The sequence below is a fragment of the Sorghum bicolor genome, chromosome 6 (assembly GCF_000003195.3).
Source record: "Sorghum bicolor cultivar BTx623 chromosome 6, Sorghum_bicolor_NCBIv3, whole genome shotgun sequence".
Classification (NCBI taxonomy): Eukaryota; Viridiplantae; Streptophyta; class Magnoliopsida; order Poales; family Poaceae; genus Sorghum; species Sorghum bicolor.
The window spans coordinates 3955801-4026626 of NC_012875.2; the positions used below are offsets into that span (position 1 = coordinate 3955801).

Consider the following 70826-nt stretch of genomic DNA (forward strand, 5'->3'; position numbering starts at 1 on the left):
AAGCTCCCAATGAGGCTGCGGTACTCCGTCGCGTCGACGGTTGGTGTCGTTCCCTCCTTCTCGAGCTTCAGCTTCATCTCCATGGGCGTGGCGCTTGCATTGCAGCCGGCCAGCCCAGCCTTCTCGAGGATCTTGGTGGCGTAGGCTCCCTGGCGCAGCGTGATGCCTTGTGCGCCTTGAGTGACTTCGAGCCCCAAGTAGTAGGAGAGAAGCCCGAGATCGCTCATACGGAACGTGCGCAGCATCTGTCCCTTGAAACTTCTCACGGCGTCGTCATCTCCTCCAGTGATGATGAGGTCGTCCACGTAAACGCCCACGATCAGGCGCTGTGTTCCGCTCCCGCGGGTGTATATGCCGTGTTCGTTGACGCAGCGCGTGAAGCCGATGCCCAGCAGCTCGGCGTCGAGCTTGTGGTTCCATGCTCGTGGCGCCTGGCGAAGCCCGTAGAGCGCCTTATGAAGGCGCAGCACCTTGTGCTTGTGCTTGCTGTTGACAAAACCAGGGGGCTGCTGGACGTAGACCTCCTCCTGGAGCTCACCATTCAAGAACGCCGACTTGACGTCCATGTGGTGGACGCCCCAGCCGTAGTGCGCAGCAATGGCGAGCACCAGTCGCACAGACTCCAACCGTGCAACAGGAGCGTACACCTCTTCGAAGTCGATGCCGGGGCGCTGCACATATCCTTTGGCAACAAGGCGCTCTTTGTACTTGACGATGCCGCCGTTCTCGTCGCGCTTCACCTTGTAGACCCACTTCAAGCCGATGGCGCGGTGTCCACGCGGGAGCTCGACCAGCGACCATGTCTTGTTGTCGTGGATCGACTGCATCTCCTCCTCCATCGCAGCGACCCAGCTAGGATCGCCTTCCGCTTCCTTCACCGATCTAGGCTCCTCCACAGTCACAGCATGACTCACGTTGTGGAGTTCGGCCTCCACGTCGTCGCGGTGTGCCAGCCCAGGCGCTGCATCCGAGCCAAGGATGTTGTCGAGCGTCCGGTACCTGTGCACCTCTCCCTCGTCGTCGTCGGCGTCGAGGTTTGGATCGGTGGTGAGCGGCGTCGCGAACTCGATGCCCGTTCCAGCGTGCACTGGTGTCGAGGGCATCTGCTCGGTCTGCAGTGGACTTGGTGCAGCTGAAGACGCTGGCCCCGCCGTGGAATGCTGTGGCGTGCCCTGGGGACACCTTACGCTTGGACACGTCGAGTGCGGCGGCGAGCTCTGGTGTTCGGACGTCGGCTGCTCCCGGCGCTCCAGTATATAGTGGTCTGCGATGGTGAAGGGGACCTTGCTGTCCTCGCCCGAGGAGGCTCCCCAGTCCCAGCGTTCACTCTCGGCGAAAATAGCGTCGCGGGAGACGTGTACTCGCTCGGCGACGGGGTCGTAGAAGCGGTACGCCTTGGAGCCGTCTTGATAGCCGATGAACACGACCTTGACGCCACGGTCGTCAAGCTTTCCGAGGTGTGGATGAGTCTTCTTGATGTAAGCCACACATCCGAACACCTTCAGAAAGTGCACAGGCGGCTTTTTTCCATACCAAGCTTGGTATGGCGTCATGCCGTCGAGCGCGCTGGTGGGCGCCCGGTTCAGCAGGAAGACAGCGGTGTGCACTGCCTCGCCCCAGTAGTGGCCTGGCATGCCGCGGGCGCGCAGGATGCTTCGCGCTGTCCCCACGATCATCTGGTTGCGCCGTTCGACGACGCCGTTTTGCTGTGGCGTATACGGCGCCGAGTAGTGTCGCTGGATGCCTTCTCCTGCACAATACTCACCAAACGTAACAGAGGTAAATTCTCCTCCGTTGTCAGTACGGAGCACCTTCAGCTTTCTTCCAGACTCGCGTTCGACGCGCGCCTGGAATGTCACGATGGCCGTCGGCGCGTCCGCCTTGGAGCGCAGGAGTGTGAGCCACATATAGCGGCTCATGTCATCGACGAGCAGCAGGAAGTAGACGTTCCCGGCCGGCGTCGGTGGCGAGACGGGGCCGCAGAGGTCGCCGTGGACCAGCTCTAGCTGCTCTTGCGCCCGGTACTTGGCCGCCTTGGGGAACGACGTGCGCTTCTGCTTGGCGAGGACACAATCTTCACATACCTGCTCAACATGATCGATAGCAGGCAGTCCACGCACCATGTCCTCACGCCCCAGCTTCCGCAGCGCCTGGAAGTTGAGGTGGCCGTAGCGCTCATGCCAGCGCCACGCCAAGTCGCTGACCCTCGCCGAGAGGCACACCGGAGCAGCGATGGTCATGTCAAGGAGGTACAGACGGCTGGGTGACCGATTCACCTTCGCCAATAGTTGGCGCTGCACGTCGTAGAGACGCAGCACTCCAGCCTCGATGTCGACCTTGTAGCCATCCTCGTCCATCTGCCCAAGGCTCACGATGTTGGTGGTGAGCCGTGGGATATAGTAGACCCCCTCCAGCCGGCGGTGCTCACCAGTCTTGCAGGCGAAGAGGACCGTGCCTTTGCCTTCGATGGCGACCACGGACCCGTCTCCGAATCGGACGGATCCTGTGACAGCGGTGTCGAGCTCGGCGAAAACGCTCCGGGTCCCCGTCATATGGTTCGTCGCCCCGGTGTCGAGCACCCAGCGGCGCGGTCCCACGGCCCCCTTGTCCTCTTCGCTGAGGTGGAGGGTGGCCTTAGGCTCGACGAGGTGGATGTGCTGATGCTGAGCGGCGTCGTGCGGCGGCGCTGTGGTTCGGGAGGAAGACGCGGGTGACGAGATTTCCTCGACGAACATCAAAGCCCGCTCCTCCTCTTCCTCAGCCTGGGCCACGTGAGCCGCGGCCTTTTTCTTCCCGCGACAGTCTCGGGTCCAGTGGCCCGTCTTGCCGCAACTGTCGCAGCGGGTGCCGCGTGGTGGCCTGCCTCCGCCAACGCCCGTGGTATGACCGTCGCGGCCATCCCGCGGCGTGGAGGTTTCACCACCGCGTCCGCGGCGCTTCCCACGGTTGCCAGAAGACGAGCTGCCCCCGGAGCTCTCCTGCTCGCGGCGGGCTTTGCGACGCGCCTCCCAATCCTCTTCGCAGAGCATGAGGCGTCCCATGGCGTCGGTGATCTCCTTGGGTTTGCCGCGTTCCTCGAAGACACGCAGACGCCCGATGACTTCCTCGATCGAAACCTTGTTCAGGTCGAGGAACATCTCGAGGGAGACGGCTGCCTGGGACAGGCGATCAGGGACAACCTGCAATAGTTTCTTTACCACTTCGGCGTCCGTGATGTTGTCGCCGAGGGTGCGGAGGTTGGTGGCGAGCGTCGAGATGCGGATGCCGAACTCGGAGACGGTCTCGCCCTCCTTGAAGATGAGCGCGCCGAACTCACGACGGAGTTGCTGCGCGCTGGCGTCGCGCGCGCGGTCGTCGCCAATCCGGAGCACCTTGACGGCGTCCCACGCCTCCTGGACGGTCTGCTTACGGGCAAGCGTCGCCCACATCTCGGATGGAACCGAGCGTAGGAGACCCGCCATGGCCTGGCGGTCTTGCTGGTACTCATCTTCGTCGGCGGTCTTCGTCGATCCCGACCTCGACGACATCCCAGACCCGAAGAGTCTGGAAGTTAACCTGCATCACAAGCGCCCACTCCGAGTAGTTCGTCCGCGTGAGCATCGGCCACGCGACGTTGGCGGACTGGCGCTCGATGACGCGCTCGACGACTCGCGAGCCAGAGCGGTGGCGGCTGTGTGAGCGGCCACGGCGTCGCGGCGGCGATCGCGAGGGCTTGACCTTCTTCTTGCCGTCACTGGTATCAATCGGCTCCTTGAGGGGCGACTTGGATCCCATGGCGACGGCGGAGAACCGGCTCTGATGCCAATTGTTAGAATTCCGGCGAGGTGAACACACACGAGACGCAGTGGACACGATGAATTTGTTGCTGTAAGCGACAGCTTTTCTCATGACCTTTATTTGCTATATATAAGAGATTACATGGATAAAAATAGAAAGGAAAATCACTGCATGTCCGTCATCGGTAGTTGCCATCCCAACTCCTTGGATCATGCGATGAATGATACTAATCCATCTATTAGTCTACCTTCTAAAGTTAGCCAGCTCATGGACTTATACTAACACAGACGTTCGTCGCCAAGGGCGTCCAGGAGCTCATCCTCGTCAACCGCCCGTGGCCGCTCGATGTGCCTCTCCCGGCCGCGCTCCTCGGCGTCGCCACCCTCACTCGCCTCTACCTTGGTCTCTGGAAATTCCCGGACACCTCCGCTCTTCGACAGAGTAAGAGTGGTGCGGACGCGGTGTTCCCGCACCTCCGCGAGCTCGTCCTCTGCTCGGTGGTGGTGGAGAGCAGTGACATGAACTTCCTCCTCGCCGGGAGCCCCGTCCTGGAGAACTTTGGCATAGTGGGAATCAGGGAGAAGGCGATGATGCGCCTCCGCCTCGTCGGCCAGCATCTCAAGTGTGCGCAGATCCTCATGTCCGCTATGAGCAGCGTCGCCGTGGTGGACACCCCGAGCCTCGAGCGGCTCATCCTGTGGGAATCCAAGGCGTGCGACAACTCTTGCATTAGGCTAAAGATTGGCAAAGCCACCAAGCTGCGCATACTTGGATACTTGAGTCCTGGAATTCACACGCTGGAGATCCGGAACACCGTCATCAATGTAAATACAATTCTCAATTGTGTGGCGGTTTGTTTTATTGCCTTTGCATGTCTGAGAAGCATCTGTAAATCAACAACTAATGCCAATGTCTGAACATTCCTCTGCTTCTTGTGCTTCGGATGCATTTCAGGCTGGGATAAAGGCGACACCAAGCACCATAGTTCCAGGCATCAAGATCTTGGGTTTAAACTTGCGCTTCGGAGTCTGCAATGATTCCAAGATGTTACCGACTTTCCTCAGATGCTTTCCCAACGTTGAGATACTGCATATTGTGGTACTAACAAAGCATATTAGGCTTGTTCAAGCTCATCATACTTCTGCCACGATTGCATCATCTACCACCTGTTAAGATACTCACTTATTCGTGCAATTTGCAGTCGAAAAAAACCGATAAAGTCGCTGGCAAGATCAACCTCAAGTTCTGGCAGGAGGCCGGTCCCATTTAAAGCATCCGTTCCTCCATCAAGATGATGACTTTCCGTGAATTCTGAATGGAGCGAAGTGAGGTTGCCTTCCTCAAGTTCTTCTTCCAAAGTGCCCACGTGCTGAAGAATGCTGTAATTGTGGTGTCCAATGGTAGTTCCACATCCATTCCTGAGGTGATTAACAAAGTGAAGACTCTGATCCCTGAAAATGGGCCTAGTAATTCCTGCCATGTGCTGGTCTATGAAAGTTCAAATCCAGGGGGTGCAGTCTTGAGTTTGCAAAAAGGATTTTATTTTTCTGTTTACGATCCTCTCAAGTACCAATGAAGTCAATGGTATCTACATAGAAGGCAATGTTCTAGATTATTAGCTTGCTTTTTATGAAGCTTATGTTGGTCCTACTGTCAAATTTAGCTTTAATTCCGGAAGTTAATAGTACTAGATTTCTTGCATACGAGTACTGTTAGTCAGGTTGTTCCTGCTATAGACCGTTGTATCAGCGATCTTCCTATTTCACTGATTCAATTTGGCTACATGTGGCCTGAAATTGATGTTTATTTTCTTGAAATGTCCTTTTATTTGGTGGATACTAGAAATAGTCTGAGCTATTATTGGGCTTGTTATATCTGATATTCTCTTCAGTATGCGGAATTTGTTACTAGCAGACTATGCATCTTGAATGACCATGCAGAGTTACTAACAGCTATATGAAATGTGTGAATGATCGATATAGGCATGTGTTTTGTTGAATACATTACTTAAAGTGCATAAAAGCCTGGAATTTCAGGTCATGCCCGCTTGTTTGAAACGTTTTGCATGAAATTTTTTAACATGTGTTTAGGGGCTGCGTGCTTTTCTTTTTTTGTGCTGCAACGTCTTTATGCTGTGCACTCTTTGTTCAACATCTTTATGACCGGATTTGTTGCTAAACTAATTGCAGTTCTTTAGTTGACAAAATTGTGCACTGTTTTGTCAGCATCTTATATGACTTCTTTAACTAACCTTGGCCTCACTCTGGTGATACTAGTGCAAATTATTTTCTCAACATACAAAATGCTAGGTTTTTGGCAAGTCAAACTTTTTTAAGTTTGACCAAGTTTTTATAGAAAACAGTATCAACACTTGTATCTCCAAATAGATTTATTATGAAAATATATTGCATATTAATCTGATGATGCTTATTTGATATGATAAATGTTTGTATAAATTTGGTCAAACTTAAAATCTTTTGACATTTTGGAAAGTGAGAATTGCATTTTTTTGGGTGGGTGGGTGGGGGGGGGGGGGGGTTGGGGGTTGGGGGATGGAGAGAGTACTTTGGTACTGCCTCAGCAGTTTGGTTTGAGCTAGCTTTTTTGTTCCATCAATTTTGCTGTAGCATTTTGTTGCTGGTAGCTTTGTACGGTATGTTTCTGTTTTCTTCTGGTACTACTTCCAGTCATGAATACATGGCTGGAGGTGCGTTGTGGTGAAGGTTATATGAGCTACCGAGTCTTGTCAGTTGTTTGTCATGTCTTTCCTTCTCTGCATATTTGAGATAGCTTTGGATGAACCGATGCCACGTAGGTTAGTCATGGTTTACAAAAATCTGCTACTGGTTGCATGGTTTTTTATATTTCTGTCACAGCATACTAAACTACTAATATTGTGCATGCTGGACTAATGCATTTCAAGGCATGCGCTCCTTTGGGACACGGTGCATGCCTGAGGCTGGGGGTAGCCAGGTAGCACATTAGCTTAATGCTGCATTGCATAAATACAGTTCCTGGCAGTTCAGGCCTTGAGGGTGGTACTGTCTATTACATGTTTACAACAGTGGTGGTGTGGCGATAGTTAGTGTCATGTGGAGGTCTTTTTAGCCTCTTTCTGATGCTACAGCCTAGATTGTTCTTTGAAGCTATATCTGTTGATGAAAATTTCCACCAGCCAGATGTGCAAACATTTGCAATCAGGGACTACAACAAAATTTAGACATATATATCTGAGTTAAACCCAAACTAAGGGCATTATTTGGTGATCAAAATTTAGACATATATTTGTTCTTTGAAGCTACATCTGCCGATCAAAATTGACATTTATTTTCTTTAAATATCCCTTTATATCCGATGAAAACTAGAAATAGGGTCTGAGCTATTAACAACAGTGGACAGTGTTATCGGTATAGATTTCCATCTGGCACTAACACGATGGGCCGGCCCGAGCACGACACTAAAAAGCACGGTCCAGGCATGGCACGGCCCGATGGTAGTGCCGTGCCTGGGCCGCAACTTCGGCCCGCAGTGCCGGCACGGGCACGGCACGATTAATAGGCTGGCACGATTATTTCCATCATCTGATGCTTTGAGGATAGATCATGACTATTGAATGTATTATGAGTCATGTATATAAGCATCACACAACCCTTTCAAACCTTTACTCCCTAGTCGGCGGCGCAGACACATCTTTGTTGCGACCACTCTTTCTCCCGCCTGACTATACGACAGCGGTAGCGCTCATCTTCTCCTTGAGGCAGGGCGCAATGAGCTTTTCGACTTCTCCCGAAGCCACGGGCCGGCACGGGCACGATGGGCCACAGTGCCTATCGGCACGACACGACACGGTTAAGGAGCCATAGTGCCGTGCCTGGGCCGAGAGTTTGGCACGATGGCCCGAGACGGCACGGCACGATAGACATAGTGCCGTATAGTGCCAGGGCCGGGCCGCCCGTTTGGCCAACTATAGTTATCGGGGTGAGTGTGCGCTCATGTTTGTGAGCGTCTGCGTCTATAACTGGGTCTCACCAAAAAAACAACAGTGGACAGTGTACACTGTCTATTCAAGTTCGCAAAAAAGAAAACGCTAGATTAGCCACGTTCATGCGGCCGCGCCGCCCCCCGCCGGAGGTCCTGCTGATCCCGCCGTCCACCCCCCACTCACCCACCCCCTTCTCCCTCCCTTTCCCCACTCCCCAGGCAGTTCGTGGCGGCGCGCGTGGACGGCAGCGGCGCGCCTTCGGTGGCGGCCGCGACCTGCAGCTAGCCGAGGAGCGGCAACTCCGGTTCCCGCAACCCCCGTTGGTTTGTGGAGGAGGGAGGCGGCGCTGTGGCCTGCGAGCGCCCAGATCCGGCCCGCCGTGCTCCAGGGGAAGCTGCGGATTGTCGGCGCGGCTGCAGGCGCCGCACCTCGCCTCTCGGCGCGCCGAGGGAGCCCGGAGGTCCGCCAAGACGCCACACCGAAGGCACCGCCCCGACGCACCGAAGGCTCCGCCTGCCGTTCAGGACCCGCCCGGCACGGGTCCCGCCGTCCGTCGGCGTGGCGGACTCCAGGAACCGCGGCCGGAGGCGTCGCCTCACGATGGCGCCGGCCATCAAGCGCTCTGTTCAGATTTCGTCCTCTGGTGTGAAAACCGGCGAGGAAGAGGAGGCGGTGGAGGACGAGGCGAGGTGTGCAGCAGGTCGACAGGCTCTGGCACGCTTCGTCACTTTGGTTGCGGATGCAACCGAGCGGCCGAAGCCTGTCCATGGTGTGCAGGTCCCCGCTGATGCGATTCGTTCCAAGTTCTGGGCTTAGCAGGGGGATTCTTCCGACAACGACGACGCCGAAGACGAACCTGCCTCGCCAACGACACCGGAACTTGTCAACGCCGCTCTGCAAGAGGGTTTCACCGTCGAGCAGCTGCTGCGGGCAGAGGACGCTCTACAGCCAGGTAAGGTGACGTCTTCGTATGACATCGAGCTCTCGAGATGCATTGTTTCAAAGTTGGTTCAGAGAAAATTAGGCGTTCCGGCACCTTGGAATGGGCCGCTGCCATTGCCCCGGGTCTCGCCTCCACGAACCCGGGGTGACGCTTTGGCTAGGGCATCTTTTCAGCGTGTGAAACATGGTGGCCGGTCATCGCCGGCGTGCCCGACTTACCAGCCAGAACAGTGTCAAAATCTGAAGTTTTCAAAAAATTTTGAAGACGCGTGCTCTGCGGATGGTGGCGCGGATTTTCCTCCTCTAACCTTCGTATCTCCGTTACCAGCATCGAGCGGGGGACGCGGTGAGCGGGATCCGAGCCTTACCACGCGCCGTGGGCCTCCTGTTTTGGCAGATCAAGTGGTTGTTGGTCTAGGGAAATTGTTTAGGCCCACTAAGGGGTTGTGCAATTTGTTCCGGCGCACGGGCACGCGAACTATTCCACGACAGAAAACACAGCCGCTGCCCTCGTCCTCGTCACGCAGAACGTTCGCCCAGGTCGTTCGTGAAGGACGCATGGCGCATGAAGGCGGCAACGGAGGGTTTGGAGTTCGCGGGGGTGGAAGAGGAAGCTTTAACCCTGGGTTTAACCCCGGCTTCGATCCAGGGTCTGGAGGACGGGGGGGTAACCGTGGCTTTGGTTACCAACCTCGGGGGCGTGGGTATGGTGGCCGTGGAGGCGGTTTTGGTGGAGGTCGCGGAGGTGGGCGTGGAAGGTTTGGTGGAGGTGGCTTTGGCGGCTATGGTGGTCACGAGGGCTACGGGGGCCAGGGCCAATTTGGTTCTAGCCGCGACCGTCGTCCCCATGGCATCAACAGAGGTTTTGGAGGCGGCCGTGGGCACTACGGCGCCTACGGTGGACAGCCAGCTAACCCGATGAATCAGCAGGCGCCCCATCCCCACGACTACATCGATCCAGCAGGAGGGCAGCACCAGCAGCAGGCCCCTGCGCCTGCGCAGGTTGCTGATGCTCTTGATCAGCCGAAGGCTGGTCACATGCAGCAGACCGGGCAGCAGTCTCAGCCGGACGCCGCTGGTCAGGACCATGGCCGGGCTGCCTCAGTGCAGCAGCAATCTGGTGCTGGAGACCCAAGTCAGCAGCTGCCTCAAGTCCAGAACCTGGAAGGCAACAAGGCTTTGAACGAGGTACCTAAAAGCACTGTCCCACCAAGCAGTAAAAATATTGCAATGATTTTAGATGTGCCAGAGTCTTCTAATAAGGGTGCTAAAAAGAGCAAGGGGAAGCCTTTTTGTTACCGATGTTTAACCAAAGGTCATACCATACATGAGTGCATGACTGTTTTATGCTGTGATGTTTGCTGTGGTGACCATGTCGCAAAAAGTTGCCCAAATATGAAAAAGACAAACATTTCTGCATTACCATATGGATATGCTGTTGAGGGGTTGGGCTTCTACTATATTCCTGTTTTCACTGATTTTCCCAAGGTTAAGGAAGATGACACAACTGCTGTGGTACGTGTGTTGGAAGGTTCCTTTACTACTGAGATGTTTGCAGTGGAACTGGAAAACCTACTACCAGGGAAAACCAAGTGGGAAATTGAGGAGAAGGGCAAGGATACTTTCTCCACTAATTTTCCATCTTCTGATTGGCTGGCGACAATAGTGAATTGGGGCACTATGGACACAAAAACTGTTCAAGGTAAAATTAAGTTTGAGAAGAGTGTTGAGGATGACGTCTATAAATATGAAATTGAAAAGGTGTGGGTGCAGTTCAAGGGACTACCTGAAGAGCTTAGGGAATTCCCCATTATTTGGGCAATTGCTTCTATCCTAGGTGTTCCGAGAGCAGTAGACACAAAGTTTACCAAGGCTTTTGGTAGAGCAAGAATGAAGGTAGCGGTACTTGACCCCAGTCTCATTCCAGTTTTTGTGGATGTGGTCATTGGGGATGATGTTTTTCAGCTTCACTTTGGAGTGGAGCAAGGGGGACAAGAGGGTGAACCAGAGACTTTTAGATCTGGATTCTACCATGGAAGATGAGGACCCTCAAAATGAATTGGTAGGAAAAGAGGTTGATGATCCAAAGAATAATGAAATTGGTGATAAGGCTATGGAAATTGATGGTAAAAATGAAGAACAACCCCCTAAGGGTTCTGATGGGGGTTCTAAAAAGAATGCAAATTCAAAATCTACGGCAATATTGACAACAAATAGTGATGGTCAGTTGAAGGCACAACTTGTTAACGTTGCAAAGGACTCTAGCACATGTAGCAAGATGAAAACATTGAGTGGTGGGACAGTGTCACCCAAACGTGCAAGCAAGAGGACGGCTGCAACAGCGGACCAGGATTCGGTGCAGAAGGCGGCCAAGCTAAAGGCCCGCCAAAATTTAGAATTCGCATCTGACAAAGGTAAAAATGTGCAGCTCAGCTCTTTTATTTTCCAAGATGATACCTATCTATTAAATTCAACAAAGTCTTTAGGGATCTTGTTAGGAAATAATGATCTTGAAATTAATAATTCCTTAGAGCTGTTAAGAAGTACATAATACCAGCGCATGGTTGATAGCAAAAATTTAATGTTTAATGATAACAAAGAAATTGAGGATGTGGTTTCAGTTTCTTCGAACGAGGAATTTTTAAATCTTGAAGAGTTAAATTATATTTGTGCTGATGTTGCAGAGAGCCTAGGTGATGGGGGTTGCGACCCAAAGTGTCTAAAAACCCCTATATCACACTGCAGAGGCACAAAGAAAATAAAAAATAAAAAAAACAAAATCAGTCAAGATGAAAGGAATTTTTTGGAATTGTAATGGGTTTGCAGATGGTAAGAAATACAGATTCCTGTCAGAACTAACAAAAGAAAAAAACTTAGACTTTATTGCCTTATCGGAAACCGGTAGAGCCAATTTCCCGCAGTCCACCTTGAATAATATCTGTGCTGGCAGAGATTTTTTGTGGCACTGTATGGCTCCACGCGGAAGGTCCGGTGGCATGCTACTTGGGGTTAATCTGTTAAATTTTGACATAGGCGAGATTGAGGAGGGTGATTTCTTCATCCGTTTTAAAGTCAGGAATAGGGAGGATGACTTTAAATTTAATTTGATTGCGGTTTACGGCCCTGCACAGGTTGAGCATAAATCCATTTTTTTGTTAGAGATGGTTCGTGTTTGTTCTAAAGACACCTTACCTATTGTCATAGGTGGTGACTTTAACATTCTACGAAGACCAGATGAGAAAAATAATGTAAATTTTAATGATAGATGGCCTTTTATGTTTAATGCGGTGATTGACTCCCTAAATCTCAGAGAGATAGAAATGACAGGCAGGAAGTTTACTTGGGCTAATCATTTACAGAATCAGACTTTTGAAAAATTAGATAGAATCCTTGTTTGCACAGATTTTGAATATAAATTCCCTCACACCACTGTGCACGCTTTGACTAGAGAAATCTCTGATCACACACCTCTGCTCCTATCCACAAATAATCCATCTCCTACATATCAACCTCAATTTAAGTTTGAATTGAGCTGGTTACTGAGAGATGGATTTTGTGATATGGTTAAGAATGTGTGGCAGGAGACAGTAGTCAATGGCTCGCCCATTGAGAGATGGCAAACAAAGATCAGAAAGTTGCACCAACATCTTAGAGGGTGGGCGAGAAATGTGAGTGGCTCTTATAAGAAAGAAAAGAAAGATATTTTGAATAAATTAGATGATCTGGATAAAAAGGCAGAAAGCGCCACCCTTAGCCAACCTGAGTTGGACCTAAAACATGTGTTGAATGTGAAATTAGCAGAGCTTCTAAGGGAGGAAGAACTAAAGTGGTACCAAAGAGCCAAAGCTAAACATCTGTTAGAGGGTGATGCAAACACAAAATATTACCACCTGCTGGCTAATGGTAGACATCGCAAGACTCGGATTTTCCAGTTGGAAGATGGGAATAGTACTGTTACTGGTGATGCCCAGCTTAAGGGACATATCACGAGTTATTATAAGAACCTTTTTGGTCCACCTGAAATATCCCATTTCACCTTAGATGAGACCCAAATTGACGATATCCCACAAGTCTCCCAATTGGAAAATGAGTTTTTAGTAGAACCTTTCTCACAGGAGGAGGTTAGAGTTGCGATTTTCCAAATGGAACATAATAAGGCCCCCGGGCCCGATGGTTTTCCTCCAGAGTTCTATCAAGTTTTTTGGAACGTACTAAAAGATGACTTGATGGACTTGTTTCTGGATTTCCATCAAGAGAACCTGTCTTTGAGTCGCCTTAATTTTGGAACCATTATCCTTTTACCCAAGAAGGAGGATGTGAAGGTGATTCATCAATACAGACCTATCTGTTTACTGAATGTATCCTTCAAAATATTAACCAAAGTCGCAACTAACAGGTTAACTACCATAGCGAAGAAGATCATAAGACCCACTCAGACTGCCTTTTTACCAGGAAGAAATATACTGGAAGGGGCAGTAATCTTACATGAAACATTGCATGAACTTCATACAAAGAAGAAAGACGGGGTAATTTTTAAAATAGACTTTGAAAAGGCATATGACAAGGTTAAATGGAGTTTTTTACAACAGACATTGAGAATGAAAGGTTTTTCACAAAAATGGTGTCAATGGGTGAGAACATTTACAGAAGGAGGTAATGTTAGTATTAAAGTTAATGACCAACTAGGCTCCTACTTCCAAACAAAGAAAGGTTTAAGGCAAGGGGACCCCATGTCGCCCATACTATTTAATATAGTAGCGGATATGCTGGCTATACTCATTGCTAGAGCAAAAGCAGCAGGGCAGGTAGAGGGAGTCATTCCAAATTTAATACAGGAAGGGTTATCCATCCTTCAGTATGCGGATGACACAGTTATCTTTATGAGTCATGATTTTCAAAAGGCAGTAAACATGAAATTGTTGCTGTGCACTTTTGAGCAATTGTCTGGCCTAAAGATAAACTTTCACAAAAGTGAAATTTTCTGCTTTGGCAAGGCAAAAGAACATGAAGAGTTTTATTCGCAATTGTTTGGCTGTGCGGTTGGAAAGTATCCCTTTCGTTACCTTGGACTGCCTATGAACTCTAGAAAACTCAATAATAAGGACCGGAAGGAGATTGAGAATAGAATTGAAAAGAGGTTGAGTGGTTGGAAAGGGAAAATGCTTACAGTAGGGGGACGTTTAGTTTTAATAAATTTGGTGCTGACTAGTTTACCGATGTTTATGATGTCTTTTTTTGAACTACCAAGAGGTGTTCTTGAAAAAATAGACTGCTTTAGGTCCCGTTTCTTCTAGCAAAATGACCAACATAAAAAGAAATATAGATTGGCTAAATGGGAGGTTTTATGCCAACCTAGAGACCAAGGTGGAATAGGCATATACAATTTGGATATTCAGAACAAGTGTTTGCTGAGCAAGTGGCTCTTTAAATAGCTGAATGAAGATGGCATGTGGCAGGAACTGTTGAGAAATAAATACATCAAGGACAAGACTTTAGGGAGTTGTGTTAAAAAATCAATGGATTCACATTTTTGGAAAAGCTTAATGAACATTAAAGATTTGTTTATGGAATTTGGCTCGTTTAAGATCAATGATGAAAGTCAAACCAGGTTCTGGGTTGACACTTGGTTGGGTAATAAGCCGCTTAAAGACAAATTCCCTTCCTTATTTAACATTGTTAGAAGGAAACATGACTCTGTAGCACAAGTGCTTAGTTCAATCCCATTGAATATTTCTTTTAGAAGGAATTTAGTGGGGGCGAATTTAAGTGCGTGGAATAGGATCGTTGCTTCTATACATGATTTAAATTTAACGGAACATAGGGATGAGTTCATCTGGGGCTTATCTGCATCTGGAATTTTTACGGTCAAATCCATATATGCTGCGTTAATTAACAATGGGGTTAGGGTGTCAAAAAATATTTGGCAAATTAAAGTACCGATGAAAATTAAAATATTTCTTTGGTACCTGAAGAAAGGTGTAGTATTAACTAAGGATAACTTAGTGAAACGTAACTGGGATGGCGACAAACATTGTTGTTTTTGTCATGTTTCGGAGACCATTCAACACCTATTCTTCCACTGCATTCATGCCAAGTTCTTATGGCGCGCTGTTCACTGTTTGTTTGGGTTGTCACCTCCAACTGGCATGACTGATCTCTTTTTGCGCTGGTCGAAAATTGGAAATAAAATTTACAACTCTTTGTTATTAACAGCAGCTGCAGCGCTTTGCTGGACAATTTGGCTAACAAGAAACGAAGTGATTTTTGATAAATGTAGACCAAAATCTTTCTTGCAGGTACTCTTCAGAGGAACACACTGGCTTCGTCAGTGGGCAAATCTGCAGCGGCATGATGTTCTTCGAGAGCAGCTGATCCATGTTGGAACTTACCTTGAGACATCAGCTCTGCAGTTTTTTAGTGCCCGTGGATGGTTAGCTGCTAGATATATTGGTCATGTTTAGTTCAAAAAATTTTATTTCGTTTTGCTTGGTCGATTTGTTGGCTGTCAAGAACTCTTTGTAATTATTGGTCTGATTCTATCAGTTGATAGAAGAAGCCGGATATAAACTATCCCTTATCTAAAAAACAGTGGACAGTGGTGGCGTGGTGCTTATGTCATATGTAGGTCCAGCCCATTTTGGATGATTCTTTGAAGCTATATCTGCTGGTTAGACACACAAATGTTCATCTTTGGATCACAAAATTGTGGAAACCTATACATGTTCTTGATTGAATTGCAAAATGGTTCTCTCCCTTGGTGCAGGGTGCAGACCAGAACACTGCCTAGCTGCTGCAGCAGCCACAGCCAGCAGAGTTGCAGCCGAACACTTCAATCTAGCAAGAGGTTGGCGCTGGTACGTGCAAGTGCAACGGGCAGTTGGGTAAACTTTGATGTTGTGAAGCGTACAGTTACACTAAGATTATTTATTGTGCACATATGAAATTTGACATTTTATATGATTTTTTCATCCCGACACCTTTTGCTCAACCATGAAAGGCTTTGTCCATTCCCAAGAAAAACAAAAGATAAATTTATCATCTAATTTGCTATCTAAGAAGATAGACAAAGTCTGGTTCATCAAAGAGCCTTATCCCACATCACTGCCTCACCAACTTGACTTCCATCTCCTGACATCTTTGAAACCTGCCGCGTGTGTTCAATATTATGCGCGGCTGCTGGAATAAGCATTTTAGTATTCTACCACTAAGGCCTTGTTTAGTTCACCCTAAAAACTATTTTTTTTAAGATTTTTCGTCACATCGAATCTTGTGGCACATGTATGAAGCATTAAATATAGGTGAAAATTAAAACTAATTGTATAGTTTAGCTGTAAATCGTGAGGTGAATCTTCTGAGTCTAGTTAGTCTATGATTGGATAATATTTGTCAAATAAAAACGAAAATGCTACAATACTCGATCCTAAAAAAAGTTTGGGAACTAAACAAGGCCTAACTATGGTTTCTCAACTCTTACCTTTTGGTATGAGAACGAATGGTAAGAGGTTTAAGGATACACACGTAGTGCCAGACTTCTCAAATTCTACTGGTAGAGGATTTTTGCTTATTAATGTACAAACACTATGTTAAGATTAGTATAAAGAACAGGATGCTGTTAAGCACACCACTCGGTAAAAGTGGAATGGAAAATTGTTAAACCATATGCCTTTCACGGAACTCGAAATTGACTATTTATTGAGAGAGAAGAGGGTGTGTAACTAAATGAATGACTCACCTTATAAGGAAAAGCAAATTCTAAACGATCTAAATGATCTCTCTCTATGAAGTTTGATTTCACTTAGGATGTGGCAACCATGCTCAAGTTCAGGTCATGATTCAATGGTTCAACACAACTTTGAGTGCTCACAGTCAGGACACCCAACTTTATTAAGAAAGCCAAAGTTCATACCATACAAGAAAAGAGGAAATAAGGAAAGCAGGGACACATGCATTACAATGAGGGTAATCTGACTTATAACGACTCCTGAACAACTCAAACACTAGAAAGCACTAGTATCACCAAACCAACAACTAAGCTTTCGACAGATGGACTTAGTCTTTCTTCAGGTCCTGCTAACCTAAACCTAGTGATATAGAAGATTAGCGCCAGATGGCACAAGACGCTTTGCTCGAAATGTCTCAACTTAATAAATTGACTTATTTCTCACAATTCTTTTGGTTATGCCTTCTCCTCTCTACCTTTTATATTCTATTAACACTTGAAATTAGCAGAATTCTCAAACTACAAAACCAACTGCTTTCGCACTAGGGGAACAAGATCCGGAGCAAGGACCCTAAGAATTTGGAAAATATTTGAAGAAAAGGTTTTAGCACCGGTATCTCAACTGTAAGTACATATTTGTATATACACACAACAGTGCCAAAATTTAGATTTTTTTAACATCCGAAGTAATATTTTGAATTGGTTTGCACTACAAATTTTGCATGTTTAGGTGCACTTGTTCCTATCTCATTCCAATGTAAAATAAATAGACTTACATGCAGATGATACCAATATGTATTCTCAAACAAGTCCCAAGAGTTTTTCCATGTGTTATGGGATATTGACATTCCATGAAAAAGGCACGATTTTATTAGGTCATAAAAATGAGTATTTGGATTGAGATGTAATACCAATGAAAATTACACTAATGAGTAATGACTCCTCACTTATATCGTCTAAAGCACGTCGCGAGGATTCACACAAAGTAGCGTGTGATACTAGAATTATATATTTAATTTACTGGAATATATATATGTTCTGTAGTATATTTGAGACGCCGCGCGACTGTAAACATATATATAGAAGTTCACATTCTTTGATCAACTAATAATATAATAATACATATACAATAATATATGCTGCCAGTTGCTGTCAGCTCATCCCCAACGACTAGCTAATCTCATCCCAGTGCTTGTTCACATATTCCTCTAGTGAATCTATAATGTCCTTTTCAGCTCGCCCGGGAAGCTAATCCAATGGCATGTCCTTGTTTACTAGCCTTTTGGTTCGTTCCATGCTCGCACGGCACGCAGCAATAATCTAATCTCTATAATTATTCTACTACTATGTTCAGAATCTTGGCACGCTTCACAAACTCCATCAGTCACCTATAAATACATATGCTTGCATTTCACTCCCAGCACTACATACAATACAAACAGTCGATCTCATTCAAAACGAAACCCATGGCTACTCACCACTCGTCGGCTTTCCTCTTGGCCGCCATCGTCGCCTTCGCCGGCGCTCTGAGCACCGCTCTGGCGGCGCGCGACCTCGGCGACCAGGCCATGGTGGCGAGGCACGATGAGTGGATGGCCAAGTACGGCCGCGTCTACAGCGACGCGGCGGAGAAGGCGCGGCGGTTCGAGGTGTTCAAGGCCAACGTCGTCTTCATCGAGTCCGTCAACGCCGGGAACCACAAGTTCGAGCTGGAGGCCAACCAGTTCGCCGACCTCACCGACGACGAGTTCAGGGCCACCTGGACCGGTTACAGGCCCAGGCGGCCGGCGGCGGCGGCGAGCAGCCGGAAAGCGACGGGGTTCAGGTACGCCAATGTCAGCCTCGCCGACGTTCCGACGTCCGTGGACTGGAGGACGAAAGGCGCCGTCACGCCCATCAAGGACCAAGGCGAGTGTGGGTGCTGCTGGGCGTTCTCCGCCGTGGCGTCCATGGAGGGCGCCGTGAAGATCAGCACGGGGAAGCTCGTCTCGCTCTCGGAGCAGGAGCTCGTCGACTGCGACGTCAACGGCATGGACCAGGGCTGTGAGGGCGGCGAGATGGACGACGCGTTCGAGTTCGTCGTCGACAATGGCGGGCTCACCACCGAGAGCAAGTACCCGTACACGGGCTCTGATGGTAACTGCAACTCCGACGAGGCCAAGAACGACGCCGCGTCCATCACGGGATACGAGGACGTGCCGGCCAACGACGAGACCTCCCTGCGGAAGGCGGTGGCCAACCAGCCTGTGTCGGTCGCCGTCGACGGAGGGGACAACCTCTTTAGGTTCTACAAGGGCGGCGTCCTCTCTGGCGCGTGTGGAACGGAGCTCGATCATGGCATCGCCGCCGTCGGGTACGGCGTCGCCGGCGACGGCACCAAGTTCTGGCTGATGAAGAACTCGTGGGGGACGTCGTGGGGCGAGGCTGGGTACATCCGGATGGAGAGGGACATCGCCGACGACGAGGGTCTGTGCGGCCTCGCCATGCAGCCTTCCTACCCGACAGCCTAGCTAGCTAACTAGCCGTTGTTGATGAAGCACACAAAATGTAAGCTAGTAGCTTAATTTGTCGTTAACGTTCACATATCTACTACTTGAGCCACAATCTCCACATGTACGTACGTTGTCTGTAATTATGTTCATATAAGATTGTTTGAGATGAATAAAGTTCATATATATAAGGTTGTATGTAATTAATTAAGATTGTGTGAACTCGATGGAGATGAAGCTTCACCTGCATTATGTACATCCTACGAATTAAGTTTTATATAGTCCAAAAAAAGAATTGCGTGTCAAAATCGACATAATTATTTGAATTTGCTGTCGTAAAGAGTCGGTGGTATTAATTCACAGATTCATTGAAGAATCCCGTCCGTTGAAGGAAAACTGTCATCAGCTCGTCGATTTGAAGTTCACACAAGGCTATACGTTGTAAGGCTGTGAGATGACGATGCTCACTACATAATTCCTACGAATACGAAACCTTAATCAAAAGAATAATTAATATTGCAGTGTGCTTAGTTCATTTAATTACCAGCAAAAGAATCATTACTCGCAATTCAAAATCAGTTGTTGCAAGGACTAAGGAGTCACTATACCGGAAATATTGTCCTTGCCGAGTGCTAAATTATTTATTGATTACAATATTTCGGGCACCTCAGGATGTTTTGGTTCCTCTAACGTTCACATATCGCTTGCTTGTTTGCCGAGTGTTTTTTTTACACTCAGCAAAGAGCTTATTTGCTGAGTATTTTTTTCGCACTAGATAAAGAGCATGTTTGCCAGTTTTTTTTTACAGTTGGCAAATAGCTGCTTTGTCGAGTGTTTTTTAACACTAGGCAAAGAGCTGCTTGAAAGCATATTTTGAAGCAGTAAAGTACTAATTCAAATGAAAAGGTTTTGCATTACGAAGTTGTATAACTTTTTATGATCTAGAACTTTTACTTTTGTTATTTCTTCATTTGACAAAGCGATAGTAACGTTGTTCACACAATTTACATCTCTCACAAGTTTCATGAAACTACAAGAGTGATATATAAAATTTGTGAACAATGTTAGAACCACCATGTCAGATGAACAAATGACCAAACAACCAAAATAAACTTTGTAGATCTTAAAAAGTTATTGAATTTTGTACATGGCAATTATTTCATTTGAGTTCATGTTGTCATGCAAAACTATGTTTGAATTTGAAAATTTTCAAATTTGAATTTGTTAAATGACCTCGGATGGAAAAAGAACCAAAATAAAAATTATAGATCTCAAAAAGTTATGAAACTTCATAGTTGATAACTTTTTCATTTGAGTTCATTTTGTCATGCAAAACTATGTTTAAATTTTAAATTTTAAAATTTGAAGTTTTCAAAGAACTTTGGATGAAAAAATAACCTAAATAAAAATTATAGATCTCAAAAAGTTATAAAACTTTATAGTTGACAACCTTTTCTTTTAAAATCTTGCAATGCGAAACTACATTTGAATTTCTTAAATTTGAAATTCAAATTTTGTAAAAGATCTTAGATGAAGAAACTTCCTAAATGAAAATTGTAGATCAAAAAGTTATAAAACTTTATAGTTGATAACTTTTTGATTTAAATTTGTTTAAGACCTCAAACAATCAATTTACACTTGGTTTGGTATAATACGTCGGGAACCAAAACAGAATACAAATACAACTGATAGTGTGGTGTAATGGTTAGAGAGTGCTGCCACTTGCTTGGAAAAAAATTTTGGTATTTTTTTCAGGTTTTTTTCTAGTTTTTTATTCTATTAAGTGTTCTTTTTTTGCCAAGTGTCTTTTTAGCACTCAGCCTGACAAAAAGCAGCCGACAAAGAGCTCTTAGCTGTCTAAATCGTTGATGAATACTCTTTGCCAAGTGTGACACTTAGTAAAGCCTTTGCCAAGTACATTTAGGGCATTACCGAGTGCCTCTGTCACTCGACAAAGTAGCTGAAACCGGTAGTGAGTCGCCATGAAGAATACCGTTGATCTATTAAATGGAAAACTTTGTGACATTTGTAGGCCCGTTAATGAAACTCCACTGACAAAGGAAAGCCATATTTCTTAAAGACCTAAACCATAGGACAAGCAAACTCATTTACAATCGGTGTATGGAGTAAATGACTATATAAGTTAATTAATGAAGATGGGGTTTGTCAAGAGCTTAGTAAGATGTACCTGGAAAATAAAACCATTGGTAACGTTAAGTGAAAATAGCTAGTGTTTTGGGTTCTACACCCCTTAATATCTCTTTTAGAAGAGCATTAGTTAGGGAAAACATCTACTTAAACTAGGAGGATTCCTCGCGCGTTGCTGTGGGTATAGGAAGAAATATAAATATGTTAGAATGTGTATTGGCTAGTTTGATAGCTTGTATGTTTAGATAAATAGTTAACTTGCTAACGTGGATACTACAATTGCATAAGCTAGTGGATTTTAATTATGTGTGATAGTGGATTATCTAGTTGAATAGCTTGCATGTTGAGAGAAATAGGTAGTGGAGTGTGATAGTGGATTGCCTAGTTGGATAGCTTGCGTGTTGAGAGAAATAAGTAGTAGGGTTTTGCTTTTATAAGAGTATAAGATAGAATGAGCTAGTTATGAGGATGGCATTTGTGCAATTGGATGACCAATGAGATCTTATTAAGTGGAGCATAAGTGGGCTTTTGCTTTATAGGAGTATAAGATCAATCGTGATGAAAACCCCCAAATCACCAAAACCCTAGATCATGCATGTTTACCTCAAAACTCATGAATCAAACCTTAAGTTAACACAAAGATGGCCTCGAATGATGATTACCTGAGCGGTCATCATTGCTGCCACTACCGTTTTGTAGTGCTGTGTTGGCACTTGCTCGTGGTGTGGCAAAGAGTACGCTTAGGTTGACATTTGCCAGGATGGTGCTCCTGTGCACAGGCTGGGGCTGGGCGCTAGGCCGGAGCTCCTACATGCCAGTTAGGCTTGCCCATTAGGACCTAGCCGCCTAGGCGCACTGGCCCAGGTTTGCTCGCCAGGGCTCGGCTGCATGGGCGCGCTTGTCGGGAACGGAGGTCTGGGCTCCTCCTCCTTGGTTGGAGAAGATGAATGTCGGATGGGCCAGAAAAGTAGGCTTGCCCATTAGGACTCAGCTGCATGGGCGCACTGGCCCATGTTCGCTCACTAGGGCTCGGTTGGACGCGCTTGTCGGGCACGGAGGTCGGGGCTCCCCTGCCTTGGTCGGAGAAGATGAATGTCGGATAGGCCAGAGAAGAAGTGCCACTGCCGCCATTACGAGCATGATCGTGGAGGCTTCACTGGGATGGAGAAAAAGAATTGAGGAAAAACGAACCAGTATGTACGTAGCCAGTAGCATGTGAGCAAGGGTGCGGTGAAATTTGTACTAGGCAAAGCTGCTTTTGGCTTTGGCTTTGGGTGGAACCCAAACCAAGTTATGCCGAAGATGGAGAAGAAGGTGAGATTCGTCAGCAATGGAGAAGAAGAGAGTGAGAGAGACCGCCACCATTTTCTTCATCTCCAATTGCCAGAACCCTAACGCGGGCCTGTGTGGGTACGCGTGCGTGGGCCAGCCCACATCGCGTGTTTCGCGCGGAGCGTGACCAGGCGTGTGTTAGAGTTTGTGTTTGGTTGGCTTTTGATTGTTGGAAAAGTAAAAGCAGGTTTTGAAAACCCTAACAAAGGGGGCCTTTAGCTTTGTGGCTCATGAAGCCTTGACTCACGATGATCCCCTGTAAAGCGCATGTCCTGCATCCATGGAACGTGGACACATGGAAATCGGTGTGATTTTGAGTGTTGGACAACGACGATAAGATCGAGTTTGAGGACAAAGCTGATATGAGCAGAGCGGCACGCGTAGCGTGACCTGCCACACGTACAACCACTGTATGTGCTCGTGCATGGCCATTTTAAGTGTTAGATAATAACGATGACAGTTGAGGGCGTGCGCAGCGCGTGCGGTGAACCGACCGGTGAACCAACCCGTAAGCACTTACGGCCCCACTACTCAACACATCCATGATCCATCGTAGTTGTTAATCCATTGGTAATGATAGAACACGAGCTTCTTCTCCATAGTTGTGGCCGTGACCCCTCTCTCTACTCCATGGTGGCTGCTCCTCCTACTCCATGGCGGCTCGCCTCCTCCCCCTCCCCCTCCCCCTCCATGGATCTAGCCACTTCTCCTCCACGTGCATCTTGCGGTGGGGGAGTGGAGCCGTCGGCGGTGGCATGACAGGGGTGGGAGTGCTCTTGCGGTGGGGGCGAGGTGAACAGATGGGGATGATCATGGAGATCGGGATGAGGTGCGGGGCATATGCATGGGGCGTGCCGATGGAAGCGAACAGGAGACAAGGGCACATTGGGAAGCGGAGAAAGGACAGTTCCCGTCTCCCGTGTATGGTGTATGAACTGGTTCAACTTATTTGTTGTAGCAGTCTGTTCGGTGTTGTTTCGATAACCTATTAATGGTGTGAGTCCCTTCTAACAAAATACGTAGCTACTAGGAATACATACATTGATCATGTAAAATGGTCACCTAAAGTTCATATACGACATCGAATTTTATAAATGTTGGACACATATGCATGCGTTTCCAGTATTATTTTGGCGTATGTTTGGCACCTACGTCAGCATTATATTGGGCTACTTGTATAGAACAATTAGATAGTTTATGCTAATTAAGATATGTCATATCCAAAATTTGCAAAAAAAAGGGATTTGCTACATTCAATATAGATCTTATATGCATCAATTAAATATTAAAAAAGATATTTATATCTAAAGCTTCCCTTATTTATTGTATTTTTCTAAATTGATAACTAAATAAATATATATTTCACATATTACCTTTTATGAGAAAATAATATATAATTCCATCTGATCTAAATAAATCAATGGCTCAAAGTTATTTGGATTACCACAGCAAAGCCGGGTCCAAAAAAATTCAAAACTTGGCCACCATCAGCCGTGTCAATAACTTGATCGATTTTATACTGAAATAAATGCTGCCCATTTTATCTCAAAATCAAATAAAAATGTATCCGTTAGTAGGTAGGTGCCAGTATAAACTTACACTACACCTTTCCCATCTCAAAATATATCCGTTAGTAGGTTGGCTGCATTGCATAAGTATGCCCCAGCAGTAGTTTACAGTTGTTTGCCAGTAAACCCTGTGCTAACCAAATTTGTTACTTTCTAAATACACCGATTATTGCCGTTTGCCAATGCAAGAAGCTATATATATAAACGAGTTGACAGGTACTCAGCAGAGACAAGATCGAGCCCAACAACAGCTGAAACAAAATGGTGCTCTATCTCGTGTTCTTGGCTCTCCTCACCTTCGTGCTGCTCCGGCGCATGGCCGGCGGCGCAAGCAGGCGCAGCGGCGGCAATGGCATCCACCACCGTCTCCCACCGTCGCCGCCGGGGCTGCCCATCATCGGGCACCTCCACCTACTTGGATCCAACCCTCACCTCTCCCTCCACGAGATCGCCGCCGGCGTGCACGGCGCCGCCGAGGACGGGTTCATGCTGCTCCGCCTCGGCCAAGTCCGCAGCCTGGTGGTGTTGTCCCCACGCGCGGCCGAGGCCGTCCTGCGCGCGCACGACCACACCTTCGCGTCGCGGCCGCCCTCCGCCGTGGCCGACATCGTCTTCAGCAACTCCGACGTCGCCCTGGCGCCCTACGGCGACTACTGGCGCCTGGTCCGGAGGCTGGTGACCACGCACGTGCTCAGCGCCGCCAAGGTGCAGTCCCTCCGCCGCGCCCGACAGGAGGAGGTGGCCCTCGTCGTCGCCAAGATCCGGGACGCCGCCTCCACCGCGGCGGTGGACATGACGGAGGTGTTCTGCGTCTTCACAAACGACATGGTGTGCCGCGCCGTGTCCGGCAAGTTCTTCCGGCGGCTCGACGGCAGGCACACCGCGTTCCAGGAGGTCATCAACAGCCAGGTCGTACTCATCGCCGGGTTCAACCTGGACGACTGCTTCCCTTGGTTGGCCAAGGTTGGTGGTGGTGTGCTTGCAAGGCTGCTCTTCGCCAAGGCCTTTACCTTGAAGAAGCAATGGGACGTGTTGCTCGATGAGATCATCACCGAGCATGAGGCCAAGCTGGAGGAGGTAACTGACGACGCTGGACACAGCCAAGAAGACGACGCTGACTTCGTACATGTTCTGCTTTCCCTCCAGCAGGAGTACCGTCTCACTAGACAGCAAGTCAAGTCCATCTTGGTGGTATGTTGCTAGCTAAAAAATAAGTTATTTTATAATCACTTTCATTTAAGATAATTTTATATATTAAGTTATTATTATATATATATATATATAAAATATAAGTGCTATTTTATATTTTAGATGTAGAATACTATTCTACACCAAACTGTCTGAACATTAGTACCATTCAGTATTCGTGTTTCAGTATTGTTTAATATTTTATGGTTAATGTTGGATAATACTGAACGATGTTCAGTATTACTCAGTATTTTTTTTAGTTTTGGCTTGTGGTGTAGAATAATATTCTACACATAGGGTGTAGAATAGCGCTACCATATATATAGATGCATATATAAATAATATTTGTTACTCTGGTTTAACCAAATGCATGCTTGCTGTCGATCGCATATATACAACACAGGACATGTTTGGAGCTGGAACAGATACATCATCCATCCTGCTGGAATACGCGATGATCGAGCTGATAAGGAACCCTGACATCATGGCCAAAGTACGCGACGAGATCACCAACAACACTCCCAAGGGCCAAGAAATGGTGAAAGAAGAGAACCTAAGCAACATGAGCTACCTTCGAGCCATCATCAAGGAGACGCTGCGACTGTACCCGCCGACGCCGCTGCTGCTGCCGCATTTCTGCATGGAGGACTGCGAGGTGAACGGGTACGCGATCGCGGCCGGGACGCGCGTCATCGTCAACGCGTGGGCGCTCGGCAGGGACGCCGGCGCGTGGGAGAGAGCCGACGAGTTCGTCCCGGAGAGGTTTCTCGACGGCGGCGGCAGCGCCGCTGCTGATTTCAGGGGCAGGGATTTCAAGTTCGTGCCGTTTGGAGCTGGGAGAAGGATGTGCCCTGGAATCAACTTTGGGATGGCCGTCGTTGAGCTGATGCTGGCTAATCTTCTCTACTGCTTTTACTGGGAGCTCCCGGCTGGGATGGCACCTCAGGATGTGGATATGTCTGTCAAGTATGGACTCACAAGCCGTCGCAAGGAGAAGCTCCTGCTTGTCCCAAGGCTGGCTGGTGGCTGCAGCGTATTGTCAACAAATCTTGTTGTGGAGTAATGGAATAAAAGAATAGGGATCAATGGGTAGTTTTTGTTATATTTCGATCATTGATTGGCGTTGGTGCCCGGCCCCTTAGGTTTTGGAATTTGATGTCTAGATTGGAAATTGTAAGTGTACTGGCTTGGTGAATTCCCGTGCGTAGCAATGGGATCCGGAAACAGTTTATGCTGTGTAATATGAGCCAGGGAAATATTTGAGACTTTTTCTTAACATGCAATGTCTGTTATATTTGCAAAGCCGTGTGTTCCTGGAAATACAAATCTATGAGCCATTTCAGCAAGCTTTTTTTTTTGTTGACGTTTCCTTTTATATTTCTGTTTTTTTTCTTCATGATTTCAGCAACATACACTCAAAAGTTTTTAAGTCTGTCCCTTTATGTTCTTTACTTTGAAGTTTATCTTGAATTGGTGGCCTTCTCATAGAAAAGGAGGGCTTTATGGTAGATTGATCATTTAGCTAAGAGTAGCAGGACATCCGAAACAGTCTCCACAAACAGTTGGGGTGTGAGTGTGTGTGTGGTGTGAGGGGGTGTTGTTTGGGCTCTTGCTTTTTTTCTATTCTTAATATAATGAAACGTAGCTCTCCTGCGTTTTTGAGGAAAAAAAAATTCTACCAAAGCGAAACGCAAATTTCCACTCCCCAGATTGTGAACAGTCATTGATCGCCAAAAAAAATGATTATTGTGAACAGTCACCACTGTGTTTCCAATTGCAATATGCATTTGTTTCATTCTTCAGACAATCTGGGCTGATTTGCTTCTTCTCTACTACTTTTGCTGGGAGCTCCCGGCTAGGATGGCACCTGAGGATGTGGACATGTCTGTCAAGTATGGAGTGACAATCACAAGGAGAAGCTCCCTGCTTGTCCTAAGGCTGGCTGTGTAATGTCATTTGTCAGCAACCCTTGCTGCAGAATAAGGAAATAAAAGACTAGCAATGAATGAGTAGTTTTGTTATAGTTTTTTTTTAGGTAAACTTGTGGACTCTTCAGCATCAACACTCGATGCGGTAGACCTTGGAATATGACATCGTCATCGTTCCAGCCACCATGCTTTCTTGTACGTGTTTTAGATAAAACAGTGTCAGCGCGCCCTACTGTATCACGTCTAGCAACAAAGGTGATGGAGCCCTCGAGTGTTGATGCTGAAGAGTTGCTGGAAAAGAAGATGAGCTAGCTCAGGTCGCTGAACCCGCTCTACTATGGGCTGGAGTGGAACAATGTGTGATCGACTAGTGCGCTGCGGCACCGTGCTGTTTCACCTGTCTGTCTGTTAATGGCTATATATATATATATGTTGTTAGAATAATTGGGCCTAGCCCACTTATTTAATCTAATAAACCTCAAAGACCCACATTTAGTGTTAGGTGGAAAAGTGATTAGTACCAAATGTACTAATCACTAAGAGGACAATCAACTTAAATAGTGAGTATTGAGACACTCACATAGACTAGTTGAAGAGGAGAACTTGGGAGCCACACGAGCGCGCCGTCACCGTCACCGACGGACAGGGCCCAACGGGAAGCTGTCAAGGGCGAGTCTATATAAAGGCCCTTGTCGAGACGCTAGGGCTTTAATCCCTTCCCAAAATCCTCCTCCAGCTGCCGCCACCTCCTTCCTAAGCTCGAGCTGCTCTGCTGCATGATCCCCTGCGCGCACATAGCAGAGGTCTCTGGTGAGCAGGCCTCCGAAACTTCTCCCGTCAAGCGTACCTGCCTGAGTAGGCGGGAAATCAAGTTTTTGGGGAGCTTTCTCCAGGCGCGACTGCTCTGCAAGATGGCGCTACTGCCGGCGATGAAGTCGCTGACAACACCGCTGCAGGCAACACCAATGGTGGCTCACTATCCGCGGGTACCGGAAGTGCCACTTTGGGGTATAAACTGAAACCTCACTGTTACAGTTTCCTTCAATTTGTTGCTGCTGTTTTGATGATATGCTTTATTGCAAATAGTAGCAGTATCAAATATGAAGTTGTTGCCAACATGATGCTTTTGTTAGTATTTTGATTATCTTGTTTATGGATTAAAGCATGGTGTAAAATGACTAAATATCCAACAATCCAAAAACTTGATAGGTCATTTTCATCTGCTAGCTTTGCTGCAAACATGAGGCCACCACCCTTAAAGGATGATGGATCTAACTATAAGATATGGCGGTCCCGATCCATGTTGTGGCTTACCGCTATGCATTGTGAGCATGCTACCAAGGGAAGGCGCACTGAACCACCTCTTTCTCCTGAGGAAGAGAGCAAGTTCAGTGAGGCGGATAACTTGCTTAAGCTATCGCTCATCGGCGTCATAGATGAGGGTATGGTGCCACTGTATATGGACATGCCTACGGGCAAGGACATGTGGGATGCACTGCAGGTCTAGTTTGGAGTTTCTGACGCTGGCAGTGAGCTGTATCTCATGGAGCAGTTCTATGACTACAAGATGGTCGATGACCATTCTATAGTAGAATAGGCTCATGAGATCCATGCTAGCCATGGAGCTTGAGAACAACAACTGTGTGCTGCCCGACAAGTTTGTGGCCGGCGGTATCATCACTAAGCTACCACTTACTTGAAGGGACTTTGCCACTTCTCTAAAGCACAGGAGGCAAGTGTTCAGTGTGACTGGTCTCGTTGCTTCTCTAAGTGTTGAGGAGAATGTGAGGGCAAAGGACACACATGGCAAGAAAGTGCAGGCTGAGGTGGGTAGTAGCACCAATTTGGTGCAGAAAATGAACCCACAGGCTGCCCACAAGAGGAAAAAGAACAAGAATGCTGTCAATCCTCAAGCCCAAGCTTTCAAGGTGAAGGCAAACAAAGAAAAGAGTGGCTGTTGCTTTGTGTGAGGTAGCACTGATCACTGGGCAAAGGAGTGCCCAGACTGCAAGGACAAGCAGCAGAAGAAGATAGTCAACATGGTAGTTAGTGAGGCTGGAAGATCTGGGTATGGTAATTATTTACCAACAATCCTTTCAGTTTGTCTCTCTCCAGATTGGTGGGTGACACATGGGCTAATATTCATGTATGTGCTGACCGTTCTTTGTTTTCCTTGTACCAGGAAGAACGAGGTGCCTCCTTGCTGATGGGGAACGGGACGCATGCAGCTGTTCATGGTGTTGGTACGGTAAATCTGAAGTTTACTTCGGGAAAGACCGTGTAGCTGAAGAACATGCAGCATGTCCTCTCCATAAAGAAGAATCTCGTCAGCGGGTCTCTACTATGTAGGGATGGTTTTAAGCTTGCTTTTGAGTCCAATAAATCTGTCGTATCAAGGTATGAAACATTTGTTGGTAAGGGCTATGAAAGCGGAGGCTTGTTCCACTTTTCTTTGATGGATTCTTGTAATAATAATGTTGTGAACCATGTGAGACATGATGATGGGTGTAATATTTGGCACTCTCAACTTTGCCATATTAATACTGGATGCATGACGTGCTTAGCTAAAATGAGTTTAATCCCTAAATTTGATTTGTTCTAAGGTTCTAAGTGCCATCCTTGTGTGCAAGCAAAACAACCTCGCAAGCCTCACAAGGCTGTGAAAGAGGCAAGGAACACAGCACCACTAGACCTCATTCTTTCTGATTTGTGCGAGATGAATGGTGTGTTGACCAAAGGCGGCAAGAAATATTTCATGACTCTTATTGATGACAGTACTAGATTTTGCTACATATACTTGTTAAAAACAAAAGATGAAGCATTACACTACTTTAAAATCTGCAAAGCCGAAGTTGAAAATCAACTCGAGAAGAAAATAAAACGGTTGCAGTCCGATCGTGGGGGAGAATACTTTTCAAAAGAGTTTGATCAATTCTGTGAGGAATATGGAATTATTCATGAGAGGATGCCTCCTTTTTCCCCTCAATCCAATGGGGTTGCCGAAAGAAAGAACCACACTCTAACTGATTTGGTTAATGCCATGTTAGACACAGTGGGACTTTCCAAGGAATGGTGGGGTGGGCTATTGACTGCATGTCATGTCCTGAATAGAGTTCCTACAAAGAATAAAGAGAAAACACCATTCGAGGAATAGGAAAAGAAAATGTTAACTCTCTCATACCTGCGCATCTAGGGTTGCTTGGCCAAAGTAAACGTGCCAATCAACAAGAAGCGCAAGCTAGAACCAAAGACTGTAGATTGTGTCTTTCTCGGATACGCCATAAACAGCGTGGGCTATAGATTTTTAGTTGTGGAATCTGGAGTGCCCGACATGCGGGTCGATGCAGTGATTGAGTCCTCAGATGCAACATTCTTCGAGAATGAATTCCCTATGAGAGGGAACATACCGAGCACATCTAGTTAGGGAACTCCTGATGCTCTCGATACTTTTGTGCCAACAGAATGCTCTAAACAAACCATTACACAAAATCCTAAGGAGGAAAATGATGGAGTCACTCGAAAGAGTAAGAGACCTAGGGTTGCAAAATCCTTTGGTGATGACTTCACCATATACCTCATGGATGACACTCCAACGACCATTAAAGAGGCATTCTCTTCTCCTGATGCCGACTACTGGAAGGAAGCGATACGGAGTGAGATGGATTCAATTATGTCTAATGGAACTTGGGAAGTGGTTGATCGCCCTTACGGGTGTAAACCTGTTGGATGCTAATGGGTGTTCAGGAAAAAACTTAGGCCTGATGGTATTATTGAAAAGTACAAGGCAAGGCTTGTGGCTAAAGGTTATACCCAAAAGGAAGGCGAGGACTTCTTTGATACTTACTCACCTATAGCTCGATTGACCACAATCAGAGTCTACTTGCCCTGGCTGCATCTCATGGTCTTCTCGTTCATCAGATGGACGTGAAGACTGCTTTCCTAAATGGAGAGCTAGATGAAGAGATCTACATGGATCAGCCTGGTGGTTACGTAATAGAAGGTCAAAAGGGCAAGGTGTGTAAACTGTTGAAGTCCCTATATGGCCTAAAGCAAGCGCCTAAGCAATGGCACAAAAAGTTTGACAAGACCATAACTTCAGTAGGCTTTGTTGCCAATGAGGCTGATAAATGTGTATACTACCGCTTTGGCGGGGGAGAAGGAGTGATCTTGTGCCTATATGTGGATGACATCCTAATATTTGGCACGAACCTCAATGTGATTGAGGAAGTCAAGGACTTTCTATCCAAGAACTTTGATATGAAAGATTTGGGAGTGGCTGATGTAATTTTGAACATTAAGCTACTAAAGGGAGAAAATAGTGGGGTTACTTTGCAGCAATCCCACTATGTGGAAAAGATTCTGAGTCACTTTGGCTATAGTGACTGTAAACCTATGTCCACTCCCTATGATCCAAGCCTAATTCTGAGAAAGAACAAAAGGATCATGAGAGACCAATTGAGGTACTCCCAAATCATTGGCTCACTAATGTACTTAGCTAGTGCAACAAGGCCTGACATCTCATATGCTGTGAGCAAGTTGAGCCGGTTTGTATCAAACCCGGGAGATGATCATTGGCGTGCTCTTGAGAGAGTAATGCTGTATCTAAAAGCAACCGCAAGTTATGGCATTCACTACACCGGGTACCCAAAAGGTACTACATGGTTTTAGTGATGCAAATTAGATATCTGATACTGACAAGTTAAAAGCCACCAGTGGGTATGTATTTACCCTTGGGGGTGGTGCTATTTCCTGGAAGTCTTGCAAGCAGACCATCATCACGCGGTCAACTATGGAAGCAGAACTTGCAGCACTAGACACCACCACTGTTGAAGCCGAATGGCTTCGGGAACTCCTAATGGATTTACCGGTGGTTGAAAAACCTGTGCCCGCTATTTCCATGAACTGTGATAATCAAACTGTGATAATTAAAGTTAATAGTTCTAAGGATAACCTGAAGACTACAAGGCATGTAAAGCGGCATCTGAAGTCTGTTAGAAAATTGAGAAACTCCGGAGTGATATCGTTGGACTGTGTCCATACGTCTAAAAATCTGACAGATCAGTTCACAAAGGGGCTATCACGAAACGTGATAGACAGTGCACCGATTGATATGGGACTGAGACCCACTTAAAGTCTACTATAGTGGTAACCTGCTCTATGTGATCGAAGATCCCGTGAATCAGAGTGGTGAAACAAGCTATGAGTAGACTGAGGGAAAAGACCCTTTACAAGGTCCCTATCTTTAGAAATGCACTTCTTTTCCAAACTGTAAGGCAGGATGGTATATACCTTAATATGATCCGAGTGGCTTATTTAAGCAGGGATGTCGGCCTACAGGACATCCTAGAAGGAACACACCTATGTGAGTCTGACTGCTGGTCCCAGTCTATGAGATTTGGGTGATCTCTAGATGCTCATGAAAAGGCACGGAGTTTGACTTATATGCTCCAACCGAGGGGGTGCTCTAGGTAGCCTTGTATAAGTCAAGAATTTGGGTGAACCTCACTTCGCACAAAACTATGAATTCAAGGCACAAGTCCATTGATCAGTTGTGAATGAGAGTTAGCCCCTTTTCTAGATGGAAGTTCAACTTAACAGTCTCCATCGAAACACTGGTATATCGAACAAGCTCAGAACCGAAGGCATTAACTGTGTGCCTTTGGCGTTTGGTGGGGATTGTTAGAATAATTGGGCCAAGCCCACTTATTTAATCTAATAAACCTCAAAGGCCCACAATTAGTGTTAGGTGGAAAAGTGATTAGTACCAAATGGACTAATCACTAAGAGGGCAATCAACTTAAATAGTGAGTATTGAGACACTGACATAGACAAGTTGAAGAGGAGAACTTGGGAGCCACACGCGTGCCGCCGCCGCCGAGCCGGGCCAGGCCGTGGGCTGGCCGGCTGGGCTAAGTTTTGTCACTCAGCCCATCCAGAAGACAAACCCTAGTTGCTAGCCGTTAGGGAAAACCCTAGCCGCCACCCGTCCAGAATCATCCTCTCGGACAGGGCGGGCGAGTCTATATAAAGGCCCCTGTCGAGACGCTAGGGTTTTAATTCCTTCCCGAAATCCTCCTCCAGCCGCCGCCACCTCCTTCCTGAGCTCGAGCTGCTCTGTTGCATCCCCGGCTAGACCCTCTGCGCGCACAGAGGTCTCCGGCAAGCAGGCCTCCGAAACTTCTCCCGTCAAGCGTACCTGCTCGGGTAGGCGGGAAATCAAGTTTTTGGGGAGCGTTCTCCAAGCGCGACTGCTCTGCAAGATGGCGCGGACAAGAACTGCTACTGCCGGCGATGAAGTCGCTGACAACACCGCTGCAGGCAACACCAATGGTGGCTCACTATCCGCGGGTACCGGAAGTGCCACTCTGGGGTATAAACTGAAACCTCACTGTTACAGTTTCCTTCAATTTGTTGCTGCTGTTTTGATTATATGCTTTATTGCAAAGCAGTATCAAATATGAAGTTGTTGCCAGCATGATGCTTCTGTTAGTATTTTGCTTATCTTGTTTATGGATTAAAGCATGGTGTGAAATGACTAAATATCCAACATATGTAGTCTGAACCTTCTTGCTGAAATGGATGGCTAGATTGGAAAATACAAGTGTACTAGGTGAATACCCGTGCATAGTAACGGGATGCAGAAATAGTTTATGGTGGTGTAAATGTGTAATATGTGCCAGAAAAATATTTGAGACCTTTTCTGTTACAATTGCAAAACCGTGTTCCCGGAAATAAAAATATTTGAGGTGCTTCAGCAAGCCTTTTTAGTTGACGTTTCCTTTGATATTTCTGTCTTTTCCATGATTTCAGAAAAATAAACCCATGATTTTTTGACGCAAAATACTGTAGGGGAGATCCCCACAGTTAGGATTTTATAAATAATTTTCGGAAGTGTTACAAGAGTTTAGACACACCTGAATTAACTGAATGCATCTAACCGAAATCAAAAGGATGACCTAAGGTCGTCCTTGAATCTAACAGACTGGGCAAAACATTGACTTTTGAAATTAGCTAACCAAAGAACATGAGTGGGATCTTGCCGTTGAAAGTTCTTGTCATTGAATAAACACAAGTATTAAGTCTGTGTCTTTATGTTCTTTACTTTGAAATTAATCTTGGTGGCCTTCTCATAGATAAGGAGGGACTTATGGTTGGTTGATAATTTAGCTAATAGCAGCATGACATCTGAAACAGTCTCCACAATTTTCTATCAATGAGAAATGCCAATTTCCATTGCCCAGATTGTGTACTGTCACCACTGTGTTCCCAATTGCAATGCAGCTGTTTCATTATTCAGTCCATCTCTGGCATCAGTCCTCTTGCTCTTTGATTTTCCTTCTTATGTGCAAATAAGAAAACAGTGATCAGTTACATATCTGGGCTGGAGTGCTTTTGAGGTAATTTCTGGATTTCCTTATTTGCAAGATACTGAACAAAATGCTTTCTTTGTACGTGTTTTAGAGATAAAATAGATTGATCAGTAAGTCCAAATATTACTTATGCATGTGATTGGTTCCTTGAGCCTGCTGGCGGCTACACTAGCTAGTTTATAATAATTATTAAATGCTGAGATACAAGGCAAACAAATGTTGATTTCGTAGGCACATCTTAATAGCTGTGTGGTCTCAGTTCTCTTGTTATAATAGTGTACAAGGGTGCGTGTGATTTGGGGTCCTTGTGCGTATTGTATGTAGTGATGCCGGTCCACATTATGTGGCGTGACTATTAATTCTTCACTTACCGTCGAGGTTACGTGCTGGAATCCGTTTTTAGGAATACTTTTCTATTTCTGGCTGATTATATTGTGGTGGGTCACTTTCAGCAGATACCATACGTTTATTCAGCAAGAACAAGAATATATAATGAGTAACTAACTTGATCTGCACGTCATTCAAGGATAACGTCGCATTCGTCGAGTCATTCAACGCCAATAAGAACAACAAGTTCTGGCTTGGTGTCAACCAGTTTGCTGACTTGACCACTGAAGAGTTCAAAGCAAACAAAGGTTTCAAACCAACTTCAGCAGAAAAGGTTCCAACAACTGGATTCAAGTATGAGAACTTGAGTGTCAGCGCACTTCCGACAGCTGTGGATTGGAGGACCAAGGGAGCTGTCACACCTATCAAGAACCAAGGCCAATGTGGTACGTACAATTGTGATCATACTTGAAACAATTAATTATTTCCGTGATGATATATACATGGTGATTAAGCTCTTCTGATGACTTGTACAATGACACAAAAAAATAATTGCAGGTTGCTGCTGGGCATTCTCGGCTGTAGCTGCCATGGAGGGCATTGTGAAGCTGAGCACCGGCAACCTCATCTCGCTCTCTAAGCAAGAACTAGTGGACTGTGACACCCACAGCATGGACGAGGGTTGCGAGGGTGGCTGGATGGACAGTGCCTTTGAGTTTGTCATAAAAAATGGAGGCCTCGCCACGGAGTCCAACTACCATACAAGGCAGTAGACGGCAAGTGCAAGGGCGGATCAAAGAGTGCCGCAACCATCAAAGGTCACGAGGACGTTCCGGTTAACAACGAGGCTGCACTCATGAAGGCCGTGGCCAATCAACCCGTATCTGTTGCTGTTGATGCGAGTGACAGGACTTTTATGTTGTATTCTGGTGGTGTGATGACCGGCTCCTGCGGCACTGAGCTGGATCATGGGATCGCTGCCATTGGATATGGCATGGAGAGTGATGGCACAAAGTATTGGATTCTAAAAAATTCATGGGGAACCACATGGGGAGAGAAGGGATTTCTAAGAATGGAGAAGGACATTACAGACAAACGTGGAATGTGTGGCCTTGCCATGAAGCCTTCCTATCCTACTGAGTAGGAAAAAACCAAGAGTATACTTCTGAAAACGTCATCAGCTTGTATTTGAATAATTATATATGTGCCTTCTGCACTCTCATATAGTTTGTTCTTTATGTATTGCAATCATACACATGTAACTTTTATTATATATGTTTGTTAACTTTGTAATTATCCTTAACGTTTGAAATAATACATTAAAGCTCCGTACAGAGTTCTATAAAGTCTGGAGTGTTGTTAAATAGTCAAACATTGTGATCAAAATGTCCAGATCATTTCATACATGTGGACTTGTGAGACCACATCTTCCTATTTTAAATAAAAGACTAGCGATGAATGGGTAGTTTTGTTGTAGTACAAAACCGTGGTTCACGGAGATACAAATATTTGAGGCATTCCAGGAAGCTCTTTTAGTTGACTTTATTTTTTTCATGATTCCAGATTTCCAGCAATGTAATCAAGTTTACAAGTCAGTGTCTTTATGTTCTTTACTTTGAAATTTATCTTGTTGGCCTTCTCATAGATAAGGAGGGCCTTATGGTTGGTTGATCATTTAGCTAAGAGCAGCATGACATCTGAAACAGTCTCCACAATTTTCTATCAATGTGAAATGCAAATTTCATTCCCCAGATTGTGTACCCTCATGTCATGGTCGGGCGCGCGTATTCCAGGCACGGCCGGGCCTGTGACGTGCGCCGCAGCGAGGAGCGCGCAGCACGCGCGGTGGGCGAGCGCGGTCAGCTCAATGATGCCCAGGGCGTGGTCACCGCTAGTGGCTGAGTAGGAAAGTAGAGATAGCTTTCGTTTTACTTCCTACTAGGTAAATGCCCGTCCGTTGCAACAGGAAAAATTAATACCACAATAATACATTACGAGGGTGATGTTTGGAATATCGATATTGTGCGAGCTATTAGCTATATATTTATTAACAATAAACAAAACAAATAAATTGTAGATGTGTGTGCATAGAGCCAGAAATCATTGGGTATAAATTCTTTCATGCTAGGAAGGTAAATAAAATGATGACACATTTTACCAAACATTAAAACAAAATGATGATATACACTATTTTGCTAAATTAGAAATAATAATTTATGCCAACACCTGTGCACTCGTATGTGCATGTGATCAGTTTGAGAATTGTCTAATACTCATAGGACTAACAAAGGGTATACCAAAGACTATGAAAGTTATTTAAGTCATTTGAATCAAATAAATTAATTCATAGCTATACGCATGTGGAGTGAATTGTATAAGCAAAAGTTTAGAATAGATATGCTAACTCTATAAGTCTGGATAGCAGATGACTCTGGCTTTTTTTAGAATCATGTTCGTATGAACAGAGTAGTGCATTCTTGAACATATAAATTCACCAAGAAGCTAAGAAGTTATACAAATATATACACGAAACTTTGCATTGGCCTGTGGGCTCTGGTGGTGTAGATGACTTTCTGGAGGTGGGCAGCAGGCCAGCAGCAAACTGGTTTTTGGATCTGTAGGTAAAGACAACAAATCTTAAACATTCCCCTTGGTGAAATCTGAAGGCAATGGATACTAATCTGAAGGCAATGGATATTAATCTGAAGGCACATGACAAATAGCCTGTAAATTTTCATTGTCTCTCAAAGCAGTGATGATATATTGATATCCGCATTGCAGTTTGTCTATTTCAGATTAAAAAAAGGCAATTGTTGATACTAAAACAATCACAACATAAACAGGAAATGGACATATTTATTGATAATATAGAGAATGCTTTGCTTTCCTAAGAAGAAATTTACAGGTCCACAAAGAATTATTTGCAGCAAAGCAAAGGTGATTTAAACTACTACACCAAAAAATGACTAAATCGGGTTCCGATGCTAGAATTCATGCATGCTATGTTTGAGAAATCAAAGCTAACTTTAAAATGCAAACAGAGAGGCTCATATGTACAACTCCACTCTTACATGAATGGAGCAATGAACAAACTGAATGAACCTAGTCCAAGACACCAAATGGGGCAACCATGTTTAAAATGCAAGGAATAAAGAACCATATTTCAAAACATAACCTCTCTGATGTAGCCAACGCCAACCATTTATATACATAATAGATTTTTTCCCCAATAGAAGCTGATGCAAAGCAATAAAGTACTATTTTGTAAAACGTTGCATTTCTCTAGGATGTAATCCCCAGCACTGAAATTAGTTCAGTGAGCTAGATAGAAGTGAAAGTTCCTATCTAGAAACTCAAATTCGTTAAATGAGATAGCAGTCACATTTCTACCATTTTCCAATATTACTTGCTAAACCATATCTAGGAAGTGTATATAATTACCTGAGAACAGTGAGGGCTCCCAATCTTTCAGGGACCTTCAAGCTGTGATGGGAATTCTCAAGAATCTAAGAAAATATAAAAAAAGATTTCCACTAACTCAGCCATAGTTCCACTAGGCGGCGCCTAGGCGTGATTAGGCGCTAGGTGAGGGGTAACCGCCTCGCCTAGGGGGGTAGGCGGCATCTAGGCGCTGGACGGCACCGAGGCGGTCGCAGAGCTGGGCGAGCCACGAAATTTCGCCCTCGCAGGCTGATGGCGCGACGCGGAGGCAGACGACGCGGCCTATCGCACGCGCACGGATGTTAAAATTCAATTTTCAGGTCAACAATTCTTCTGATAATTGAGGTATTGATCCCAATCTAAGGGATTAGACTTCTTCAAATACTTCAGATAGAGAAACAATAGTACAGCAGATAGTGAAGATCACCATTGTATTTGCATGCAGCATTAGGCTGACAAGGACACCCCTGAATGAAGCTATGCATTGGTTAATCTAGATTCTATTCTCTAAGTAGTATGTGGATATTCCCAAACGAGTTTCTCTTTGAGGTTCACACATAACCTTGGTTGACATGCAGCTCATTTGTCTTACCTGCTGGACTGAAAACGTACATTCCAATGGTCTTCAACAACAATTCAGAGATCCTTCGATTTTCATTGCTCACTTGTGTAGTAATATTCACCCAACCTATTTTTGGTTTGCTTTTGTACCAAGACATTTATGGTTTAGAGATAACTGTCAGTATATGCCTTGGGCTTAATGGGCCGACGGGTGCTCATGCAAGGCCCAAGCAGCCAAGAGAACGGTGGAGTAATAAAAGTATGACAACGGTAGCAGATCAGGGCATCGAAGAATTATTCAGAAGAAACACATCTTCATCTCCTACTACACTTCTTCCTCCTCGAGCCTCCATCTGTAGGTCTCGAACTCTCATCCTTCCCAAATTCTAGTTCTCCAATCCTTCGTCTAGATTGCTTGCTAAGCTCTAGGCCTCCCTTCCCTGAGGTCGTGTACTCTGATTTATATCTGAATCGAACTATTCTATGGACCAGTTGAAGGGTTGCTAACAATAACCTACTGAAATCTAAATATTTGCAACTGCTTTTGATCCCCATGGTTAGTGACTCTTTCGATCAGTTCTAGATACTTTGTCTACTGAAGGTACCATAGTTCAGAACACTATGTTTTGAAGTGTTTGTGGTAGCGTAGTAACCTCTCCTATATCTTGATTGCAGCACATGAAGATAAATCATAGGAAATGACATAAAACATGTCTTGGAAGCTGATCATACAGCTTTCAAAAATGAATTTGACATCAAGTTAGATCAGCTCGGTGATGATCCTGTTAATTTCCTTGCAAAAAAACTGAACACTGTTTCATACCATGGAGCAGGCGCTAGAACGGCACTGGAGCAGGCGTGGAGGAGCCAGTGCGTCGTCGCACCTCGTGTCCGTGGCGGCGGCGGCGAACGGAAGCGTGAGGGAGCAGACGCGGAGGATGCTGCTCCTGTGGCCGGCCTGGACACGGTGCTAGGGGCGGGGCTGGGGTTCACTGTCGCCGTGCCGCGGACAGGATGCTGGGGCCGTGGAGTGCTGGCTCAAGGGCCGGGCTTCAAGCCGCCGCCGTTGGGGCTGAGCGCTTGTGAGCACAGAGGCAGCCAGGAGAGACCGAGCAGCAAGCAGCGAGCGGTAGCAGGCTGGCCGTCGAGCTGCTGCCGCCGCCAGGGCTGGGCGCTTGTGAGCACAGGGGCAGCTAGGAGCAACTGAGTAGCAAGCAGCGAGCGTCAGCAGGGTGGCCGTCGGGCGCAGGCGGCCTGGCGCTAAGGCGCGGCAGCAGGCTGGCCGTCGGGCGCACGTCGCCTGGCGCTCCACCGCCGGCTGCGACACGACCCCGCCGAACCCCAGCACCGTCGCAGCATCCCTCCTCGCCGAACCGCAACACCGTCGTGGCAGCCCTCCTCGTCGAGCCCCAGCAGCCTGTGCACCGTCGAGAGGGTGAGGGCGAGGCACATCGAACGAATGAGTTGTGGCGTGGGCGAGCGAGGGGATCCGGGTAGAGGGCGCGATCGGCGATTTGAAGGGCGTCGATGTTGCTGGATTGCCGGATTGGGGGAGGTGGGCGGCGAGCACAACAAATGACCGGGGAGCTCTAGCTGCGACGAATCGATGATGATTGGGGATAGGGGAGCCGAAGATTGTGGAGTTTGCCAGGCGAGGAATCGCGCGTGCGGAAGTGCCTTTGCAAAAGGAAGGGAGGGCATGTGCGGAATTTCTTCCAATGGGAGCTGTGAGCGCGCGACACCATATCGCCGGTGTACGGAATAGTTTGAGATGTTTTAGCTGGAGAGATAGAGATGAGCCTGTTGCTCCGGTTGGTTTGAGGTCAAGGGCCATATATATTCTGTAAGGACGTTCAGTTGGGAATTAAGAAAGATATTACCATCTAATCTCCTACCTCCTCTCAACTAATTAAGCCTGCGGCAGGGGCAACCCCGCCGGAGAAGACAACGGACTGAGACTATGAGTTACGTAGTCGAGGGCCGGCTACCCAAGTCGTCTGCAGAGCGACAGCTGAAGCCAACGCCAAGACCATGGAGGCCGAGGTGAAGGCGATCGCCGCCCTCTCCAACGACGGCTCCGCCACGTCAGGATACAAGGCACAGTTCGGCGAGCACCACCAGGATCGGCCGCCGAAATTTCAGAAGATGGACTTTTTGCGCTACGACGGCAAAAGCGATCTGCTGATCTTCATCAACCGCTGCAAATCCTACTTCCATCAGCAGCGTATCATGGAGGAGGAGAAGGTTTGGATGGCCTCCTACAACCTGGAGGAGGGGGTGCAGATGTGGTATATTAAGGTTCAAACGGACGAGGGCACACCGTCTGGCGCCGGTTCACGGAACTCAACAACCTGCGCTATGGCCCTCCCCTCCGTGCTGCTCCCCTCTTCGAGTTGGCAGATTGCCGCCGCACGAGCACCGTCGCGGAGTATCAGGATTGCTTCGAGGCGCTCCTTCCCCACACTGGTCCCCTGGACGAGGCGCAAAGGGTGCAGCTCTTCACGGGCGGCCTCCTACCACCGCTCAGCCTCAACGTCCAGGTCCACAATCCGCAATCCCTGGCCGCGGCCATGAGCCTGGCACGCCAATTGGAGCTGCGGGAGCAGTTCACGCCGGCACCAGCAAAGGGCGCAGTCCGGGGTTTGCTTCCGGCCCCCGCGCCGCGCTTGGCGCTACCCACGCCCCCGGTCGCCAAGGTGGACGCGGCGGGTGCTGCAGGGGACGGGCGGCCACCAGTCAAGCGCCTGTCCCTCACTGAACAAGAAGAGCATAGGCGGCAGGCAGGGCCTCTGCTTTAACTGCAACGAGCGGTACACGCGCGGCCACAACCGCGTCGCCGGCGCATCTTCTTCATCAACGGCGTCGACATCGCCACCGCCGATGACGCGGCGGACGGGGACGAGCCGAACGCAGAAGCCCCAGTCTTCTCCTTGCATGCGGTCGTGGGGGTCCCCATCTCCATCACCATCCAGCTCCAGGTGCTGCTCACTGCCGCCTCCTTCGTCGCCCTTGTCGACATCGGCTCCACCCACAGCTTCATCGGGGAGGGGGCTGCACGGCGCACAGGGCTGCCTATTGAGCCGAGGCCGCGGCTGACGGCCACTGTCGCCAACGGCGAACACGTCTCCTGCCCAGGGGTGATCCGTCAAGCCCCGCTCCTCATCGACGGCATGGAATTCTGCGTCGACCTCTTCGTTATGCCCCTGGCTAGGTACGATGTGGTCCTTGGTACCCACTGGATGGCCACACTGGGGCCTATCGTTTGGGACATCGCGGCCCAGACCATGGCGTTCTAGCGTGAGGGACGTCCTGTGTGCTGGCGGGGCGTGGCAACACCAACTGCGCCGACTCTCAACACTACCAGCGCAGATGAGTCACTCTTGGACGGGTTACTGGGCTCCTTTGACGACGTCTTCGCTGAGCCGAAAGGCATGCCTCCGGCGTGCACATGCGATCACCACATCGTCCTCAAGCCCGACGCAGCACCGGTGGCAGTGAGGCCCTACCAGTACTCGGCAGCCCACAAGGATGAGCTAGAACGCCAGTGCGCTGCGATGATCGAGCAAGGCATCATCCGCCCTAGCGACTCGGCGTTCTCCTCCCCTGTCCTCCTCGTCAAGAAACCAGACGGGTCGTGGTGATTCTGCGTTGACTACCGTGTGTTGGACGCGCTCACGGTGAAGGACAAATTCCCAATCCTGGTCGTCGACAAGTTGTTGGACGAGCTACACGGCACATGGTTCTTCTCCAAGCTGGACCTGCGTTCTGGGTACCACCAGGTGCGCATGCGGCCGGAAGATGTCCACAAGATGGCGTTCCGCACACACGACGACCTCTACGAGTTCCTGGTCATGCCTTTCGGGCTGTGTAATGCGCCAGCGACGTTCCAGGCACTCATGAATGATGTCCTCCGCCCCTTTCTACACCGCTTTGTGCTCGTTTTCTTTGATGACATCTTGATCCACAACAAGTCTTGGGCGGATCATCTTCGTCATCTACACGTTGTCCTCTCTCAACTACGCCGCCACCAACTCTTCGTCAAGCGCTCCAAGTGCGTGTTGGGCGTCACCTCTGTATCATACCTCGGCCACATCATCTCGGCAGCGGACATCGCTATGGATCCGACGAAGGTCCGGGCCATTCACGACTGGCCAGTTCCTCGCTCGGCGTGTGCGGTGCGCGGCTTCCTCGGCTTGGCCGGCTACTACCGCAAGTTCGTCCACAACTATGGTGCGGTCGCAGCACCACTAACCGCCCTCCTCAAGAAGGACGGTTTTTCATGGAACGAGGAGACGACCGCGGCTTTCGCTGTGCTCAAGGCCACGGTCACCTCGGCCCCCATCCTCTCCATGCCGGACTTCACCAAGCTGTTCATCGTCGAGTGTGGTGCTTCGTCCCACGGCTTTGGAGTCGTGCTCATTCAAGATGGCCACCCGGTCGCCTTCTTCAGCCGACCCGTGGCGCCCCGCCACCACGCCCTCACCGCCTACGAATGGGAGCTCATTGGGTTGGTCCCCGATGTTCGCCATTGGAGACCGTACCTTTGGTGCGGCCAGTTCATCGTCATGATGGACCACTACAGCTTGAAGTACTTGTTGGACCAGCGCCTCGCCACCATTCCACAACATCATTGGGTGGGCAAGCTCCTGGGGTTTGACTTCACCGTCGACTACAAGCCAGGGGCAGCAAACGCCGTCGTCGACGCGCTGTCCCGGCATGACACGGTGGAGGGGGCTCTCCTCGCGCTTTCGGCACCGCGCTTCGACTTCATCGACAGTCAAGCACAGCAAACTGATCCGGCCCTTGTCGCCCTTCGCGAGGACATCAGCACTGGCTCCCGTGGGGGGTCTTGGTCGGTCGTGGACAGCATGGTGTAGTTTGCTGGGCGGCTGTACATACCGCCGGCCTCGCCTTTGCTCCAGGATATCATGTTGGCTGTTCATGACGACGGTCACGAGGGGGTTCAGCGCATGCTGCACCGGCTGCGGCGTGATTTTCATTTTCCTAACATGAAACAGCTCGTGCAGGACCTGGTGCGCGCGTGTGCCGTTTGCCAGCGCTATAAGACTGAGCATTTACACCCTGCTGGCCTCCTGCTGCCCCTTTCGGCGCCCTAGGGGTTTGGACGGACATCGCCCTCGACTTCGTGGAAGCGCTCCCCCGTGTCGGTGGCAAGTCGGTCATACTCACCGTGGTGGACAGGTTCAGCAAGTATTGCCATTTCATTCCCCTCGCACATCCCTACTCCGCCGAATCCATCGCCTAAGCCTTCTTCGCCGATAGTGTATGACTACATGGCATGCCCCACTCCATGGTGTTGGACAGGGACCAGTCTTCACATCGACATCCTGGCGCGAGCTTATGCGCCTGATGGGTACGAAGCTACACATGATGACGGCGTTCCACCCTCAGTCTGATGGCCAGTCGGAGGATACCAGCCGCGTCATCATTATGTACCTACGCTGCCTCACCGGAGATTGACCACGGCAGTGGCTTCGCTGGATGCCTTGGGCGGAGTACGTCTTCAACACCGCCTACCAGACGTCGCTGCGCGACACTCCTTTCCGGGTCGTCTATGGGCGCGATCCGCCATCTCTCTGGTTCTATGAACTAGGTGAGACAAGGGTGGCTGCGGTCGCTAAAAGCATGGAGGAGCGTGCAGAGTTCCTGGCCGACATCCACTACTGGCTGGAGCAGGCTCAGGAGACGCAGAAGTTGCACTATGACAAGGTGCACCATCACGTTGAGTATCGGGTGGGCGACTGGGCGCTCCTCCGGCTCCGGCAGCGTGCGGCGTCCTCTCTACCCCAGGCCGTCTCCGGCAAGCTCAAGCCGCGCTTCTTCGGGCCATACCGCATCACCGAGCTGATCAACGACGTCGCGGTCCGCCTCGCCCTTCGGCCCCGAGCACGCATTCACGATGTGTTCCGTGTCGGGCTGCTCAAGAAGTTCCAGGGGCCGGCGCCGGACACCCCTCCTCCGCTGCCTCCTCTGCACCACGGTGCTGTTGCTCCGGATCCGGAACGAGCTGTCCGCTGCCGCCTGGCTCGCGGGGTTCGCCAAGTCCTTGTCCAGTGGAAGAGCGAGTCGGCCGCGTCCGCCACCTGGGAAGATGTTGAGCCGTTCCGCGCCAAGTATCCGGAGTTCCAGCTCGAGGACAAGCTGCTCCTCGACGGGGGGAGAGATGTCATGGTCGGGTGCGCGTATTCTAGGCACGGCTGGGCCCGTGATGTGTGCCGCAGCGAGGAGCGCGCAACACGCGCGGTGGGCGAGCGCGGTCAGCGCGATGACGCCCAGGACGTGGTCACCGTGAGTGGCTGAGTAGGAAAGTAGAGATAGCTTTCTGTTTTACTTACTAGATTATAGGAGCCTGTTGCTCCGGTTGGTTTGAGGCCAAGGGCCATATATATTCTGTACGGACGTTCAGTTGGGAATTAAGAAAGATATTACCATCTAATCTCCTACCTCCTCTCAGAGACGGAACCAGAGCAAATATATAGTGGGGGCCGAGTATAGAAGATATGCATGAAGATTACACTTGGCTTAAGCTCCATCACTTAAAAATAACTAACTTTGCATGTACTCTTAAAGAAAGTTTAAGGAGTTAGGGGGGCCATGGCCCCTGCTAGCCCCCCTGGTTCCGTCACTGCCTCCTCTCAACTAAGCCTGCGGCAGGGGCAACCCCGCTGGAGAAGACAACGGACCGAGACTACGAGTTACGTAGTCGAGGGCCGGCTACCCGAGGGTTGAACGCCCTTGACACCTCACAACTGTGTCCCCAACTGCAATGCATCTGTTTCATTCTTCAGACAGTTCCATCTCTGATATCAGCCCTCTTGCTCTTTGATTTTCCTTCTTATGTTATGTGCAAATAAGAAAACAGTGATCATGTTACATATCTGGGCTGGAGTGCTTTTGAGGTAATTTCTGGATTAGCTTTGTTGCAAGATGCTGAACAAAATGTTTTCCTGTACATATTTTAAATAACATAGATTGATCACTAAGGCAAAATATTTCTATGCATGTGATTGGCTGCTTCAGCTGGCTGGCGGCTACACTAGCTAGTTTTATAATAATTATTAAACGTGGATACAAGGCAAACAAATATTGATTTTGTAGGCGACACCGTTGATTACTGTGTGGTCAGTTCTCCTTGTTATAATAATGTACACGCGTGCGTGTGATTTGCGGTCCTTGTATGTAGCGACGCCAGATTCTATGGCATGAGTATTAATTCTTCACTTAACGTCAAGGCTACATGCCTGAATCCATCTCGTCAATTCCACACAGCATTCTAGGATTACTTTCCTATTTCTAGCTGACTGTGGGTCACTCTCAGAAGATACCATACGTTTATTCTGCAAGAACAAGATTATACAATGAGTAACTAACTTGACCAGCACGCTGCAGCTCGTGTATATACTAACTGCAATAAAAAAGACCACACCTTCACTGACTTACGGCATTAGGAGGCCGGGTCTATATAAAGACATGCCCCCGCCTCCTCATTTCCACACATCCACAGAAAAGGGAGTACACAAAACCACAGCAACCAGTAAGAAAAGAAACACAGCAGCAGAGTAGATCATGGTCACCTCCAAGGCTTTCCTCCTTGCCATCCTTGGTTGTGCCAGCTTATGCAGTTCTGTCCTAGCTGCTCGTGAGCTGAGCGATGCGGCCATGGTCGAAAGGCACGAGAATTGGATGGTTGAGTATGGCCGTGTCTACAAAGATGCGGCTGAGAAGGCGCGGCGTTTTCAGGTGTTCAAGGATAATGTAGCATTCGTCGAGTCATTCAATACCAATAAGAACAACAAGTTCTGGCTTGGTGTCAACCAGTTTGCTGACTTGACCACTGAAGAGTTCAAAGCAAACAAAGGTTTCAAACCAACAGCAGAAAAGGTTCCAACAACTGGATTCAAGTATGAGAACTTGAGTGTCAGCGCACTTCCGACAGCTGTGGATTGGAGGACCAAGGGAGCTGTCACACCTATCAAGAACCAAGGCCAATGTGGTACGTACAATTGTGATCATACTTGAAACAATTAATTATTTCCGTGATGATATATACATGGTGATTAAGCTCTTTTGATGACTTGTACAATGACACAAAAAAATAATTGCAGGTTGCTGCTGGGCATTCTCGGCTGTAGCTGCCATGGAGGGCATTGTGAAGCTGAGCACCGGCAACCTCATCTCGCTCTCTGAGCAAGAACTAGTGGACTGTGACACCCACAGCATGGACGAGGGTTGCGAGGGTGGCTGGATGGACAGTGCCTTTGAGTTTGTCATAAAAAATGGAGGCCTCGCCACGGAGTCCAACTACCCATACAAGGCAGTAGACGGCAAGTGCAAGGGCGGATCAAAGAGTGCCGCAACCATCAAAGGTCACGAGGACGTTCCGGTTAACAACGAGGCTGCACTCATGAAGGCCGTGGCCAATCAACCCGTATCTGTTGCTGTTGATGCGAGTGACAGGACTTTTATGTTGTATTCTGGTGGTGTGATGACCGGCTCCTGCGGCACTGAGCTGGATCATGGGATCGCTGCCATTGGATATGGCATGGAGAGTGATGGCACAAAGTATTGGATTCTAAAAAATTCATGGGGAACCACATGGGGAGAGAAGGGATTTCTAAGAATGGAGAAGGACATTACAGACAAACGTGGAATGTGTGGCCTTGCCATGAAGCCTTCCTATCCTACTGAGTAGGAAAAAACCAAGAGTATACTTCTGAAAACGTCATCAGCTTGTATTTGAATAATTATATATGTGCCTTCTACACTCTCATATAGTTTGTTCTTTATGTATTGCAATCATACACATGTAACTTTTATTATATATGTTTGTTAACTTTGTAATTATCCTTAACGTTTGAAATAATACATTAAAGCTCCGTACAGAGTTCTATAAAGTCTGGAGTGTTGTTAAATAGTCAAACATTGTGATCAAAATGTCCAGATCATTTCATACATGTGGACTTGTGAGACCACATCTTCCTATTTTAAATAAAAGACTAGCGATGAATGGGTAGTTTTGTTGTAGTACAAAACCGTGGTTCACGGAGATACAAATATTTGAGGCATTTCAGGAAGCTCTTTTAGTTGACTTTATTTTTTTTCATGATTCCAGATTTCCAGCAATGTAATCAAGTTTACAAGTCAGTGTCTTTATGTTCTTTACTTTGAAATTTATCTTGTTGGCCTTCTCATAGATAAGGAGGGCCTTATGGTTGGTTGATCATTTAGCTAAGAGCAGCATGACATCTGAAACAGTCTCCACAATTTTCTATCAATGTGAAATGCAAATTTCATTCCCCAGATTGTGTACCCTCATGTCATGGTCGGGCGCGCGTATTCCAGGCGCGGCCGGGCCTGTGACGTGCGCCGCAGCGAGGAGCGCGCAGCACGCGCGGTGGGCGAGCGCGGTCAGCTCAATGATGCCCAGGGCGTGGTCACCGCGAGTGGCTGAGTAGAAAAGTAGAGATAGCTTTCGTTTTACTTTCTACTAGGTAAATGCCCGTCCGTTGCAACGGGAAAAATTAATACCACAATAATACATTACGAGGGTGATGTTTGAAATATCGATATTGTGCGAGCTATTAGCTATATATTTTTTAACAATAAACAAAACAAATAAATTGTAGATGTGTGTGCATAGAGCCAGAAATCATTGGGTATAAATTCTTTCATGCTAGGAAGGTAAATAAAATGATGACACATTTTACCAAACGATAAAACAAAATGATGATATACACTATTTTGCTAAATTAGAAATAATAATTTATGCCAACACCTGTGCACTCGTATGTGCATGTGATCAGTTTGAGAATTGTCTAATACTCATAGGACTAACAAAGGGTATACCAAAGACTATGAAAGTTATTTAAGTCATTTGAATCAAACAAATTAATTCATAGCTATACACATGTGGAGTGAATTGTATAAGCAAAAGTTTAGAATAGATATGCTAACTCTATAAGTCTGGATAGCAGATGACTCTGGATTTTTTTTAGAATCATGTTCGTATGAACAGAGTAGTGCATTCTTGAACATATAAATTCACCAAGAAGCTAAGAAGTTATACAAATATATACACGAAACTTTGCATTGGCCTGTGGGCTCTGGTGGTGTAGATGACTTTCTGGAGGTGGGCAGCAGGCCAGCAGCAAACTGGTTATTGGATCTGTAGGTAAAGACAACAAATCTTAAACATTCCCCTTGGTGAAATCTGAAGGCAATGGATACTAATCTGAAGGCAATGGATATTAATCTGAAGGCACATGACAAATAGCCTGTAAATTTTCATTGTCTCTCAAAGCAGTGATGATATATTGATATCCGCATTGCAGTTTGTCTATTTCAGATTAAAAAAAAGGCAATTGTTGATACTAAAACAATCACAACATAAACAGGAAATGGATGCTTTGCTTTCCTAAGAAGAAATTTACAGGTCCACAAAGAATTATTTGCAGCAAAGCAAAGGTGATTTAAACTACTACACCAAAAAATGACTAAATCGGGTTCCGATGCTAGAATTCATGCATGCTATGTTTGAGAAATCAAAGCTAACTTTAAAATGCAAACAGAGAGGCTCATATGTACAACTCCACTCTTACATGAATGGAGCAATGAACAAACTGAATGAACCTAGTCCAAGACACCAAATGGGGCAACCATGTTTAAAATGCAAGGAATAAAGAACCATATTTCAAAACATAACCTCTCTGATGTAGCCAACGCCAACCATTTATATACATAATAGATTTTTTCCCCAATAGAAGCTGATGCAAAGCAATAAAGTACTATTTTGTAAAACGTTGCATTTCTCTAGGATGTAATCCCCAGCACTGAAATTAGTTCAGTGAGCTAGATAGAAGTGAAAGTTCCTATCTAGAAACTCAAATTCGTTAAATGAGATAGCAGTCACATTTCTACCATTTTCCAATATTACTTGCTAAACCATATCTAGGAAGTGTATATAATTACCTGAGAACAGTGAGGGCTCCCAATCTTTCAGGGACCTTCAAGCTGTGATGGGAATTCTCAAGAATCTAAGAAAATATAAAAAAAGATTTCCACTAACTCAGCCATAGTTCCACTAGGCGGCGCCTAGGCGTGATTAGGCGCTAGGTGAGGGGTAACCGCCTCGCCTAGGGGGGTAGGCGGCATCTAGGCGCTGGACGGCACCGAGGCGGTCGCAGAGCTGGGCGAGCCACGAAATTTCGCCCTCGCAGGCTGACGGCGCGACGCGGAGGCAGACGACGCGGCCTTTCGCACGCGCACGGATGTTAAAATTCAATTTTCAGGTCAACAATTCTTCTGATAATTGAGGTATTGATCCCAATCTAAGGGATTAGACTTCTTCAAATACTTCAGATAGAGAAACAATAGTACAGCAGATAGTGAAGATGACCCTTCTATTTGCATGCAGCATTAGGCTGACAAGGACACCCCTGAATGAAGCTATGCATTGGTTAATCTAGATTCCATTCTCTAAGTAGTATGTGGATATTCCCAAACGAGTTTCTCTTTGAGGTTCACACATAACCTTGGTTGACATGCAGCTTATTTGTCTTACTTGCTGGACTGAAAACGTACATTCCAATGGTCTTCAACAACAATTCAGAGATCCTTCGATTTTCATTGCTCACATTGTGTAGTAATATTCACCCAACCTATTTTTGGTTTGCTTTTGTACCAAGACATTTATGGTTTAGAGATAACTGTCAGTATATGCCTTGGGCTTAATGGGCCGACGGGTGCTCATGCAAGGCCCAAGCAGCCAAGAGAACGGTGGAGTAATAAAAGTATGACAACGGTAGCAGATCAGGGCATCGAAGAATTATTCAGAAGAAACACATCTTCATCTCCTACTACACTTCTTCCTCCTCGAGCCTCCATCTGTAGGTCTCGAACTCTCATCCTTCCCAAATTCTAGTTCTCCAATCCTTCGTCTAGATTGCTTGCTAAGCTCTAGGCCTCCCTTCCCTGAGGTCGTGTACTCTGATTTATATCTGAATCGAACTATTCTATGGACCAGTTGAAGGGTTGCTAACAATAACCTACTGAAATCTAAATATTTGCAACTGCTTTTGATCCCCATGGTTAGTGACTCTTTCGATCAGTTCTAGATACTTTGTCTACTGAAGGTACCATAGTTCAGAACACTATGTTTTGAAGTGTTTGTGGTAGCGTAGTAACCTCTCCTATATCTTGATTGCAGCACATGAAGATAAATCATAGGAAATGACATAAAACATGTCTTGGAAGCTGATCATACAGCTTTCAAAAATGAATTTGACATCAAGTTAGATCAGCTCGGTGATGATCCTGTTAATTTCCTTGCAAAAAAACTGAACACTGTTTCATACCATGGAGCCGGCGCTAGAACGGCACTGGAGCAGGCGTGGAGGAGCCAGTGCGTCGTCGCACCTCGTGTCCGTGGCGGCGGCGGCGAACGGAAGCGTGAGGGAGCAGACGCGGAGGATGCTGCTCCTGTGGCCGGCCTGGACACGGTGCTAGGGGCGGGGCTGGGGTTCACTGTCGCCGTGCCGCGGACAGGATGCTGGGGCCGTGGAGTGCTGGCTCAAGGGCCGGGCTTCAAGCCGCCGCCGTTGGGGCTGAGCGCTTGTGAGCACAGAGGCAGCCAGGAGAGACCGAGCAGCAAGCAGCGAGCGGTAGCAGGCTGGCCGTCGAGCTGCTGCCGCCGCCAGGGCTGGGCGCTTGTGAGCACAGGGGCAGCTAGGAGCAACTGAGTAGCAAGCAGCGAGCGTCAGCAGGGTGGCCGTCGGGCGCAGGCGGCCTGGCGCTAAGGCGCGGCAGCAGGCTGGCCGTCGGGCGCACGTCGCCTGGCGCTCCACCGCCGGCTGCGACACGACCCCGCCGAACCCCAGCACCGTCGCAGCATCCCTCCTCGCCGAACCGCAACACCGTCGTGGCAGCCCTCCTCGTCGAGCCCCAGCAGCCTGTGCACCGTCGAGAGGGTGAGGGCGAGGCACATCGAACGAATGAGTTGTGGCGTGGGCGAGCGAGGGGATCCGGGTAGAGGGCACGATCGGCGATTTGAAGGGCGTCGATGTTGCTGGATTGCCGGATTGGGCGAGGTGGGCGGCGAGCACAACAAATGACCGGGGAGCTCTAGCTGCGACGAATCGATGATGATTGGGGGTAGGGGAGCCGAAGATTGTGGAGTTTGCCGGGCGAGGAATCGCGCGTGCGGAAGTGCCTTTGCAAAAGGAAGGGAGGGCATGTGCGGAATTTCTTCCAATGGGAGCTGTGAGCGCGCGACACCATATCGCTGGTGTACGGAATAGTTTGAGATGTTTTAGCTGGAGAGATAGAGATGAGCCTGTTGCTCCGGTTGGTTTGAGGTCAAGGGCCATATATATTCTGTAAGGACGTTCAGTTGGGAATTAAGAAAGATATTACCATCTAATCTCCTACCTCCTCTCAACTAATTAAGCCTGCGGCAGGGGCAACCCCGCCGGAGAAGACAACGGACTGAGACTATGAGTTACGTAGTCGAGGGCCGGCTACCCAAGTCGTCTGCAGAGCGACAGCTGAAGCCAACGCCAAGACCATGGAGGCCGAGGTGAAGGCGATCGCCGCCCTCTCCAACGACGGCTCTGCCACGTCAGGATACAAGGCACAGTTCGGCGAGCACCACCAGGATCGGCCGCCGAAATTTCAGAAGATGGACTTTTTGCGCTACGACGGCAAAAGCGATCTGCTGATCTTCATCAACCGCTGCAAATCCTACTTCCATCAGCAGCGTATCATGGAGGAGGAGAAGGTTTGGATGGCCTCCTACAACCTGGAGGAGGGGGTGCAGATGTGGTATATTAAGGTTCAAACGGACGAGGGCACTCCGTCTGGCGCCGGTTCACGGAACTCAACAACCTGCGCTATGGCCCTCCCCTCCGTGCTGCTCCCCTCTTCAAGTTGGCAGATTGCCGCCGCACGAGCACCGTCGCGGAGTATCAGGATTGCTTCGAGGCGCTCCTTCCCCACACTGGTCCCCTGGACGAGGCGCAAAGGGTGCAGCTCTTCACGGGCGGCCTCCTACCACCGCTCAGCCTCAACGTCCAGGTCCACAATCCGCAATCCCTGGCCGCGGCCATGAGCCTGGCACGCCAATTGGAGCTGCGGGAGCAGTTCATGCCGGCACCAGCAAAGGGCGCAGTCCGGGGTTTGCTTCCGGCCCCCGCGCCGCGCTTGGCGCTACCCACACCCCCGGTCGCCAAGGTGGACGCGGCGGGTGCTGCAGGGGACGGGCGGCCACCAGTCAAGCGCCTGTCCCTCACTGAACAAGAAGAGCATAGGCGGCAGGCAGGGCCTCTGCTTTAACTGCAACAAGCGGTACACGCGCGGCCACAACCGCGTCGCCGGCGCATCTTCTTCATCAACGGCGTCGACATCGCCACCGCCGATGACGCGGCGGACGGGGACGAGCCGAACGCAGAAGCCCTAGTCTTCTCCTTGCATGCGGTCGTGGGGGTCCCCATCTCCATCACCATCCAGCTCCAGGTGCTGCTCACTGCCGCCTCCTTCGTCGCCCTTGTCGACATCGGCTCCACCCGCAGCTTCATCGGGGAGGGGGCTGCACGGCGCACAGGGCTGCCTATTGAGCCGAGGCCGCGGCTGACGGCCACTGTCGCCAACGGCGAACACGTCTCCTGCCCAGGGGTGATCCGTCAAGCCCCGCTCCTCATCGACGGCATGGAATTCTGCGTCGACCTCTTCGTTATGCCCCTGGCTAGGTACGATGTGGTCCTTGGTACCCACTGGATGGCCACGCTGGGGCCTATCGTTTGGGACATCGCGGCCCAGACCATGGCGTTCTAGCGTGAGGGACGTCCTGTGTGCTGGCGGGGCGTGGCAACACCAACTGCGCCGACTCTCAACACTACCAGCGCAGATGAGTCACTCTTGGAGGGGTTACTGGGCTCCTTTGACGACGTCTTCGCTGAGCCGAAAGGCATGCCTCCGGCGTGCACATGCGATCACCACATCGTCCTCAAGCCCGACGCAGCACCGGTGGCAGTGAGGCCCTACCAGTACTCGGCAGCCCACAAGGATGAGCTAGAACGCCAGTGCGCTGCGATGATCGAGCAAGGCATCATCCGCCCTAGCGACTCGGCGTTCTCCTCCCCTGTCCTCCTCGTCAAGAAACCAGACGGGTCGTGGTGATTCTGCGTTGACTACCGTGTGTTGGACGCGCTCACGGTGAAGGACAAATTCCCAATCCTGGTCGTCGACAAGTTGTTGGACGAGCTACACAGGACATGGTTCTTCTCCAAGCTGGACCTGCGTTCTGGGTACCACCAGGTGCGCATGCGGCTGGAAGATGTCCACAAGATGGCGTTCCGCACACACGACGACCTCTACGAGTTCCTGGTCATGCCTTTCGGGCTGTGTAATGCGCCAGCGACGTTCCAGGCACTCATGAATGATGTCCTCCGCCCCTTTCTACACCGCTTTGTGCTCGTTTTCTTTGATGACATCTTGATCCACAACAAGTCTTGGTCGGATCATCTTCGTCATCTACACGTTGTCCTCTCTCAACTACGCCGCCACCAACTCTTTGTCAAGCGCTCCAAGTGCGCGTTGGGCGTCACCTCTGTATCATACCTCGGCCACATCATCTCGGCAGCGGACATCGCTATGGATCCGGCAAAGGTCCGGGCCATTCACGACTGGCCAGTTCCTCGCTCGGCGTGTGCGGTTCGCGGCTTCCTCGGCTTGGCTGGCTACTACCGCAAGTTCGTCCACAACTATGGTGCGGTCGCAGCACCACTAACCGCCCTCCTCAAGAAGGACGGTTTTTCATGGAACGAGGAGACGACCGCGGCTTTCGCTGTGCTCAAGGCCACGGTCACCTCGGCCCCCATCCTCGCCATGCCGGACTTCACCAAGCTGTTCATCGTCGAGTGTGGCGCTTCGTCCCACGGCTTTGGAGTCGTGCTCATTCAAGATGGCCACCCGGTCGCCTTCTTCAGCCGACCCGTGGTGCCCCGCCACCACGCCCTCACCGCCTACGAATGGGAGCTCATTGGGTTGGTCCACGATGTTCGCCATTGGAGACCGTACCTTTGGGGCGGCCAGTTCATCGTCATGATGGACCACTACAGCTTGAAGTACTTGTTGGACCAGCGCCTCGCCATCATTCCACAACATCATTGGGTGGGCAAGCTCCTGGGGTTTGACTTCACCGTCGACTACGAGCCAGGGGCAGCAAACGCCGTCGTCGACGCGCTGTCCCGGCATGACACGGTGGAGGGGGCTCTCCTCGCGCTTTCGGCACCGCGCTTCGACTTCATCGACAGTCAAGCACAGCAAACTGATCCGGCCCTTGTCGCCCTTCGCGAGGACATCAGCACTGGCTCCCGTGGGGCGTCTTGGTCGGTCGTGGACAGCATGGTGTAGTTTGCTGGGCGGCTATACATACCGCCGGCCTCGCCTTTGCTCCAGGATATCATGTTGGCTGTTCATGACGACGGTCACGAGGGGGTTCAGCGCATGCTGCACCGGCTGCGGCATGATTTTCATTTTTCTAACATGAAACTGCTCGTGCAGGACCTGGTGCGCGCGTGTGCCGTTTGCCAGCGCTATAAGACTGAGCATTTACACCCTGCTGGCCTCCTGCTGCCCCTTTCGGCGCCCTAGGGGTTTGGACGGACATCACCCTCGACTTCGTGGAAGCGCTCCCCCGTGTCGGTGGCAAGTCGGTCATACTCACCGTGGTGGACAGGTTCAGCAAGTATTGCCATTTCATTCCCCTCGCACATCCCTACTCCGCCGAATCCATCGCCTAAGCCTTCTTCGCCGATATTGTATGACTACATGACATGCCCCACTCCATGGTGTCGGACAGGGACCAGTCTTCACATCGACATCCTGGCGCGAGCTTATGCGCCTGATGGGTACGAAGCTACACATGATGACGGCGTTCCACCCTCAGTCTGATGGCCAGTCGGAGGATACCAGCCGCGTCATCATTATGTACCTACGCTGCCTCACCGGAGATTGACCACGGCAGTGGCTTCGCTGGATGCCTTGGGCGGAGTACGTCTTCAACACCGCCTACCAGACGTCGCTGCGCGACACTCCTTTCCGGGTCGTCTACGGGCGCGATCCGCCATCTCTCTGGTTCTATGAACTAGGTGAGACAAGGGTGGCTGCGGTCGCTAAAAGCATGGAGGAGCGTGCAGAGTTCCTGGCCGACATCCACTACTGGCTGGAGCAGGCTCAGGAGACGCAGAAGTTGCACTATGACAAGGTGCACCATCACGTTGAGTATCGGGTGGGCGACTGGGCGCTCCTCCGGCTCCGGCAGCGTGCGGCGTCCTCTCTACCCCAGGCCGTCTCCGGCAAGCTCAAGCCGCGCTTCTTCGGGCCATACCGCGTCACCGAGCTGATCAACGACGTCGCGGTCCGCCTCGCCCTTCGGCCCCGAGCACGCATTCACGATGTGTTCCGTGTCGGGCTGCTCAAGAAGTTCCAGGGGCCGGCGCCGGACACCCCTCCTCCGCTGCCTCCTCTGCACCACGGTGCTGTTGCTCCGGATCCGGAACGAGCTGTCCGCTGCCGCCTGGCTCGCGGGGTTCGCCAAGTCCTTGTCCAGTGGAAGAGCGAGTCGGCCGCGTCCGCCACCTGGGAAGATGTTGAGCCGTTCCGCGCCAAGTATCCGGAGTTCCAGCTCGAGGACAAGCTGCTCCTCGATGGGGGGAAAGATGTCATGGTCGGGTGCGCGTATTCTAGGCACGGCTGGGCCCGTGATGTGTGCCGCAGCGAGGAGCGCGCAACACGCGCGGTGGGCGAGCGCGGTCAGCGCGATGACGCCCAGGACGTGGTCACCGTGAGTGGCTGAGTAGGAAAGTAGAGATAGCTTTCTGTTTTACTTACTAGATTATAGGAGCCTGTTGCTCCGGTTGGTTTGAGGCCAAGGGCCATATATATTTTGTACGGACGTTCAGTTGGGAATTAAGAAAGATATTACCATCTAATCTCCTACCTCCTCTCAGAGACGGAACCAGAGCAAATATATAGTGGGGGCCGAGTATAGAAGATATGCATGAAGATTACACTTGGCTTAAGCTCCATCACTTAAAAATAACTAACTTTGCATGTACTCTTAAAGAAAGTTTAAGGAGTTAGGGGGGGGCCATGGCCCCTGCTAGCCCCCCTGGTTCCGTCACTGCCTCCTCTCAACTAAGCCTGCGGCAGGGGCAACCCCGCCGGAGAAGACAACGGACCGAGACTACGAGTTACGTAGTCGAGGGCCGGCTACCCGAGGGTTGAACGCCCTTGACACCTCACAACTGTGTCCCCAACTGCAATGCATCTGTTTCATTCTTCAGACAGTTCCATCTCTGATATCAGCCCTCTTGCTCTTTGATTTTCCTTCTTATGTTATGTGCAAATAAGAAAACAGTGATCATGTTACATATCTGGGCTGGAGTGCTTTTGAGGTAATTTCTGGATTAGCTTTGTTGCAAGATGCTGAACAAAATGTTTTCCTGTACATATTTTAAATAACATAGATTGATCACTAAGGCAAAATATTTCTATGCATGTGATTGGCTGCTTCAGCTGGCTGGCGGCTACACTAGCTAGTTTTATAATAATTATTAAACGTGGATACAAGGCAAACAAATATTGATTTTGTAGGCGACACCGTTGATTACTGTGTGGTCAGTTCTCCTTGTTATAATAATGTACACGCGTGCGTGTGATTTGCGGTCCTTGTATGTAGCGACGCCAGATTCTATGGCATGAGTATTAATTCTTCACTTAACGTCAAGGCTACATGCCTGAATCCATCTCGTCAATTCCACACAGCATTCTAGGATTACTTTCCTATTTCTAGCTGACTGTGGGTCACTCTCAGAAGATACCATACGTTTATTCTGCAAGAACAAGATTATACAATGAGTAACTAACTTGACCAGCACGCTGCAGCTCGTGTATATACTAACTGCAATAAAAAAGACCACACCTTCACTGACTTACGGCATTAGGAGGCCGGGTCTATATAAAGACATGCCCCCGCCTCCTCATTTCCACACATCCACAGAAAAGGGAGTACACAAAACCACAGCAACCAGTAAGAAAAGAAACACAGCAGCAGAGTAGATCATGGTCACCTCCAAGGCTTTCCTCCTTGCCATCCTTGGTTGTGCCAGCTTATGCAGTTCTGTCCTAGCTGCTCGTGAGCTGAGCGATGCGGCCATGGTCGAAAGGCACGAGAATTGGATGGTTGAGTATGGCCGTGTCTACAAAGATGCGGCTGAGAAGGCGCGGCGTTTTCAGGTGTTCAAGGATAATGTGGCATTCGTCGAGTCATTCAATACCAATAAGAACAACAAGTTCTGGCTTGGTGTCAACCAGTTTGCTGACTTGACCACTGAAGAGTTCAAAGCAAACAAAGGTTTCAAACCAACAGCAGAAAAGGTTCCAACAACTGGATTCAAGTATGAGAACTTGAGTGTCAGCGCACTTCCGACAGCTGTGGATTGGAGGACCAAGGGAGCTGTCACACCTATCAAGAACCAAGGCCAATGTGGTACGTACAATTGTGATCATACTTGAAACAATTAATTATTTCCGTGATGATATATACATGGTGATTAAGCTCTTTTGGTGACTTGTACAATGACACAAAAAAATAATTGCAGGTTGCTGCTGGGCATTCTCGGCTGTAGCTGCCATGGAGGGCATTGTGAAGCTGAGCACCGGCAACCTCATCTCGCTCTCTGAGCAAGAACTAGTGGACTGTGACACCCACAGCATGGACGAGGGTTGCGAGGGTGGCTGGATGGACAGTGCCTTTGAGTTTGTCATAAAAAATGGAGGCCTCGCCACGGAGTCCAACTACCCATACAAGGCAGTAGACGGCAAGTGCAAGGGCGGATCAAAGAGTGCCGCAACCATCAAAGGTCACGAGGACGTTCCGGTTAACAACGAGGCTGCACTCATGAAGGCCGTGGCCAATCAACCCGTATCTGTTGCTGTTGATGCGAGTGACAGGACTTTTATGTTGTATTCTGGTGGTGTGATGACCGGCTCCTGCGGCACTGAGCTGGATCATGGGATCGCTGCCATTGGATATGGCATGGAGAGTGATGGCACAAAGTATTGGATTCTAAAAAATTCATGGGGAACCACATGGGGAGAGAAGGGATTTCTAAGAATGGAGAAGGACATTACAGACAAACGTGGAATGTGTGGCCTTGCCATGAAGCCTTCCTATCCTACTGAGTAGGAAAAAACCAAGAGTATACTTCTGAAAACGTCATCAGCTTGTATTTGAATAATTATATATGTGCCTTCTACACTCTCATATAGTTTGTTCTTTATGTATTGCAATCATACACATGTAACTTTTATTATATATGTTTGTTAACTTTGTAATTATCCTTAACGTTTGAAATAATACATTAAAGCTCCGTACAGAGTTCTATAAAGTCTGGAGTGTTGTTAAATAGTCAAACATTGTGATCAAAATGTCCAGATCATTTCATACATGTGGACTTGTGAGACCACATCTTCCTATTTTAAATAAAAGACTAGCGATGAATGGGTAGTTTTGTTGTAGTACAAAACCGTGGTTCACGGAGATACAAATATTTGAGGCATTTCAGGAAGCTCTTTTAGTTGACTTTATTTTTTTTCATGATTCCAGATTTCCAGCAATGTAATCAAGTTTACAAGTCAGTGTCTTTATGTTCTTTACTTTGAAATTTATCTTGTTGGCCTTCTCATAGATAAGGAGGGCCTTATGGTTGGTTGATCATTTAGCTAAGAGCAGCATGACATCTGAAACAGTCTCCACAATTTTCTATCAATGTGAAATGCAAATTTCATTCCCCAGATTGTGTACCCTCATGTCATGGTCGGGTGCGCGTATTCCAGGCGCGGCAGGGCCTGTGACGTGCGCCGCAGCGAGGAGCGCGCAGCACGCGCGGTGGGCGAGCGCGGTCAGCTCAATGATGCCCAGGGCGTGGTCACCGCGAGTGGCTGAGTAGGAAAGTAGAGATAGCTTTCGTTTTACTTTCTACTAGGTAAATGCCCGTCCGTTGCAACGGGAAAAATTAATACCACAATAATACATTACGAGGGTGATGTTTGGAATATCGATATTGTGCGAGCTATTAGCTATATATTTTTTAACAATAAACAAAACAAATAAATTGTAGATGTGTGTGCATAGAGCCAGAAATCATTGGGTATAAATTCTTTCATGCTAGGAAGGTAAATAAAATGATGACACATTTTACCAAACGATAAAACAAAATGATGATATACACTATTTTGCTAAATTAGAAATAATAATTTATGCCAACACCTGTGCACTCGTATGTGCATGTGATCAGTTTGAGAATTGTCTAATACTCATAGGACTAACAAAGGGTATACCAAAGACTATGAAAGTTATTTAAGTCATTTGAATCAAACAAATTAATTCATAGCTATACACATGTGGAGTGAATTGTATAAGCAAAAGTTTAGAATAGATATGCTAACTCTATAAGTCTGGATAGCAGATGACTCTGGCTTTTTTTTAGAATCATGTTCGTATGAACAGAGTAGTGCATTCTTGAACATATAAATTCACCAAGAAGCTAAGAAGTTATACAAATATATACACGAAACTTTGCATTGGCCTGTGGGCTCTGGTGGTGTAGATGACTTTCTGGAGGTGGGCAGCAGGCCAGCAGCAAACTGGTTATTGGATCTGTAGGTAAAGACAACAAATCTTAAACATTCCCCTTGGTGAAATCTGAAGGCAATGGATACTAATCTGAAGGCAATGGATATTAATCTGAAGGCACATGACAAATAGCCTGTAAATTTTCATTGTCTCTCAAAGCAGTGATGATATATTGATATCCGCATTGCAGTTTGTCTATTTCAGATTAAAAAAAAGGCAATTGTTGATACTAAAACAATCACAACATAAACAGGAAATGGATGCTTTGCTTTCCTAAGAAGAAATTTACAGGTCCACAAAGAATTATTTGCAGCAAAGCAAAGGTGATTTAAACTACTACACCAAAAAATGACTAAATCGGGTTCCGATGCTAGAATTCATGCATGCTATGTTTGAGAAATCAAAGCTAACTTTAAAATGCAAACAGAGAGGCTCATATGTACAACTCCACTCTTACATGAATGGAGCAATGAACAAACTGAATGAACCTAGTCCAAGACACCAAATGGGGCAACCATGTTTAAAATGCAAGGAATAAAGAACCATATTTCAAAACATAACCTCTCTGATGTAGCCAACGCCAACCATTTATATACATAATAGATTTTTTCCCCAATAGAAGCTGATGCAAAGCAATAAAGTACTATTTTGTAAAACGTTGCATTTCTCTAGGATGTAATCCCCAGCACTGAAATTAGTTCAGTGAGCTAGATAGAAGTGAAAGTTCCTATCTAGAAACTCAAATTCGTTAAATGAGATAGCAGTCACATTTCTACCATTTTCCAATATTACTTGCTAAACCATATCTAGGAAGTGTATATAATTACCTGAGAACAGTGAGGGCTCCCAATCTTTCAGGGACCTTCAAGCTGTGATGGGAATTCTCAAGAATCTAAGAAAATATAAAAAAAGATTTCCACTAACTCAGCCATAGTTCCACTAGGCGGCGCCTAGGCGTGATTAGGCGCTAGGTGAGGGGTAACCGCCTCGCCTAGGGGGGTAGGCGGCATCTAGGCGCTGGACGGCACCGAGGCGGTCGCAGAGCTGGGCGAGCCACGAAATTTCGCCCTCGCAGGCTGACGGCGCGACGCGGAGGCAGACGACGCGGCCTTTCGCACGCGCACGGATGTTAAAATTCAATTTTCAGGTCAACAATTCTTCTGATAATTGAGGTATTGATCCCAATCTAAGGGATTAGACTTCTTCAAATACTTCAGATAGAGAAACAATAGTACAGCAGATAGTGAAGATCACCATTCTATTTGCATGCAGCATTAGGCTGACAAGGACACCCCTGAATGAAGCTATGCATTGGTTAATCTAGATTCCATTCTCTAAGTAGTATGTGGATATTCCCAAACGAGTTTCTCTTTGAGGTTCACACATAACCTTGGTTGACATGCAGCTCATTTGTCTTACCTGCTGGACTGAAAACGTACATTCCAATGGTCTTCAACAACAATTCAGAGATCCTTCGATTTTCATTGCTCACATTGTGTAGTAATATTCACCCAACCTATTTTTGGTTTGCTTTTGTACCAAGACATTTATGGTTTAGAGATAACTGTCAGTATATGCCTTGGGCTTAATGGGCCGACGGGTGCTCATGCAAGGCCCAAGCAGCCAAGAGAACGGTGGAGTAATAAAAGTATGACAACGGTAGCAGATCAGGGCATCGAAGAATTATTCACCAATCCTTCGTCTAGATTGCTTGCTAAGTTCTAGGCCTCACTTCCCTGAGGTCGTGTACTCTGATTTATATCTGAATCAAACTATTCTATGGACCAGTTGAAGGGTTGCTAACATCTGGTATCAGAGACTGTGTTTCTGTTCATGTTTGATTCCATATCCCATCGATCGATTCGCACCTTCCCTAGGTTGGATCGAGATCGTTGATCGACAGTGAGCTGCTGTCGCCAGCGATTTCTCTGTGAATCCCTGGGACCGTGAGTTGATTTGTGGGGAATCCACGTGATCTAGATCGACTTCCTGCCTTCACCACCATGAATCCTTCCACCGAGCTCCTCCTCGTCGAGATGCGGAGGCTCTTCGCTGAGCAGTCTGCGCGGTTGGATCGGCTGTTCGACAAGTACACCACGGCGACACCTTCCACTGTCGCTGGGGTCCTTCCCGCGCCTATGGTCGCGGCCTCGGTAGCACCTGTAGTTTTCGCCGCCTCGGTCACAGCTCCGGCCGCCACCGACACTGCTGGGTCATCCGAGTCAGAGGCCGTGGCTCCTTCTCCCATCGTCAACGAGCCGTTCCGTGATGCGGCACGCCCTCTACCTCATCCTTCCATCATCAACGAGCTGTACCATGACGCGGCCCTCCCTTCGCCTCCCATCCACGACAACGCTAACCCCGTGGTCACCCTCGTTGGGTCAGATTCCGCTCACGACGACCACATCCAGGAGGAGCACATCGTGGTCACGCCCAACCTTCACTCCACTAACACAACTGTCTTCGAGAAGCAGATGGTGGTGCCCGTGGAGGAGGATGCAGTTCCCAGCACCTTGCCCAATAGGTGTTTGATGAATTGCCTCTTCATCATACAGAGTTGTTTTCCACTTCCATTCAATTACAACTGGGATGTAGTGATCCGCTAGCAGCACAGGCAATGGCCTCCACCTTTAGAACTCCAGTTGGTGAGCTGTGAGGCTGAGCTTCGTCCTCTTCCTTGGCCGTCGTTCGATATGGTTGAAAGGTTTTCGGTCACGTCTCTTTCTGGTCGATTCTGGAAACCCCCATGGTATGTATCAACTCAACTACACATCAGATATATGCTTCCTGAACCTGTACTAGAGTTGTGGAAATACTTGATGAGACCAGTGAGAATAGTTGTTATTTATGTACTGCCTGGTATATGTTTGCCTGATTCTAAAGTAATGTCTACATCTATTCTTAGCAAGTTGCAATTATTTCATCATGAAAGCTGTAGTGACAGTGGTGTTTCTAGTATACCATTAGCTCCATACTTGGTTGATAAGAACATACAGAGCTGTTTCTTGCCTAGCTGGGATGCAGTGCCGCATAGGCCATCATGGCCACCACCTATGCAGTTTGAGATACAGAGTGCTGGGGTTCCATTTAGACCTAGGCCTTGGCTGTCGTTTGGTTGTCTCACACTCACAATGAGGTGCCATCTATGTTTCATGCACAAGTATCTGGTGTGGCTTCTTTGTTGGGAATTCAGTGGGGAGTATTGGAAGCTAATCTGGTATTCGTATGTGCACAAAGCTGAGATGATGTGGATTCCCTTTACTTGGAAGGGGTGTTCTACTTTTATCTTGCCTCATATCACTACTTGGTATGCTTCTGCTTTTGTATCACTACTAGCTTGTCAGAAATGGAGTGATCAGTCCAAGCTATCAGTGCTTACAGTGAGCACACTCAGCAGCAGTGGAACAATGTTGCATGACTTCCCTGCACAGGAATTATTTGTGCGAGCCAGTTTGTTCACTGCTCAACCGGATTGGTGCACAGTCCAGTCTTCACAGATGCAGTTGTTGGTTTATACATATGTCTATATATGTGGTGCTTCTATACATAACATTACATTCAGTATTCCATTGTTGCATGATGCCACTCGAAGGTGGATGGCTAGCTGTGAGTTCCTGCATGAAGGACAATTTTCAGAAGCTGCGCATATTATTATGAGTACTTGGCTTGCAGGCAATCAGACTTGCAGTGAGAAGCCTGGCCATGATTTTACTTTGAAAGCATCATCTAATGGTCTGATTCAAGAGCGAGTACAACAGAAGTGTGGTGGTTTAATTTGTTTGCAACCATGGCCACCTTTAGCTCATTGTGAATTCTCATGTGTGTTAGCGGAAATGGAGTCCCTAAAAAATATGATGATCTCTGACAGGGACAGTACAAAGACGTTGGTTGTTGTGGTAACGTGTTCACAATGGCCGGCCTTTGTGCAAGTGTTATTCAGATATTATCTTTCTTTGGAATTGCCAGTGGAGCTCATGTTTGTTCTATTCAAGGCATTTTCTCAACATACACTTTGCCTGCCACGTGACATTCTGGACACCATGGTTTGGTTGCTACTAAAGGGCAAGCACAGTGAAAACTCAATTGAATCCTCACAGCTATTAGACAAACAGTTCAAGCAGATCCACCATATATGTTGCCTTACTGAAATTGTTGCAGCCTGGGAGTACCTGCAGGTGATGCTTGTGAAGGATAATTTATTTGCATCCCTCTTCAGTGCCTATTGTATACTGTGTTGTCTAGCTGATGCAAGTCGGTGCTCTACTGATTCTGGAATATGGGCAAAGCAATATGAGCAATTTCATCTCCAAATTTCTGACTGCCATCAGAAGAGATATTCCACACTGTCATGCAAATATGTTCATATCAGATTACAGCAGCTTGCTTCATGGACATCACTTTCAAACATATTGATTGATATGCATGCTATCAACCTAATGTGGCTCTCAAGTAACAGGAAGTTGCTTGATGGAGCAGTGCTAGTCAACTTGCCACAGGTTACAGAGGAGCTTCAGTTTTGGGAACAACTATGGACAGTATGTGAACTGAAAACAGAGTCAAGACAACACAAGTGTGGTGCTGTTTTCAGTGAACAGACCACCATTCTAAGTGGATTGTGCTGCGGAGTTGATCTTCGGAACAAGAGCTCGTTGTTTTATTGGGATCCTGGTGGTGCCAAACTGCTCCATCGGCTTGGGGGCAAGCCGATTCTAAAGAAGAGGGGAATGTCAGTATATGCCTTGGGCTTAATGGGCCGACGGGTGCTCACGCAAGGCCCAAGCAGCCAAGAGAACGGTGGAGTAATAAAAGTATGACAACGGTAGCAGATCAGGGCATCGAAGAATTATTCAGAAGAAACACATCTTCATCTCCTACTACACTTCTTCCTCCTCGAGCCTCCATCTGTAGGTCTCGAACTCTCATCCTTCCCAAATTCTAGTTCTCCAATCCTTCGTCTAGATTGCTTGCTAAGCTCTAGGCCTCCCTTTCCTGAGGTCGTGTACTCTGATTTATATCTGAATCGAACTATTCTATGGACCAGTTGAAGGGTTGCTAACAATAACCTACTGAAATCTAAATATTTGCAACTGCTTTTGATCCCCATGGTTAGTGACTCTTTCGATCAGTTCTAGATACTTTGTCTACTGAAGGTACCATAGTTCAGAACACTATGTTTTGAAGTGTTTGTGGTAGCGTAGTAACCTCTCCTATATCTTGATTGCAGCACATGAAGATAAATCATAGGAAATGACATAAAACATGTCTTGGAAGCTGATCATACAGCTTTCAAAAATGAATTTGACATCAAGTTAGATCAGCTCGGTGATGATCCTGTTAATTTCCTTGCAAAAAAACTGAACACTGTTTCATACCATGGAGCAGGCGCTAGAACGGCACTGGAGCAGGCGTGGAGGAGCCAGTGCGTCGTCGCACCTCGTGTCCGTGGCGGCGGCGGCGAACGGAAGCGTGAGGGAGCAGACGCGGAGGATGCTGCTCCTGTGGCCGGCCTGGACACGGTGCTAGGGGCGGGGCTGGGGTTCACTGTCGCCGTGCCGCGGACGGGATGCTGGGGCCGTGGAGTGCTGGCTCAAGGGCAGGGCTTCAAGCCGCCGCTGTTGGGGCTGAGCGCTTGTGAGCACAGAGGCAGCCAGGAGAGACCGAGCAGCAAGCAGCGAGCGGTAGCAGGCTGGCCGTCGAGCTGCTGCCGCCGCCGGGGCTGGGCGCTTGTGAGCACAGGGACAGCTAGGAGCAACTGAGTAGCAAGCAGCGAGCGTCAGCAGGGTGGCCGTCGGGCGCAGGCGGCCTGGCGCTAAGGCGCGGCAGCAGGCTGGCCGTCGGGCGCACGTCGCCTGGCGCTCCACCGCCGGCTGCGACACGACCCCGCCGAACCCCAGCACCGTCGCAGCATCCCTCCTCGCCGAACTGCAACACCGTCGTGGCAGCCCTCCTCGTCGATCCCTAGCAGCCTGTGCACCGTCCAGAGGGTGAGGGCGAGGCACATCGAACGAATGAGTTGTGGCGTGGGCGAGCGAGGGGATCCGGGTAGAGGGCGCGATCGGCGATTTGAAGGGCGTCGATGTTGCTGGATTGCCGGATTGGGGGAGGTGGGCGGCGAGCACAACAAATGACCGGGGAGCTCTAGCTGCGACGAATCGATGATGATTGGGGGTAGGGGAGCCGAAGATTGTGGAGTTTGCCAGGCGAGGAATCGCGCGTGCGGAAGTGCCTTTGCAAAAGGAAGGGAGGGCATGTGCGGAATTTCTTCCAATGGGAGCTGTGAGCGCGCGACACCATATCGCCGGTGTACGGAATAGTTTGAGATGTTTTAGCTGGAGAGATAGAGATGAGCCTGTTGCTCTGGTTGGTTTGAGGTCAAGGGCCATATATATATTCTGTAAGGACGTTCAGTTGGGAATTAAGAAAGATATTACCATCTAATCTCCTACCTCCTCTCAACTAATTAAGCCTGCGGCAGGGGCAACCCCGCCGGAGAAGACAACGGACTAAGACTATGAGTTACGTAGTCGAGGGCCGGCTACCCAAGTCGTCTGCAGAGCGACAGCTGAAGCCAACGCCAAGACCATGGAGGCCGAGGTGAAGGCGATCGCCGCCCTCTCCAACGACGGCTCCGCCACATCAGGATACAAGGCACAGTTCGGCGAGCACCACCAGGATCGGCCGCCGAAATTTCAGAAGATGGACTTTTTGCGCTACGACGGCAAAAGCGATCTGCTGATCTTCATCAACCGCTGCAAATCCTACTTCCATCAGCAGCGTATCATGGAGGAGAAGGTTTGGATGGCCTCCTACAACCTGGAGGAGGGGGCGCAGATGTGGTATATTAAGGTTCAAACGGACGAGGGCACTCTGTCTGCGCCGGTTCACGCTCGGCGTGTGCGGTGCGCGGCTTCCTCGGCTTGGCCGGCTACTACCGCAAGTTCGTCCACAACTATGGTGCGGTCGCAGCACCACTAACCGCCCTCCTCAAGAACGACGGTTTTTCATGGAACGAGGAGACGACCGCGGCTTTCGCTGTGCTCAAGGCCACGGTCACCTCGGCCCCCATCCTCGCCATGCCGGACTTCACCAAGCTGTTCATCGTCGAGTGTGGCGCTTCGTCCCACGGCTTTGGAGTCGTGCTCATTCAAGATGGCCACCCGGTCGCCTTCTTCAGCCGACCCGTGGCGCCCCGCCACCACGCCCTCACCGCCTACGAATGGGAGCTCATTGGGTTGGTCCACGATGTTCGCCATTGGAGACCGTACCTTTGGGGCGGCCAGTTCATCGTCATGATGGACCACTACAGCTTGAAGTACTTGTTGGACCAGCGCCTCGCCACCATTCCACAACATCATTGGGTGGGCAAGCTCCTGGGGTTTGACTTCACCGTCGACTACAAGCCAGGGGCAGCAAACGCCGTCGTCGACGCGCTGTCCTGGCATGACACGGTGGAGGGGGCTCTCCTCGCGCTTTCGGCACCGCGCTTCGACTTCATCGACAGTCAAGCACAGCAAACTGATCCGGCCCTTGTCGCCCTTCGCGAGGACATCAGCACTGGCTCCCGTGGGGCGTCTTGGTCGGTCGTGGACAGCATGGTGTAGTTTGCTGGGCGGCTGTACATACCGCCGGCCTCGCCTTTGCTCCAGGAGATCATGTTGGCTGTTCATGACGACGGTCACGAGGGAGTTCAGCGCATGCTGCACCGGCTGCGGCGTGATTTTCATTTTCCTAACATGAAACAGCTCGTGCAGGACCTGGTGCGCGCGTGTGCCATTTGCCAGCGCTATAAGACTGAGCATTTACACCCTGCTGGCCTCCTGCTGCCCCTTTCGGCGCCCTAGGGGTTTGGACGGACATCGCCCTCGACTTCGTGGAAGCGCTCCCCCGTGTCGGTGGCAAGTCGGTCATACTCACCGTGGTGGACAGGTTCAGCAAGTATTGCCATTTCATTCCCTTCGCACATCCCTACTCCGCCGAATCCATCGCCTAAGCCTTCTTCGCCGATATTGTATGACTACATGGCATGCCCTACTCGATGGTGTCGGACAGGGACCAGTCTTCACATCGACATCCTGGCGCGAGCTTATGCGCCTGATGGGTACGAAGCTACACATGATGACGGCGTTCCACCCTCAGTCTGATGGCCAGTTGGAGGATACCAGCCGCGTCATCATTATGTACCTACGCTGCCTCACCGGAGATTGACCACGGCAGTGGCTTCGCTGGATGCCTTGGGTGGAGTACGTCTTCAACACCGCCTACCAGACGTCGCTGCGCGACACTCCTTTCCGGGTCGTCTACGGGCGCGATCCGCCATCTCTCTGGTTCTATGAACTAGGTGAGACAAGGGTGGCTGCGGTCGCTAAAAGCATGGAGGAGCGTGCAGAGTTCCTGGCCGACATCCACTACTGGCTGGAGCAGGCTCAGGAGACGCAGAAGTTGCACTATGACAAGGTGCACCATCACGTTGAGTATCGGGTGGGCGACTGGGCGCTCCTCCGGCTCCGGCAGCGTGCGGCGTCCTCTCTACCCCAGGCCGTCTCCGGCAAGCTCAAGCCGTGCTTCTTCGGGCCATACCGCGTCACCGAGCTGATCAACGACGTCGCGGTCCGCCTCGCCCTTCGGCCCCGAGCACGCATTCACGATGTGTTCCATGTCGGGCTGCTCAAGAAGTTCCAGGGGCCGGCGCCGGACACCCCTCCTCCGCTGCCTCCTCTGCACCACGGTGCTGTTGCTCCGGATCCGGAACGAGCTGTCCGCTGCCGCGTGGCTCGCGGGGTTCGCCAAGTCCTTGTCCAGTGGAAGAGTCGGCCGCGTCCGCCACCTGGGAAGATGTTGAGCCGTTCCGCGCCAAGTATCCGGAGTTCCAGCTCGAGGACAAGCTGCTCCTCGACGGGGGGAGAGATGTCATGGTCGGGTGCGCGTATTCTAGGCACGGCTGGGCCCGTGATGTGTGCCGCAGCGAGGAGCGCGCAACACGCGCGGTGGGCGAGCGCGGTCAGCGCGATGACGCCCAGGATGTGGTCACCGTGAGTGGCTGAGTAGGAAAGTAGAGATAGCTCTCTGTTTTACTTACTAGATTATAGGAGCCTGTTGCTCTGGTTGGTTTGAGGCCAAGGGCCATATATATTCTGTACGGACGTTCAGTTGGGAATTAAGAAAGATATTACCATCTAATCTCCTACCTCCTCTCAGAGACGGAACCAGAGCAAATATATAGAGGGGGCCGAGTATAGAAGATATGCATGAAGATTACACTTGGCTTAAGCTCCATCACTTAAAAATAACTAACTTTGCATGTACTCTTAAAGAAAGTTTAAGGAGTTAGGGGGGGCCATGGCCCCTGCTAGCCCCCCTGGTTCCGTCACTGCCTCCTCTCAACTAAGCCTGCGGCAGGGGCAACCCCGCCGGAGAAGACAACGGACCGAGACTACGAGTTACGTAGTCGAGGGCTGGCTACCCGAGGGTTGAACGCCCTTGACACCTCACAACTGTGTCCCCAACTGCAATGCATCTGTTTCATTCTTCAGACAGTTCCATCTCTGATATCAGCCCTCTTGCTCTTTGATTTTCCTTCTTATGCTATGTGCAAATAAGAAAACAGTGATCATGTTACATATCTAGGCTGGAGTGCTTTTGAGGTAATTTCTGGATTAGCTTTGTTGCAAGATGCTGAACAAAATGTTTTCCTGTACATATTTTAAATAACATAAATTGATCACTAAGGCAAAATATTTCTATGCATGTGATTGGCTGCTTCAGCTGGCTGGCGGCTACACTAGCTAGTTTTATAATAATTATTAAACGTGGATACAAGGCAAACAAATATTGATTTTGTAGGCGACACCGTTGATTACTGTGTGGTCAGTTCTCCTTGTTATAATAATGTACACGCATGCGTGTGATTTGCGGTCCTTGTATGTAGCGACGCCAGATTCTATGGCATGAGTATTAATTCTTCACTTAACGTCAAGGCTACATGCCTGAATCCATCTCGTCAATTCCACACAGCATTCTAGGATTACTTTCCTATTTCTAGCTGACTGTGGGTCACTCTCAGAAGATACCATACATTTATTCTGCAAGAACAAGATTATACAATGAGTAACTAACTTGACCAGCACGCTGCAGCTCGTGTATATACTAACTGCAATAAAAAAGACCACACCTTCACTGACTTACGGCATTAGGAGGCCGGGTCTATATAAAGACATGCCCCCGCCTCCTCATTTCCACACATCCACAGAAAAGGGAGTACACAAAACCACAGCAACCAGTAAGAAAAGAAACACAGCAGCAGAGTAGATCATGGTCACCTCCAAGGCTTTCCTCCTTGCC

At 48.5% G+C, this 70826-nt stretch overlaps 6 protein-coding genes, 1 long non-coding RNA gene and 1 pseudogene across 7 annotated transcripts in view; all 8 read left to right on the forward strand.

Annotated features, from left to right (window-relative positions):
* On the forward strand, nucleotides 3949-5427 carry LOC8067738. The gene is made up of 4 exons (XM_002446082.2): nucleotides 3949-3961; nucleotides 4042-4601; nucleotides 4732-4875; nucleotides 4979-5427. The coding sequence occupies exons 1-4, from the start codon at nucleotides 3949-3951 to the stop codon at nucleotides 5045-5047; spliced, it is 786 nt and encodes a 261-aa protein (XP_002446127.2). The 3' UTR covers nucleotides 5048-5427.
* LOC110436261 lies at nucleotides 8313-15382 on the forward strand. The gene is made up of 2 exons (XR_002454071.1): nucleotides 8313-8711; nucleotides 14998-15382. It is a non-coding gene; the product is annotated as an uncharacterized LOC110436261 (long non-coding RNA).
* Nucleotides 17888-18931, forward strand: LOC8067739 (senescence-specific cysteine protease SAG39). The gene has a single exon (XM_002446083.2). It carries the CDS (start codon nucleotides 17888-17890, stop codon nucleotides 18929-18931), a length of 1044 nt encoding a protein of 347 aa, XP_002446128.2.
* On the forward strand, nucleotides 24220-26281 carry LOC8067740 (indole-2-monooxygenase). The gene is made up of 2 exons (XM_002446084.2): nucleotides 24220-25149; nucleotides 25550-26281. Exons 1-2 carry the CDS (start codon nucleotides 24220-24222, stop codon nucleotides 26207-26209), a joined length of 1590 nt encoding a protein of 529 aa, XP_002446129.1. The 3' UTR covers nucleotides 26210-26281.
* On the forward strand, nucleotides 28694-35915 carry LOC8067741 (annotated as a pseudogene).
* LOC110436681 (senescence-specific cysteine protease SAG39-like) lies at nucleotides 46361-47486 on the forward strand. Its single transcript, XM_021464143.1, has 2 exons — nucleotides 46361-46787; nucleotides 46900-47486. Exons 1-2 carry the CDS (start codon nucleotides 46361-46363, stop codon nucleotides 47484-47486), a joined length of 1014 nt encoding a protein of 337 aa, XP_021319818.1.
* Nucleotides 57914-59039, forward strand: LOC8067742 (senescence-specific cysteine protease SAG39). The gene is made up of 2 exons (XM_021464142.1): nucleotides 57914-58340; nucleotides 58453-59039. Exons 1-2 carry the CDS (start codon nucleotides 57914-57916, stop codon nucleotides 59037-59039), a joined length of 1014 nt encoding a protein of 337 aa, XP_021319817.1.
* Nucleotides 70797-70826, forward strand: part of LOC8067743 (senescence-specific cysteine protease SAG39) — a 1126-nt gene continuing 1096 nt past the window's right edge. The window contains exon 1 of the mRNA XM_002446087.2: nucleotides 70797-70826. This exon is cut by the window's right edge and continues 397 nt beyond it. Coding sequence (XP_002446132.2) covers nucleotides 70797-70826 — 30 coding nt within the window.

Bases quoted from the DNA above. Each gene is read 5' to 3' on its own strand.
- LOC110436681 (XM_021464143.1), top strand. From the start codon at position 46,361: ATGGTCACCTCCAAGGCTTTCCTCCTTGCCATCCTTGGTTGTGCCAGC. The intron at 46,788-46,899 runs GTACGTACAATT...AAATAATTGCAG, and splicing joins CAAGAACCAAGGCCAATGTG to GTTGCTGCTGGGCATTCTCG.
- LOC8067739 (XM_002446083.2), top strand. From the start codon at position 17,888: ATGGCTACTCACCACTCGTCGGCTTTCCTCTTGGCCGCCATCGTCGCC.
- LOC8067740 (XM_002446084.2), top strand. From the start codon at position 24,220: ATGGTGCTCTATCTCGTGTTCTTGGCTCTCCTCACCTTCGTGCTGCTC. The intron at 25,150-25,549 runs GTATGTTGCTAG...TATACAACACAG, and splicing joins AAGTCAAGTCCATCTTGGTG to GACATGTTTGGAGCTGGAAC.
- LOC8067738 (XM_002446082.2), top strand. The intron at 4,602-4,731 runs GTAAATACAATT...GATGCATTTCAG, and splicing joins TCCGGAACACCGTCATCAAT to GCTGGGATAAAGGCGACACC. The intron at 4,876-4,978 runs GTACTAACAAAG...TGCAATTTGCAG, and splicing joins TTGAGATACTGCATATTGTG to TCGAAAAAAACCGATAAAGT.
- LOC8067742 (XM_021464142.1), top strand. From the start codon at position 57,914: ATGGTCACCTCCAAGGCTTTCCTCCTTGCCATCCTTGGTTGTGCCAGC. The intron at 58,341-58,452 runs GTACGTACAATT...AAATAATTGCAG, and splicing joins CAAGAACCAAGGCCAATGTG to GTTGCTGCTGGGCATTCTCG.